We start from the raw sequence: 71,706 nt of genomic DNA, 5'->3' as shown, positions 1-71,706 counted from the left end.
CAGGAGATAGCTGCACTCTCTGCCGACTCCCTTTGCCATTCCAAACCTACTCTCTGCCTGGAACACGATAGGGAGCAAGGACTGTCTGTTGGATTAAATTGTGTTTATTTAAATGCAACAGGGCAGACAGGTAAGACTGATAAACTCAGGGCATGGATGTTTATGTGGGACTGTGCCATTATAGTCATTACAGAAACATGGTCAGGGTGGGTTTTGGGCGTGACCACCACACTAAAGCAGTTATATGTTAGGTTTGCAGCATCTCCAATAATCCTGAGTGCATCCAGCTCCAGGTCCCAAACAAGGTCTCCCAGGAGCTGAGCTGGGTGCACTTTCTGCACGTGTAGTCAACAGGGACGGTGGAAATCTCTCTGAGCTCCCACATCCCACAGGAGGAACGTACAACAGGCCTAACTGCCATCTTGATTGCTGTAATAATAAATTAAAAAGACTTTATTTGAGCTTGCCTGCACTTTTTCTTAGCTGCTGCTGTCTGAAGCCTCTCAAACCAATGACTTACTACTTACTCTGCTACCAACTGCATTTTCTCTACTCCTCCACATTTCCTTTTGTTTCCTGAAGAAGGGAGACACTACAGTAATGCGATGTTTGTGCCTTAGACACTCCTTGACACCAAACACATGACGACCTGCTCTCCAGAGCACGTTATTACTGTACTTGGTGGGTGTCTTATTGAGTCTTCCTCCTGCTGGTGGTGACTGTGCTGAGGCAAATATTCACCCCAACAGCCAATCCGCGTTGTCGCAGTCCCCTGGTCCTTTCTGTCTATTAATACTGCATTTATGAAATCCTTGAATAGGTCGATTGCTTTCCAAACTGTGTCTCACTCCAAAGGGAGAGAGGTTATGTTCCAGTGAACACAGGGCTGTTGGAAAAAGAATTGTATTAGACATTGGAGCAACATTCTTGCTATCTGCCCACTGAGTCTGCTTTTCTGTTCAATTTCGTTATATTTATTCTGATAATCCCCATTCTACTTGACTGCATTTTCCCTATAACAAACCCTTGTTTAATGATCAGTCTGCCTCAGCCTTCAAGATGTTTAATGATCTAACCTCAACAGACCTCAGAATTGTCTACAATTGTTTCCCTCTCACTGTTGGGAGACTTGGTAATCTTTAATCCTTATTTCTAGCAATCTATGTGAGAGTTATGCCAACGTTAGATGTTATCCTGTACCATCACACCTTCGCTGTGGCCAGAGACAAGAGTAAAATGAAAAATGTCAGAGCCTGTGCTCTTCTCCCTCATCTTCCGCATCAGCCTAAGTTACAGCTCACGAGGATCTGGGGATTTGTCCACCCTTTACCCTGCATAAACTTTCAATTCTTCCTTGGCTTCTGTAACAAATCGTTCAAGGGGCACACTGTTACTCTCCCTGAATTCAGGAACTGCTTCCCCCAACTGAAGACCGATATGAAGCCCGTGGTTAACATATCCTGTGGCTCCGTCCACAGGCTGCCCCCTTTGTCTCTAATACACCCGCTTCTTTCTGCTGTTACCCTCTTCCTCTTAATAAACTGATATAATGTCTTTGGATTCTCGTTAAACTTACCCACTAATGTTTTATCACGATTCCCCTTCTGCTCTTCTACTGAAGTTTTAAGATTAGCCCGACTTTTTCTATATTCATTTAGTGCATCCTTTGACCTGCTCACTTTGTACCTGATTTCAGCTTCTCTTTCGTTTTTAATTCTGTTCTGATTTTTTTGTTGACACCCGAGGTTCTCTAGGCTTGTTTTCCAAATTTTCACCTAGGTTGACTAGGTCGGGGAAGTAGACGTCAAAAGCACAGCAGGTCAGGCAGGAACAAGAGAATCGATATTTCGGGCATAAGCCTTTCATCAGGAATGTCCAAAACATCGATTATCTTGTTCCTCGGATGTTGCATGACCTGCCATGCTTTTCCAGTACCACACTTGTGGATTCTGATCTCCAGCATCTGCAGTGCTCACTTCCTGCTAGGGTGGTAAATTTAGTCAATATAGATTTCAGTTACACCAGGACAAGATAATGCTTTTCAACCCCGGGAGCTTGATATACAGTTACAGGAGGAGGCCAAGCAGCCCATCGAACCTATACAATTGTACCGAGAATAAATCATGCAGCACCAGTATCCTGTTATGCAGCTACAGGATCCGTCTATTCAGCTAATTCAGGTCAGTAACACAGGAAATGGAAGAGGCCACAAACTGACTGGACTCTGGGGAATGTTGGAATAACACAAGGCTATTTAGCTCCTGAAACCTGTCCTCTCCTTCAGTAAGGTCAGAGCTGATCTCCTCTTGGCAGCAATTTCTATTTCATGCTCAAATCTTTGTAGCCCTCGACTCTCTCAAAATTAATTGACACCCTCCTCACCCCCTCCCAATCATTTCAGGTATGCAACTGTCTGGGATAGAGAGGCACCAACAATCACTATCCTCTGAGAGAAGGAAAGAACCCTCACACATATACCTTGGCCTATTTAAATGAGCAAAAACATGAACACAGCGTCAGAGTGACTGGCCCTGACATTACATCAAGATTTGAATGAGCAAGGTTTCAAAGGGTCGGAACAAGATTGAACTTAAAAGGAATCAGCTGGAAACTCCACACTGGTTGTGGGGAGTCATTCAGAACACAATGTGGCTGGTGGACATCAATCGTCTCAGTCCCTGGATAGCTCTGTGGGTGATCCTCAGGGTAGCTTCCTCAGCACAAATATCTTCAGCTGCTTCATCAATATCTTTCCTTCCGTTATTCGATCAGAAGTGAAGATGTTCAGTGAAGATCACATAAAGCATCAAAACCTGGACAATATTCAAGCTCATGCTGTTAAAATGCAGGTATCATTCGTGTGTTAGCACTGCTGGACCCTGAACATTTCCACAGTATAGAAAGAGGAACTCATGCATCATTTCAAGCTGGTTTCATTGGAATGTGAGAAAGCCATTCAGCCCATCGAAATTATTCGATAAGAAGAGACACCGCCCATTCACTCTCTGAGATTTTATTTTAAAATCTGCAAATGTTGGAATTCAAAGTAGACAGTCAGGACGCCGGAACAACACAACAAGAGAGGCGGCATCAGGAGGTGAGAAGTCAACGACCTGAGTAAAAGCCTTCTCCAGGTCTGGGAGTGTGTGAGTGTGTGTGTGTGGCGGGGGGGGGGGGGGGGGGGGTTGCTGGTTAAGGGGGTCTACATTTAAAGAGGAGGGGTGGGGAGGTGGAGACAGGATGGTGAGGTTGCGATAGGTGAAAATAAAGTACAGGTTATGACCGGGTTGGTCGATGGGAGGAATAAATCCAGTTGGGAGATGGAAGAAGGGCTGATCAGAGGAATGGAAGGGAGGAGAAGGGGCTGGAAATGTTTTGTGGGATTGGAGGGGAGGTTATTTGAAATTGGAGAACTCAATGTTGAGTCCCCCAGGCTGTGGGCTGCCCAGGCGAATGGTGAAGTGTTGTTCATCCAATTTGCGGTTTGGTTCATTGTGGCATTGGAGGAAGTCAAGGATTGCCACGTTGGAAATGGCTTGGGAGGGGGAATTGAAATCGGCAGTGACTGGGAGGTCAGCTCAGCCCTTACGGGCCCAGCTGTGATGCTCAGCAAAACATCCCCTTAGTTTACATTTGGGATCGCCGATGTAGAGAAGACCACATCTGGAGCACCAGATACAGTAAACTAGGTTGGATCCCAACAGCTGGCACATCTTCCACAAGGACAATTCCCTTCGCTAATCTTTGGTTCGTGCCACACTCCCTACCAAACCCTCCAATCCGCACTGACAACTGCCCCTACAAGCGGAAAAGATGCATCAACTGCTGGCACACAATCTCCCTCACCTCCACCCAGCGCCCCAAACAGAACTTCCAGGTGAAACAGAGATTCACCTGCCTCCCTTCAATCCTAGTGTACTGCATCAGGTGCTTCCGATGTGGTCTTCCCTACACTGGGGAGACCAAACATAAACTAAGGGCGCATTTTCCCAACCAAAACAGCCGAGCCCAATGGGACAGATGTGAGCTCCCAGTCAGCATCCATTTCAATTCCTCTTCCACTGCTCTCCCCAGCCCCGACCATTTCCTTCTCTCTTTATCTGCAGCTCCCCTACGACCACCCCCAATTCTGAAGAGCAGTTATACCGGAAATATTGACTTCTCCACCTCCTGATGCTGCCTGGCTTGTTGTGTTCTTCCATCCTCCTGTTTGTCTATTATTACACAGGATGATAAGGAGTCTAGTCAGTCTCGTCTAGTCAGCACAACACGCTGGTTAGTAGCTACCATGAGTCACCCAATAATGAACCTCTTCCCTGGGATGAGGAGGAGGACATACAACCCCTCGAGACACTGACACATGAAAAGAAGAGAACATTCAGCTCCTCCAAACTGTTCAATGAAATAGGAGGATGTCATTGATGCTGCAACACGACAAACCGATGAAGCAGAGACTGCACAGACAGACTGGCCCAAGTTGTTCCTCCTGGCACCATTGCTAATGCTTACACGTGTTACAATAATGTGGTTTGCTGATGGAGATGGCTTGTCCCTAGTCATAAGGAGGCATCTGCCATCTCCGAGAAGACAGGCTCGTCTTCTGCATGGAGATCAGAAACTTTTGGGAATGGCCAACTCTATCAGAGTGTATCTGCTGACATGTTTGTGAACAACATCATGCTTAGTGGAGTGTCTCATTCCAGCTGTACGTTGAGATGGTGAGAGTTCATTCAGAATCTGCAGCTCTCTCACAATCAACATGGGGTCTCCACAGAGAGTGTAAACTATCAGAGAGTCATAGAGTTTAACAGCAGGGAGACAGTCTCTTTAGCCTAAATTGGACTATGTCAACCAAAATGTCCATTCATGTTAACTCCATTTCCCTGCACTTGGCCCATATCCTGCTAAACCTTTCCTATTAACGTATTTGTACACATATGAAAACATATACTGCAGGAAAACACGTTATATTTCACGATATCGTTGTTTTGTTTTGTGAATAATGAGTCCTGGTTCAAAACACTCAAGTTTTATTGCAATCACTTTTTAATCGTTTGCAGCATTACAGATTAAACACTCATTTCCTTCACACTCTCCTCATGGTACCATCACTGCAGAGATTAGTCTGGTCAAACTCCTTTACAGTATCTCACTGAGACAAGAGGATCATTCCTTATAATGGAGAGATAATCTGTTCACAGTACCCCACGTGCTGTCTCAAGATCTGTCTACAACTGCAGGGAGGTGTCTTCACGCCTATATTTGAATCATTTTTCAATGAAGGACATTATAAAATATAATGTGCTGATTACTTGCTGCTCTGTATGCATTCTGTCAGTGACTCATGACCAAGGACATTCGGCTCCTTTTCACAAAGAGCACTTCCCATCATCTCACCTTCTCATAAATACAAAATGAGAAGGATGGTATGTTTTACCAAGTAATTTCTTTGCCCTGCGAAACGTTATACTTCCAGCACAGCCACGCCATCAGCAACATCACTACTGCCATTGTAGATGTTTGGAGACGCTGAGGAGGGGCTGGCCTAGCTGTATTATCTCCGGATTATTAATGCAGCGGCCCAAGTCATGACCCAGAGCACATATTCAATTCCCACCGCAGCAAATATTGGAATTTGAGTTCAATAAAATATCACGAATTAAGAAACAATGAAACGATTGTCAGAAAAACCTCCCTGGCACACTGATGCCCTTCAATGAATGAGATCTATCATCTTCAACTGATCGGGCTTACATGCGACTCTAGACCCATAGAAATATTGTTAACTCTCGGCTGCCGTTTGAAATGTCCAAGCCCAACTACTCAGTTATATCACTCACTATAAATTCTCAAAGAAACTAAACCAGACGGAACTAAGCATTGAATGCTTACAGCCCACAGACTGCAGTGGTCAAGAAGGCAGCTCACCAACAGCTTCTCAAGGACAACGTGGAAAGGGCATTGCATGCTGTCCCAACATCCCATTAATGATTTTTTAAAAAGATGATTACCCTTAAGAAAGAAAGACAAGGGGACATAACTCACTTCAAACCGTGACTTGGATGTATACCTTACATGGACAGGATTTTCGTTAATATGGCAACAGGAGAAAAATAAATAAGATTAATGTTGATTTATATTTCCATTCCATCTGGTCATCAACAATCCCTCTATTTGCTCCTTTCTCTCTATCTCTCTCTTTCTCTTTCTTTTCAAATTCCTCCTTCTCCCCTTCACAACATACATCCCAGTCACCAACATCAATCACACTATTTCCCAGTTGTGTGCAGTTCTGATGGATGGTCATTGGACTCGAAATGTCAATTCTATTTTTCTCTCGATCCGACGCCGCCAAATCTGCTCAGTTTCTCTGTCACTTCCTCATTCTCCTGATCTCGCGCATCATTCTTTTTTTCCCAACGTTTAGTGTTGTCATTAGATAGGATGTCTGCATCGCTGTTAAGGGCACCGTTTGTTGACCTCACTAAATGCCCTTTAATGTGAGGTCACTCCTTAAAGCAGTATAAAGCAAAGCACATTGCTGTGGACCTGACGTCGTCTTTATCCAGACCAGGTAATAATGTTAAATTTCTTTACCAAAGGACATCAGTGAAATAGATTAACTTATCAACAAAATGCTAGTGGGGTTATATTAGTGAAATTCGCTTTTATTTCCAGTTCCTATCATTTGAGTTTAAGTTCTCTCATCATCTGAGATAGGATTTGAAACAATGTCTTTAGTGTATAACCTGGACCACTGAATGACGTGGCCAGCGACATTACTATTCTGACACAGTGTACCTGACATGTAATTACTTTAGAGACAAGAACAAGGTCATGATGGAAACATTGTAATGGAAAGAGTGATTAGAAGAGAGCTGGAATCATGAAGTCTGAAATTTTCTAAGGCATTTATAATGGTGTATTTAGCAACTGCACAAACGTCAAGCTGTGGAATAGGGATTTCATGGAGCTGGTGGTGGGTCTGTTTGATGATGGAGAGAATGTGAATACATAAATCAATTCAGGGCAAATAGATATTTCCGGATTGTGAACAGTCTTGTCCTCAGATGTGTGTGAGGGCGGGGGTGTGGGCGTTTTTGAAATTTGTGGTAATGAATGGACTTGCATTTGAAACTGAAGATAGTAGTTTCCAACTTTGCCAAATATAGTTAACAGAAATAGCACTGAAGTTCACCATGGCTTATGGGATTGATAAATAGATAGAGATGGGGAGACTTACCAGGAACACCAACAATAGCAAGCATGGGATAGTAACCAGCCTGAATAATCAGCAGTACACCGTATATTCGAAATGGTAATCTGTTCCAATACCTGGAAACAATTAAAAGACCAGAGGATAAACTCCTGCCCATTGTTGCAGCATTCCATCCTAGGGTTCTCAGATTCTGAACCATTGTTGGAACATTCCAGTCTACTGTTCTCAGATTCTGATCCATTGTTGGAACATTCCAGTCTACTCTCAGATTCTGATTCATTGTTGGAACATTCCAGTCTACTCTCAGATTCTGACCTCTCCTCTCCCTGTCTCTGCAACTGCTGATTCCTGTTAGTGTTGAAGGTGATGTATCTGCTGATACAATGGGATAAATTATTGCAAGAAGCTCCTTACTAATAGAAGAGGGAAACCATCCAGCGATATCATTAGGATCCATGGAGACTGACATCAATAACATTCACTGAGCAAACAAATCCAGTTAACCCCTTTCAGTATGGTATAAATAATAACTGGATTTGATTGAATGTTGATATTGCTGACTATTGATCACATCTCCCATCACCAATTGTTCTCGTGAAGTTAGTTGTGAGGGAGATGATGGATGTTTCCTTATCACAGGCTAGATGATTCCGCTGTATTGTCCGTTTGCAATGCTGTAACCACCTGAACACAGCCCCTCCCCCCCCCCCCCCCCCCAACACAGCCACCCACAAAATACAAAATCTAGATGTCGTGAAAGTGCTGATCTCTCCTCAACTAGACCAGACGCCAGCCAATAGATTTTCACTGGGTATATTTTTCCTGACCATACACAGGAAGTGTGGATCTGTCTGGACATTCTTCTCTTTGCTCTAATAAAACAATGTTGAACCTTCAACACATAATTTGATTCAGCTTTGTTTTATATAAACTCACAAACACTTGAATACGCTTTATTGGCTTCAAAGCAGTAAGATTTGCATGTATTGAATTCAGTCCAAAGCCATATGTGGCATATTGTCACAAAACCGGTCCTTTTCCAAGGTTATGTTGACTTTAATTTTTTAAAGACGGTCTAAATGAACCAAGATCCCAATATGTCTGAACTTTGAAAGTTTCATTGGGATCCTTTTGTTTATATCTAACAGGTAATGCCTCAGCAAGAAGGCTTTCTCGTCTTTAATAGGAAATTTGTATAATCAAGAGGACGTGACCAACTCTCTAACTGGACGAGTCTGATCGGTTCTGGAGTTATTTAAGTCAGGGTCACTGTTGGAACTGGACGCTCTCCCCATCCATCTGCCCTTCTGACCTTATAACCTGTAAGCCTTTGTGTCAGTTTTGCGCTTGGTGCTAAGGGGTTTGCTTATTGGGATTGTTGCAAGTATTTGGAACAGGATCCTAAAGTCTGGATAGCCTGTTGGGTTTATATAGGATCAGTTATTCAGGTATTCTATTTTGGGTTTCTTGGGTTTCATTCGGTAATTTGGTAAATAAATGTTATTTGTTTAAAACTCGGCAGTCTAATTCACTCAAGAAAGATCCATTCTACACTAACTTTTAAGAAATAACAAAGTTACGGTCTGGGCTAGTTGCTTAAAATGTTCTGTGGGGTCGGGCCTGTTCCATAACAGAATGGAGGCCATTTGCGGGATTTAGGCAGCGAGTGGCAAGTATTCGTGTCTCCTATTCCGTGTGTTGATTTGGTGGGGACTCAGAGCTTTAGACAGCAATGGCTCTTGCAGGAATCAAGGATGTTTTGGAGGTGGAAGATGTGACCTTGGGGTTTTTAACAAAATGCACATAAGTCCAAGTTGTGGGAATTAGTAGAAAAGCGTGTGTTGAAGCTAACTCCTAACGTGAGGAAAGATGAGATGATTGCAGCAGTATCTTAGCATTCCAATTTGCTGGAAACTCCATCAGGATCTGTAGAGATGAGCAAACTTCAATTTAAATGGCGCAGCTTGAGTTAAACGGTAAATGAAGCAGTTTGAGGTACGGCTAAAATCAGAAGAGAAAGAAAGAGAATGAATAGCTTTAGCAGAGGAAAGCAAAAACAATGACTGTCCTTAGCAGGAGAGAAAGAAAAATACAGAGGGTTTGTGCTTCAGAGATAGACACTTAGGATGGAAAGTCAGCTTAAAAGGGTGGGGATGAAGGCTGAAGGTGAGCTGAGTGAAGAACAGAGTGAGGATGAGCAAAACCATGGTAGTCAAAAGCCTGATATATATATCCAGTCCTTGCCTAAATTTGATGAGTAGGATATGGAAACCTTTTCCATTTCATTTGAAAAAGTGGCTAATCAATTGCAGTGGCCAGTGACCATGTGGGTTTTGTTGATCCAAACAAAACTTGTAGGTTGAGTTCGGCAAGTATTCGCAATGCAACACTAACAGATGAGGGATCTGGGGTGTATGAAGAGGTAAAGAAAGTGCATATGAGTTTGTGCCAGAATCCGACAGACAACATTTCAGGAATACAAGGAGGGATCCTGATCAAGCATACATTGAGTTTGAAAGGATCAAACAAAGTTCCTTTGATAGCTGGAAAAGAGCTTTACAATGCTCTAAGAGAGACAATTACTTTGGAGGAGTTCAAAGATTCACTGCCTGACATAATGCAAACACATTCGGAAGAGTCGAGGTTAAAACGGCAAGGCTGGCAGCTGAAGTGGCGGATGATTATGAATTGATCCATAAAACATGGTTTGGCTTTTGGAATCAATTTCAGTCCACGAGGGATAGAAACTGGGGCAAAGAGCACCCTCACGTGGGAGGGAAAGGTAGATCTCGAAGAAGGTCATAAGGATAATTTCGCACAGGCTAAAAAGTAAACACTTGAAGGAAACAAAGAAGTTTAAAAGGTCCGGTGCTTTCATTGCAATAAATTAGGTCACATGAAATCACTGCATTGGAGGGTTCAGGAAAAAAAATACAGATGCAGGAAAACAGGATAAGCTTGGAAGTTTTGTTGGGGTGGTAACAGAAAGCACAGTGGAAGCTAGAAAGCTGCATCAGAGTGTATAAGCTGATCAGAGGTTTGTAAAAGAGGAAGTGGCAGATCTGCTTAGAAAATATACCTGCAAATGGAAAGTTTACAGACATAGAGCATGTAAAGAGGATGCAGTATTAAGGGACACAGGACCCTCTTAGTCTGTGATGCTGAAAGATCAGGAGATATATACTCCAGAAGGACTATTTCCAGAAAAGGTACTGCTAAAGAGAATTCACCTTGAGTCAAAAAGTGCATAATGATGTAAAGCGAGGATAGAATGTCCAGAAAAGTGTGGAGAAATTATGGTAGGACCATTGGACAAACTCTCAGCTCCAGGAATACAATCTATCCTTGCAAAAAGTACAGCTGATTCACCGGTTGAACTGCTGCCAACTCTGGGTGAAAAGCCAGTGGAGTCGCAGGCAACTGAAGAACTGCAGGAGTCTTATCCTGGAAGTTTCCTGAGTGTGGGTAACGAAGCCCCAATGTGACCAGTTGAAACAGGAGATATCAAAAATGTAAAGATAAGGAAGCTGAAGTGGCATTTACAGAGACTTTGTTCCATCATATAGTTGTGAAAAAACGATTGAGCAAACAGGGCATCATGCAAATATTTCAGTTCATTTAAACTAATTGAGTTACAGCAGAAAGATAAAAGGTTAAAGGAATTTTATCAAAAAGCATATACGTTAGGAATTTTGAATGCATCCCTGAGTGTTATTACCCTAAAACTTATGTCCAAGTGAGGAAGTGGAGACTATCACATACTCAAGGAGATGATTATTGGGCAGAAGTTCATCAAATCATATTGCCAATGGGATACAGAAAAAAGGTGATGTGAATGGCGCATGAGCTACCACCTCGAAGTCACTGAGGAGTGAGGAAAACACAGGTTGAAAGACAGAGACATTTTTCTGGCCTGGACTCCAACAGAATGTAGTTGAATTTTGCCAGATGTATCATACATATCAGGTAATTGGAAAAAAAAACACAAGCGATAATAAAACCTGCGCCGTTCTTTACTATTCCTGCATTTGAAGAACCTTTTACAAGAGTCTTGATTGATTGGCTACGTCCCCGAACTCAAACAAAAAGGTGGGCACCAGTATTTGTTAACAATAATGGATGTATCGACTGGATTTCCAGAGTCCATCCCAAGCTGCCGTATCACAGCTAAAAGATTTTCAAAGGAATTACTCTTTTCAAAAAATAGACACGGACGACGAATAGAGATACAGTGAGGTCAAGGTTCAAACTTCACATTTAATTTATTCACTATGATGTCTTAGGAATAAAGCAATTCAAATCGACTGCATACCATCCAAAATTGCAGGGAGCGTCAGAAAGATGACATTAAACATTAAAGACCATATTGAGGGCTTATGATCAGGATTATCCAGCTGACTAGGGTAAGGTAATTCCATTTGCGCTTTTTGTGATCAGGGATAACCAAATTAAGAGAGCAAATTCAATCCATTTGATATATTTTGTGGACATCAAGTGAGAGGACCATTAATATTGATTAAGGAGAAAATAGTAAATCAGAATTCAAAGGCCACACATTTGGACGAGGTCTCAAACTTTAGGGAACGATTAGGGTGCGGGGAGTTGGCTGGACAGCATTTAAAAGTATTGCAGCATGCAATAAAGCAGGAAGCGGACAGTGATAGGTGAACTATGAAAAACAAAGTTTTTGGACCTTACCAAATACAACGGATATAGATAGAGGATAACTACTTGATAGGGACTCCAAAAAGAAAGAAATTTCACAGCGTATGTCACGTGAATATGCTAAAAATGTACTTTGATGGGGAAGGAAAGACAGAGGACAAGGTGGTAATGATTACAGCACCGACGTAAGAACCAATTTCAGAGGATTCTGAATCGGACATTCCTCAAATTAAAGTGGACAATGAGATGCTTGTCTAAAATTGGGAATGATTTATTGATTTACCTTGATGAGAAAAATTGAAATGATCAGAAAGAGTTATTACTATCACATGTGGAATTTCGCAGATATTAACTTGGAAGTACTCACCTAATTGTGCATAATGTAGCTATAGGAGATGTCGTTACCATTAACCAACATCCTTACGGACCTAATCCTCTGAAGTTGGCACAGGCTCAGAAGGAGATTGAATGCCAGCTCTAAGATGACATAGTCAACATGTGTTACAGTGACTGGAAATCACCCACAGTCATGGTGCCAAAGCCAAACGGTACCCAACGATTATGTGTGGGCTATCATAACGTCAATGCAGTTTAAAATGTTGATTATTCCCAGTTCCACTGTTTGAAAACTGAGTTGAAAATGTGGGACAAGCAACATCCATTTGGTATGAAAAATGTGCCATCCACATTGCAGGGACTAACCAATAAATTGCTGGATTATCCAATCTGTGGTTTACATTGATGACCTTGTGATTTTTAGTGACTCATGGAAGAAACACTACAGCATCTATTAGACTTGTTCGATCGACTTCGGAAGGCAGTCTTGGTGGTAAACCGAGGGTAAAATGAATTTGCCAAAGCAAAAGTCACCTTCCTTGGCCATGCTATTGGACATAGATAAATGGTGCCATGAGATTTTAACGTGACGTTAATTGGGGAATTTCGCATCCTGTTGACAAAAGGAGCGGTTCCTGGGATTAAGACAATTTTATCGAATGTTTGTGCCTCATTTTCGCAGTGTGACTGCTCCACTCACTGAATTGTTAAAGAAAGGCAAGAAGTTTCATTGCTCAGAGGAGTGTCAGAAGGCATTTGACAGCATTTGAAATATGTGTTAACCACTGCCCACGATCAGACACATCTGATTATGCAAAACCATTCAAGGTGGATTTAAATGCGAATGATGTGGATTTCGTTGTTGGGCTCTTGCAGGAAGATGACGGGAAGACAGAGAGACCTACTGGGTATTCTTCCAAGAAGTTCAATGTTCATTAGTAGAAATATTTAACAGTTGAGAAAGAGATTGTGATTTTTGTGTTGGTATGACAACATTTTACTGTTTATATTAATGGCAATGTATCGGAGACAACCATGTACACTGATCATAACTCAATGAAGTCTTTTTGAGAATTGTTAGCACAAAAATGCGAGACTGTTTAGCTGGAGCCTGTTGCGACAGCCATTCACTTTAAAAATTGTGCACGTGGCAGGTCTTGAAAACATGATTTCCAATACATTGTTGAGACTGGAGTGACAAATGGAGGCACTCAATGATGAATGTACCACACACTGAATCTGGATGTAGTTGTGCATGTTTGCATGTTTATAGTAAATGAATATACATGCTCATTGTAGAGTACAAACTACCATTTTTGGGAGTTTTGAAAACTGAAGCCATCTTGGATATTGAAGATTCGGTTTTATATTGGGGGAGTTGTCACACAGGTGGTATCTTTCCAAGGTTATGTTGTCCAAAAGTTTTTTCAGAGAGGTTCTAAACGACCCAATGTTCTCAATTTTGAATGCTTCATTGGGGTCCTTTGTTTTCTTTTACCTAACAGATAATGCCTCGGGCAGAAGGTTTTCACGCCTTTTAATAAAACTGGTGTAATCAAGAGGATGTGGCCAGCTCTCCAGCTGCACAGGTTAGTTCAGTTCGAGGGTTCGTTGAGTCAGGTTCACTGTTGAAACTGGATGCTCTCCCCCTCCTTCAGTCCTCTGACTTCGTAAACTATAAGCTTTTTTATGTGTAATTTTTACTCTTTGTGCTCAGGGATTTGTTTATTGTGATTGTTGCAAGTAATTTGGATCAGCATTTTTAATTCGAGGTAGCCTGTCAGTTTCGGATAGGATGAAATATTCAGGTACAGTGTTTTCGGTTCATTGTGTTTCATTCCTTATTTTTACAAATACATGCTGTTTGTTTAAAAGTCGGCAGTTGGACCAACTAATTCACTTTGGGAATATCCACTATACACTTTCCTTCAATAAATGGCAACATTACGGACTGGGCTACGTGCTTAAGAATGTTTTGAGTGGTCGGGCCTGGTTCATAACAATGTACAATAACCTTGTTTATTAAACGTCGTGAATTAATGAGTAAAGGATGGAATGAATATGATAATGGCTTTGAGACAGAAAGGGCTGCGGCCAGTGGCTGAGGAGACCTGAGGGGGATGCAGTAATATCTCCCAGTCACTAGTATTCAGCCAAGACTGTTTCTGACAAATGGAATGAAATGCAGTGCAGAGCAAGATAACAGATGACCCCTGATATATGGAATGTTGAACGACAATATGAATGGAATAGGACAATTTTAAATGTGAAGTACATAGTTATATTGTATATATCGACTGCTTAATCACAGGTTATACAGGTTGTTCAGATTGTTTATATCGGGACGGGATATACAGAAATAAAAACAGACACAGATTACAAAATGTGTTGGGTTACAGTGAGTTTCAGCAGAGTAAGAGTGAAGACACAGCTCATACTGAGCTGGTACAGAGATGATGGGCTGCATGACAACTATCTTTTTTTGTAATTATTCAGAGAAACGTGTTGAAAATGCTCAGTGACTGAGGAGATAAGTCTAGTCATAAACACACAGGCAATATCGTAATTAATAAACTATTTTTTTACTTTTCGTCAAGTGTAGATATCTCTAAAAAGCCTTTTAAATCAAAATCACGTTGGTGAGATCCGCGCATTTATTTTCAGAACTTAAAGAAGAAACAGATTCCAGTGTAATACCTGTGTCACTGGCACAAGTGATAGGAACAGGAATGGAGCATATTGTCCAAATATAACCAACATCCAGATCAATCAAGAATAAGTGGTAATCTGAAATGCAAATGCAAAATGATGGAGAAAAGCAACAGATGACACAGGATCTGGGCAGAGAAACAGAGTTATCAAGTCTTATATGAACCTATCTTGAACAAGTTATGTTGGACTCAAAAGAAGTTAATTCCATTTTTCTCTGCTCCGATACTGCCTGAAAAGTGTGGTTTCTCTCCAGCACTTTCAATTGGTGCAATGGCAGGAAACAGAGTAATGGTGAGCGGTTCCTATTCGAACTGAAGGCTTGTGCCCAGCAGTGTTCCATAGAGGCTGGATCTGAGTTTTCTTTGTTTGTCGTTTATGCAAATGATTTGCATGAGAATATCGAAGGCATGATTCATAAGTTTGTGGATGACACCAAAACTGGTGGCACAGTGGACATTGAAGATTGTTTTCTAAGAATGCAAAAGGATCTTGATGACAGATAGCAGATAGAGTTCAAGCTGGATGAATGTGAGGTGCAGGAAATAGTGTGTGTTTGTTGCTGTCTGTTGCACCAGGAATGGGATGATTTTATTTCCCATATCCTGGGTTCAAAACATCGATATCCTTCATGATCTTTGAGAGGCCTAACCCTCTCTATGGTTACCCTCTTGCTGTTAATGCAGTTGCACAATATTTTTGGATTATCCTTAACCTTATCTGCCCATACTATCTCATATTGACTTTTTGATTTCCTGATTTCTCTCGAAATAATGCCCCCCCCCCCCCCCCCCCACTCTTCATATTGACTAAGCGATTAAATTGAATAAAGTTGTCCATATCTAAAGTAAGGTTCTCTTTGATTCTTGAATAAAAGCTTAATAACTGTAGTTGTCCATTGTTCCTTAATCTTCCCTTCACTTTAACAGGAACATAATGCCTCTTAACTCCTGTCGTCACACTGTTGAATGCCTCCCGCTTGTCAGACATTGTTTTACCTGCTGACAGTCTACTCCAATCAAGCTTGTGTAAGTCCTTGTTCCATCCCATTAACATTCATGGTACTCCAAATAAATAAAAAAAAAATGAAAGGCTTATTCTTTTCCATAACCATTATGAAACTAATAGAATTATGATTGCAATGCCCAAAACATGCCCTCACGTTTACTTTAATCACTTGCCCTGCCTTTTGCACAAAAGAAGGCTTAGTTTTGCTCCATCTCTGTTAGAATCATCCGGATATTTGTGAAGAAAATTTTCGTGAACATATTTGACAAATTCTTCACCATCCAACCATTTAACTGTGGTAGTCCCAATCAATTTTAAGAAAATTAAAATCCCCCATTATTACAACCTTATTAAGCTTATATATATCCGAGATTTCCCTACATGTTTGTTTCTCAATTTCTTTCTTACTGTTGGAGAGCAAACGGTACAATACAATTAATGTGTTCTTTCCTTTCTTCTTTTTAATTTTGACCCATATATTTTCACTGGACGGTTTTTCACAAAAGAGCAATTAGTGCAATCTGTTCAAAGTCAACTTTATTTTCTTATTTTTAATGCTAGCTGCATATTTTAACTAGATAATTTTTCAGAAATATCATCCTCAGTTCCAGCAATAATTTATTCCTTAATCAAAAATGGCAGACCGCCCCCTCCCTGCCCTCCGCATATATTTTCCACCCTTTCTATGACGCTTAACAACTGGAACATTGAATTGCCATCTCTCAGCTTGAACATCACTCAGGCGAAAGTGAGGACTGCAGATGCTGGAAGTTAGAGTCGAGAGAGTGGTGCTGGAAAAGCACAGCAGGTCTGGCAGCATCCAAGGAGCAGGTAAATCGACACTTCAAGCAAAATCCCTTCATCAGCCCATTCCTGATCAAGGGCTTTTGCCCAACACGTTGATTGTCCTGCTTCTCACATGCTGCCTGACCTGCTGTGCTTTCCCAGCAGTACATTTCCTAGTTGATCATCTCTCAACCAATTTCCTGTAATACATATGATGTCCAGATCCCATGTTCTTAAACATGCCCCGAGTTCATCAGCCTCCCCTGTAAGACCCCTCACATTGAAATAAATGCAATTTCGTGCTTTAGAATTATTATATACTTTTGACTCTCGTTTTTCTTTTCTAATTGATGTGCACCCGTCAAATTCATAAACTTGTCCATTCATCCTACTATTTATTATTCTACTTGGAATATCCCCTTTGTCAACTCTATCAACATAAAGTCTCCCTACATAGAAGGAGCAAATCTCCCTGCTAAGATATTGGTTGCTTTCCAGTTTAGATTGGACCAATCCTTTCTGAACAGGTCATTTCTATTCTAAAATAGATTCTAATTTCCCAAAAATCTAAATCCCTCAATAACACAGTAGCTCTTCAGCCGTTGGGTTTTCTCTGTTAACCTTTTGTTCCTTCCCAGTTGAGTTTGGCATTGGGAGTAAACCAGAAAGTTTTGCTTTAAAGGTTTTATTATTAATACTCTAACTCACCTCTTAAGTTCATTCTGTACTGCTTTTATCTTTCCCAAAAAGCATCATTCCTGCCAATATCTACAATAATGTTTCTCTACTCAATCTCACCTTTAACAACGTGCTTGAAATGTTTCGAGACGTTCTTCATCTTAGCACAGGGAAATCAACAAAGCATCCTGAATTACCGGTCACTGCCATAGAATCTTCTGTTAATGCCCCGATAGAAAAGTCCACTGAAGCAATAATTCCACTAAATCTTCTCAAACGCTGCTGAACATAAGAATAATTCCAAGTGTCCAATATTTGATTGCTCTTCCATTTCGTTCAATCCCCTTCAGCTGTTCTAAAAGCTGAAAAGCATTTTGGTAGAGGAATAGCCACCGAAGAATTTTGAACTACTTTCTCATCTTTCCTGAGAGCCACACATCTATATGACTGATATGCTGGATAATATTTTCTTTCTAACTCTTCCAGCCATCCTCTCTGTGCCTTATATGAGACTTCAATAATATTATGCCTAAAAGCAGAATTTTTTATGACTCCTTCTGTTACCTTTCATTACCTACAGACAATACTGTTAAAATTGAAAAATATATACATATAGGTATCAAACATAGAAAAATTAAACAAAATCAACCATTTAGCTAAATTAATAAAAATATTCCTCTTCAATAAAGTCCGAGAAGAAAATAGTTTTCTCCAGAGCTGAAAACGTGTAGGATTCTCCGGAAGGAAGGTGCACCTCCTGATTTTAATTAATTAAATAAATCAAATTAATTTAAAAAAACTTCTGCAGTGTAATAAAAGAAATCTTTTAAAACAAAAATAGACATTTCGTTTTTTTTGTAAACCACCCTTAAAAATCTCTTTTAAAAAAAATTCGTTTAAAAGAAAATCGTGAGTTTTTTTGCTGTTTTGTTTGTTTTTGCATGTTAATAAAACAAAATAGAAATAATTATGTTCATTTAATTAACTATAATATTGACTGCAAAAAAGACTATATTAAATATCCAACTGCCTGAAATCCCAGGAGCAGCTAGAAGATCCACGCTGCTCTAAGAACATTTTTTGAAAATGTTTTTACAATATGAAGAAAAGTAGACATATGATTTAATAATTGTTTCCAGTTCAAGGTGGAATTGACGATATGATTTGATCTCCTGCTGTGAGTCTATATATATAATTTAGTTGAAATAATGAATCAGTCACTATCGTAGAGACAAAAACTTCCTTCAGCTCTGACTATAGCAGGGAACGATACAAAGAACATTATCGAGGTCCACGTGGAACACAAATGCTGCCGTGAAAGCCATCTAAACCTAATCCAACACTAATTACGTACAAGCTTAATAAATAAAACATACGGAGGAGCATAGTATAAAAGCAGAATTCAGATCCATGTCCAATATAAAATTTGTGGCTCCCTCATAAAAAAGAACTCAACTGCATCACGCTGCAAATTCACCAAAATAGGAAAACAAGCGAATGGAATTCTCAATGCTTTCCCTATGAACAACATCTGAAGAACAGGAGAAAATTAAGGCTTAGTTGCGAACTTCATAAACGATGATGGTGAGAATGGGAGGGATGGAGTTTGGAGGGACTGATAAAGAATGTTGTGGATGACAGAAAGATGAACTGGTGGTTCACAGTGAGGAGGAACGTATGAGGATACAAGATGGTATAAACTGGTTGTTCAGCTGGACAGATCAATTTAACACTGATACCTTTCAGAAGTAACAAGATAAGAGTGTACTCAAACTGAAGAGAGGTTGGATTTACTTGATTTTACTTTTAAGCAAAGAAGGCTGAGAGGAGCTCCTGATGGAGGTGTTTAACAACATGAGGGGTCTAGACAAGGAAAACAAAGAGTAGCTCTTCCCCTTACGCGAAGGCTCAATAATAAGGAAATATTTCATTTAAAGAATACACTGCTTTTCCATTCAACTCGTCATTGTGCTCAAACACAGGCACATTTTCCTAATATGATCCAAAGACCAATATTTGCCCGTTCCTTGACATGCCTAGATCTATATAAAGATTTAAAAGGGATTTACCTCGTGGGTCGGGCCTCCATTTGCTGAGAGGTGTGAGGGAGGAGCGAACGACTTCTGGAAAGTCATATATTTGTGTGGTTGCATTACCCGAAACACTACTCGGGTAGTGTCTCCCACCCATCTCCTCCTCTGACAAGAAAAAAAAACTTCTGTGCACCAGATTGGTATGACAGCGAGTTTACTTTTAATTCCACCTTTTTCAGCAATCTCTTTGGGAATTCAGAATAATGGGAATGGAGGTGAGGGCAGTTGAATGTTCCTCCTGCAGAATGTGGGAGGTAAGGGTCACCACTCGTGTCCCTGCTGACTACATCTGCAGGATGTGCACCCAACTGCAGTTCCTCGAAAACCGCGTTTGGGAACTGGAGCTGGAGCTGTATGAACTTCGGATCATTCGGGAGGCAGATGGAGTTATTGCGAGGAGATACAGGGAGGTAGTCACTCCTCAGGTACAAGAAAAAAGGCAAATGGGTTACAGTCAGGGGATGGAAAGGGAACCGGCAGGCAGTGCAGGGATCCCCTGTGGCCATTCCCCTCAACAATAAGTATACCGTTTTGGATATTGTTGGGGGGCTACTTACCAGGGGAAAGCAGTGGGGCACAGGGCTCTGGCACAGTCTGTCCCTGCTGCTCAGAAGGGAAAGGGGAAGAGGAGCAGAATAGTAGTCACTGGGGACTCCATCATTAGCGGGACAGATAGGATGTTCTGTGGTGTGTTGCCTCCCAGGTACCGGGGTGCGTGATGTCTCTGATCGAGTTTTTGGGATCCTTAAAGGGGAGGGGGAGCAGCCCCAAGTCGTGGTCCACATTGGGACCAACGACATAGGTCGGAAGCGAGGTGGGGATTTAAGGCAGAAATTTAGGGAGCTAGGATGGAAGCTTCGAGCTGGGACGAACAGAGTTGTTGTCTCTGGTTTGTTGCCCGTGTCACGTGCTAGTGAGTCTGGGAACAGGGAGAGAGAGGAATTGAACACGTGGCTACAGGGATAGTGCGGAAGGGAGGGTTTTGGATTCATGGATAATTGGGGCTCTTTCTAGGGTAGGTGGGATATCTACAAGCAGGATGGTCTTCATCTGAACCAGAGGGGCACCAATATCCTGGGGTGGGGGCGAAATTCGCTAAGGCTATTCGGGTAGGTTTGAACTAATCCAGCAGGCTGATGGGAACCAAAATTGTAGTTCAAGTATAGAAAAGGTTGAGAGTAGGGAGGTCCGAAATTAACTTTCCGGCATGCAAGATGGCACCAGCAAGCAAGAAGTTGGTTTGAAGTGTGTCTAATTCAACGCCAGGAGCAACTGGAATAAGGTAGGTGAACTTGCAGCATGGGTTGATGTCTGGGACTTCGATGCTGTGGCCATTTACGGAGACATGGTTAGAGCAGAGACAGGAATGGTTGTTGCAGGTTCCAGGATTTAGATTTTTCAGTAAGAACAGAGTAGATGGTAAAAGAGGGGAGGTGTGGCATTGTTAGTAAAGGACAGTATTACAGTTGTAGAAAGGATGTTTGGGGAATCGTCAACTGAGGTAGAATGGGCTGAGGTTAGAAACAGGAAAGGAGATGTCATCCTGTTGGGAGTTTTCTATAGGCCTCCGAAGAGTTCCAGAGATGTAGAGGACAGGATAGTAAAGATGATTTTCGATAGGAGTGAAAGAGACAGGATAGTTGTCATGGGGGACTTCAACTTTCCAAATATTCACTGGGAACATTATAGTACGAGCAATAGAGATGGGTCAGTTTTTGTCCAGTATGTGCAGGAGGGCTTCTTGCCACTGTATGTCGACAGCCCAACAAGGGGTGAAGCCACATTATATTTGGTACTGGGTAATGAGATCGGCCAGATGTTAGACTTGGAAGGAGGTGAGCACTTCGGTGAAAGCGATCACAATTCTGTTATGTTTACTTTAGTGATAGAAAGGGATAGGTGTATACCACTGGGCAAGAGTTACAGCTGGGGGAGAGGCAATTATGATGCGATTAGGCAAGATTTAGGAAGAATAGGATGAAGAAGGAAACTGCCGGGGATGGGCACATTAGAAAAGTGGAGCTTATTCAAGGAAAAGCTCCTGAGTGTCCGAGATAGGTATGTACCTGTCAGGCAGGAAGGAAGCTGAAGTGCGCGGGAGCCGTGGTTTATGAAGGGATTGGAATTTCTGGTCAAGAGGAAGAAGAAGGCGTATGTTAGGATGAAATGTGAAGGCTCAGTTAGGGCACTTGAGGGTGACAAGGTAGGCAGGGAAAGACCTAAAGAGAGAGCTCAGAAGAGCCAGGAGGAGACATGAGAAGTTGTTGGCGGATAGGATCAGGATAAGCCCAAAGGCTTTTTATAGGTATTTAAGGAATAAAAGGATAAAGAGAGCAAGATTAGAGCCAATCAAGGATAGTAGTGAGAAGTTGTGTGTGGAGTCTGAGGAAATAGGGGAAGCACTAAATGAATATTTTTCAACAGTATTCACTCTAGAAAACTACAGTGTTGTCGAGGAGAATACAGAGGTACAAGCTACTAAACTAGATGTGATTGAGGTTCACAAGGACGAGGTATTCTTGAGAAGGTGGCCAGACAGGTAGATGAAAGCAAACTGGTAAATGTGGTGCATTTTGGATTTCAGCAAGGTGTTCGATCAGGTTCCCCACCGTAGGCTATTGCACAAAATGCGGAGGAATGGGATTGTGGGAGATATAGCAGTTTGAATCAATAATTGGCTTGCTGAAAGAAGACAGAGGGTGGTAGTTGATGGGAAATGTTCAGGCACACAGATCCTTGAAAGTTGCCACCCAGGTTGAGAGGGTTGTTAAGAACGCAGACAGTGTTATAGCTTTTATTAATAGAGGGATCGAATTCCAGAACCATGAGGTTATGCTACCCCTGTACAACACTCTGCTGCGGCCGCACTAGGAGTATTGTGTACAGTTCTAGTCACCGCATTATAAGAGAATGTGGAAGCTTTGGAAAGGCTGCAGAGGAGATTTACTCAAATGTTGCCTTGTATGGAGGGTAGCCCTTGCAAGGAAAGGCTGAGAGACTTGAGGCTGTTCTAATTGCTGAGAAGAAGGGTCAGAGGTGACATAATAGAAACATATAAAATAATCAGAAAGGTTAGATAGGGTGGACAGGGAGAGCCTTTTTTCCAAGTATGATGACGGCGAGCAAGAGGGGACATAGCTTTAAATTGAGGGATGATAGATATAGGACAGATGTCAGAGGTAGTTTCTTTAATCATAGAGAACTAAGGTTATGGAATGCTTTGCCTCCAACGGTAGTAGATTCGCCAACTTTAAGTACATTTACGTCGTCATTGGACAAGCATATGGAAGTGCATGAAATAGCATAGGTTAGATGGGCTTCAGATTGGTACGACACGTCGGACCAACATCGAGGTCCGGAGGGCCTGTACTGCGCTGTATTGTTCTACGATCTATGACTAATATCCACTTCGCATCTTCCTTTTCTAACCAATTCAATGTTTGTATTATCCCACAATACCTTCAACGCATCGAACTGGGGTCCTTTCGCGCGTTAGGCGAACGTGATGACCACAACACTACAGAAACAAGCCGCAGCCGCACGTCTTGTGGCTCAGTGGCATCCAGCACTGAAAGTTGAAGCCATTCCACGTTTCACCTTTCTGTTTCCAACAGCTCATTGTTGTCCAGTGGAATTGACATCTTGAAAACGTTAAAAAAAAGACACCTGAAATTGATGACAAAATATAGACAAGGATGTCGTCAATGTTTGGACAGTAGGGCAAGGTGGAATAGTTTGGGACTACTTTCCCTGCAGCGTAACGGCTGAGATATGATCTTATGGAAAGGTTGTAAACAGAGTATTTACGTGTTTTGCCCTAGCTGGAGAGAGTTGAAAACTCGAAAACATAGGTTTAAGGTGAGTGGGCTGAAATTGACAAAGGACCTGAGGCACATTTCTCACACAAAGGATTGTGCGTGTATGGATTGAGCTACCAGAGGACGTGGAGGAGGCTATTACAGTCAGAAAATTGCAAAGGTAACCGGAAGAGTTTCTGGTTAGAAACGGTTTAGAGGGATTGGGGCCAAATACTGGGGAATGGGATTTGTTTACTTTTGGCTATGTGGTGACATAGTAACAGAAGTCAAAAGGTAATTACCTCACCCCACCCCCACTCCAGAAGAGGTGCTAACTGCCCTTGAGTGCTTTTTGTTCTCGATGTGAAGAGCTCTCACGCCTGAGTCACCTTCACGTCTCTGGTTGCTGAGTGAATCACACCGAAGGAATTTCACCAGAGCTGCAACTGCCTCACTTCCCCACTCGCCCTCCCGTTTACATTTTCCTGCTCGTCAGTGATTTAAAGAAAACCAAATGGGTTCGATGTCATTCTGTAGCCTCTCTGTCGATTCCTCCGTTTCAGTTCCAACACGACTTAGATCTCGGGGCGCACCTTTATACAAGCGACGCTACGAAAGCGCAAGTTCAAAGGTTCCTCTGAAAGTGTAATTTCTTTCATTGCTGTTGCTGGTTGAATGTGCGACTAACGTGCGAACCGGTCCAAAACATGATTCAGGACCTCTGGTGCCAATTCTCGCACGTTGAATAACGACAGACAGCTTCCAAATGAGGGCTTTCAGAGACGACTTTGGGCTACATTTGACAGACAGACAAGTTCAGGAATCCGTGGTGCGCTGTGACACCAGCACATCAGCTTCTTTCCTGTCTTTGAACCGAGCCGCCTGCGCAAGGAATGCCAATGCGGTACTGCTTTTCGTGGAAGGATCAGAAGGCGGTAACTACACTCTCAAACAGAATGGCATATGATCAGAACCAGGTTGGAGAAAAACTTTACAATGCTTTGCACAGTAATTAAATGGAATTGCATTACATTACATTGCACGACGAGAGCAGATTTGTTCAAGCAAATTCGAAGGCAGGTTTGCAGATGGGAAAGCAAGCAAGAAAGCTCCGTTCTTGTTCATGTAAAAGTCTGCAGTTGAAGAACAAAGCAGTTTCTGCCCAATTTCGAACTGGGGACCTATTGCGTGTTAGGTGAACTAGATGACCACTACACTACAAAAACAAGTCGCAGCCACCCCGGCTGTGGCTCAGTGTCATCCAGCACTGAAAGGTGAAGCCGTTCTACCTTTCACCTTTCTGTTTCCAATAGCTCGTTGTTTAATGGGACTTGTTTAATTTTGGCTATGTGGTGAGCATGGACGAGATACACCGAGGTATCTGTTTCCACTCGGTGTACCCCAATAACGTTGTGTTGCTTACACCGGCTTTAAAGGATTACTTTTTCGCGGAGTTTGCCGTCGCAGTCTGTGGCACAATCATTTAGTCTGTTCGACTGCTCACGGGAAAGGTAGTATTGTGAAACACTGCAGAAACGAACGACTTCCTTACTTTTGCTCCGACTGACCATACTCCGGGAAATTTTCCCAGATTCTCAGTTGAGGAGTTTTGCAGCTGGAAGTTACCTCAGAAACCCTGTTAATTCGTAATGTATTGAGCGAATCGCAAAACAGAAAGCATTTAACACGGAACACAAACAAAACTGGCAAACCAAATGTATTTTCAGACACAGAGATGCATGAATGATAAATGTGAGACAGTCCGGGGGCATGAGCCATAAACTAATCTCACAACTAACAACAGGGCAATTCCAAACTACTCTTTCAAACATATTGGAGCCTGAGTGCACCACCACCTCCCAGACAATGCTGAAATGAGAGAAAGAAAGAACATAATAAGAATGGGCCATAAAAACTGAATTTCACCAATCACAGTCTCGATTAGATTACCTTTCCCTTCCGATGTCTCCAGGACGGAAATGAAGGAAATGGGAGAAATTCAATAACATATGACATCGAAATTCATTGGAACGATTTTCCCATTAGCCAGATAACGACGAGTCGAGTCACCGCAGGACTTTGTTTCACAACAGCGATGAAATAACAGTCTCCATTCGGTTCCAGTGAAAGCTCAACTTGCCTGGAAGGGCAGAGCTGTTTGCGATTTTCCGCGCGGGAGGCGAACACTATCATAACTGCAGAGACACTTTGAAATATTTGGCACGATCCCACACAACATTTAATTCCCTGGGAAGCAAACCCATTTTTCTTTTGTTTTCAACATCAATATACCGTGGGGACAGAAACAGCATTTTAACGAGCTGCAGCGTTGGAGTTGATCAGCAGAGATGGCAGTGGTGAGATTCGAACCCACGCCCCTTTCGAGAGTGAAAACTGGATCGAGCGCCATCGACCACTCGGCCACACTAACAGCCGGCCGCGCGCCCCATTTTCTTGCATTTCCAATTGTGCTCCTGCATAACGACAGATGCAAAGTCACATGAAAAGGGTTCCATGATACCTCTCCGACTGGCAAGGCTGCTGCGATGTGCCCGTCTGCAATGTCAATTTCGCAGCAGATAATGATAGCCCTTCAATCCAGACAAAAATCAATGGTAGGCTGAGTCTATCTTCGCAGACTCTTTTCAGCTACAATTGTATCTGTGAGTGCGTGAGAACATATGATCGGTTATGATTTGGTCAAATTACCATGAGCTGCTTGACATTACTGCAATTTCGATTCTTGCTTTGCTAAATGATTTCGCCCATTGCTCGAAGCAGGACGACTTTCACGTTTACACGGAACACGAAACACACCGGACTACAGGGGAAATGCACAAAGCTGAGCTGGCCGTGTTCCACATCATACCGCGCAGCATCGTTTCAGTCACTGTGTCTGTTTTGCAGAATAAGAGTCCCAAAGAATGTTCTCCACCCTAAAAGCGGAGGTAGCATTACAATCCGAGAACGACAGATCACATTGTGAGGATGCTCTGACCTCGGAGCCGGTTCGAGATGCCACTTTCCTTGCCTTTTTGCCTTAACCGTGCAATTCGCTGCAGAGATGTTCACACCTGGATATGAGCCTCATGGATACCAACTGAGTCGACGAGAAGCGACTCAATAAATTATGCTAAATTCCACGGTGCTTATTAGAAATGCAGTTTCTGTTCACATCAATCTAAAAGACAGTTTCTGAACGTAGTAACAGAAGTCAAAAGGTAATTAGCTCACCCCACCCCCCACTCCGGAAGAGGTGCTAACTGCCCTTGAGTGCTTTTTGTTCTCGATGTGAAGAGCTCTCACGTCTGAGTCACCTTCACACGTCTCTGGTTGCTGAGTGAATCACAAAGAAGGAATTTCAACAGAGCTGAAACTGCCTCACTTCCCCACTCGCCCTCCCCGTTTACATTTTCCTGCTCGTCAGTGATTTAAAGAAAACCAAATGGATGCAATGTCATTCTGTAGCCTCGCTGTCGATTCCTCCGTTTGAGTTCCAACGTGGCTTAGATCTCGGGGCGCACCTTAATACCAGCGACGCTATGAAAGCACAGGTGCAGAGGTTCCCCTGAGAGTGTGATTTCTTTCATTGCTGTTGCTGATTGAATGAGCCACTAACGTGCGAACTGCTCCAAAACATGATTCAGGACCTCTGGTGACAACTCTCGCACGTTGAATAACGACAGACAGCTTCCAAATGATGTCCTTAATAGACGACTTTGGGGGTACATTTGATAGACCGATTAGTTCAGGAATCCGTGGTGCGCTGTGACACCAGCGCATCAGCTTCTTCCCTGTCTTGGAAACGGGCCGCCAGCGCAAGGAATGCCAATGCGGTACTGCTTTTCGTGGAAGGATCAGAAGGCGGTAACTACACTCTCAAACAGAATGGCATATGATCACAACCAGGTTGGAGAAAAATTTACAATACTTTGCACAGTAATTAAATGGAGTTGCATTACATTTCACTACGAGAGCAGATTTGTTCAAGCTAATTCGAAGGCAGGTTTGCAGATGGGAAAGCAAGCAAGAAAGCACCGTTTTAGTTCATGTTAAATGCTGCAGTTGAAGAGCAAAGCAGTTTCTGCCCAGTTTCGTACTGGGGACCTTTCGCGCGTAAGGCGAACGTGATGACCACTACACTACAAAAACCAGCCGCAGTCGCCTCTGCGGAGGCTCAGTGGCATCCAGCACTGAAAGTTGAAGCCATTTTACCTTTCACCTTTCTGTTTCCAATAGCTCGTTGTTTAATGGGACTTGTTTAATCATGGCTATGTGGTGAGCATGGACGAGATACACCGAAGTATCTGTTTCCACGCGGTGTGCGCCAATAACATTGTGTTGCTTACACCGGCTGTAAAGGATTACTTTTTAGGGGAGCTTGCCGTCGCAGTCTGTGGCAGTATCATTTCGTCTGTTCGACTGCTCACCGGACAAGTAGCATTGTGAAACACTGCAGAAACGAACGACTTCCTTACTTTTGCTCCGACTGACCATACTGCAGGAAATTTTCCCAGATTCTCAGTTGAGGAGTTTTGCAGCTGGAAGTTACCTCAGAAACCCTGTTAATTCGTAATGTATTGAGCGAATCGCAAACCAGAAAGCATTTAACACGGAACACAAACAAAACTGGCAAACCAAATGCGTTTTCAGACACAGCGAGCATGAATGCTAAATGTGAGACAGGCCGGGGGCATGAGCCATAAAGTAATCTCACAACTAACAACAGGGCAATTCCAAACTGCTCTTTCAAACATACTGGAGCCTGAGTGCACCACCACTTCCCAGACAATGCTGAAAAGAGAGAAAGAAAGAACACAATAAGAATGGGCCATAAAAAGTGAATTTCACCAATCACAGTCTCGATTACATTACCTTTCCCTTCCGATGTCTCCAGGACGGAAATGAAGGAAATGGGAGAAATTCAATAACATTTGACATCGCAATTCATTGGAACGATTTTCCCATTTCAGAAAACAAAATAACGACGAGTCGAGCGACCGCAGGACTTTGTTTCACAGCAGCAATGAAATAACAGCCTCCATTCGGTTCCAGTAAACGCACAACTTGTCTGGGACAGCAGAGCTGTTTGCGATTTTCCGCGCGGGAGGCGAGCACGATCATGACAGCACAGACACCGGAAAAGTCGGCACTTTCCCACACCACAGTTAATTGCCCGGGAAGCACACACATGTTTCTTCAGTTTTAAACAGAAATGCAGCAGGAGTCGAAACAGCATTTTAACATGCTGCGTCGTTGGGAACGATCAGCAGAAAATGGCAGCGGTGGGATTCGAACCCACGCCTCTGTCGAGACTGGAGACTAAATCCAGCGCCTTAGACCGCTCGGCCACACTACCAGCCGTCCGCGGTCCCCATTTTCTTGCACTTCCAATTGTGATGCTGCATAACAACAGATGCAAAGTCACGTGAAAAGGGTTCCATGATCCCTCTCCGACTCGCACAACTGCTGGGATGTGCCCGTCTACAATATTAATTTCGCTGCAGACAATGATAGCCCATCAATCCAGATAAGTATCAATGCTAAGTTGAGTCTATCTTCTCAGACTCTTTTCAGCTACAATTGTATCTGTGAGTGCGTGAGAATATATGTTCGCTTATGATTTGGTCAAATAACCATGAGCTGCTTGACATTAATGCAATTTCGATTCTTGCTTTGCTAAATGATTTCGCCCATTGCTCGAAACAGGACGACTTTCACGTTTGCACGGAACATGAAACACACCGGACTACAGGGAAAATGCACAAAGCTGAGCTGGCCGTGTTCCACATCATACCGCGCAGCATCGTTTCAGTCACTGTGTCTGTTTTGCAGAATAAGAGTCCCAAAGAATGTTCTCCACCCTAAAACCGGAGGTAGCATTACAATCCGAGAACGACAGAGCACATTGTGAGGATGCTCTGACCTCGGAGCCGGTTCGAGATGCCACTTTCCTTGCCTTTTTGCCTTAACCGTGCAATTCGCTGCAGAGATGTTCACACCTGGATATGAGCCACATGGATACCAACTGAGTCGACGAGAAGCGACTCAATAAATTATGCTAAATTCCACGGTGCTTATTAGAAATGCAGTTTCTGTTCACATCAATCTAAAAGACAGTTTCTGAACGTAGTAACAGAAGTCAAAAGGTAATTAGCTCACCCCACCCCCCACTCCGGAAGAGGTGCTAACTGCCCTTGAGTGCTTTTTGTTCTCGATGTGAAGAGCTCTCAAACAGAATGGCATATGATCACAACCAGGTTGGAGAAAAATTTACAATACTTTGCACAGTAATTAAATGGAGTTGCATTACATTTCACTACGAGAGCAGATTTGTTCAAGCAAATTCGAAGGCAGGTTTGCAGATGGGAAAGCAAGCAAAAAAGCACCGTTTTTGTTCATGTTAAATGCTACAGTTGAAGAGCAAAGCAGTTTCTGCGCAGTTTCGTACTGGGGACCTTTCGCGCGTAAGGCGAACGTGATGACCACTTCACTACAAAAACCAGCCGCAGTCGCCTCTGCGGACGCTCAGTGGCACCCAGCACTGAAAGTTGAAGCCATTTTACCTTTCACCTTTCTGTTTCCAATAGCTCGTTGTTTAATGGGACTTGTTTAATCATGGCTATGTGGTGAGCATGGACGAGATACACCGAAGTATCTGTTTCCACGCGGTGTGCGCCAATAACATTGTGTTGCTTACACCGGCTGTAAAGGATTACTTTTTAGGGGAGCTTGCCGTCGCAGTCTGTGGCAGTATCATTTCGTCTGTTCGACTGCTCACCGGACAAGTAGCATTGTGAAACACTGCAGAAACGAACGACTTCCTTACTTTTGCTCCGACTGACCATACTGCGGGAAATTTTCCCAGATTCTCAGTTGAGGAGTTTTGCAGCTGGAAGTTACCTCAGAAACCCTGTTAATTCGTAATGTATTGAGCGAATCGCAAAACAGAAAGCATTTAACACGGAACACAAACAAAACTGGCAAACCAAATGCGTTTTCAGACACAGCGAGCATGAATGCTAAATGTGAGACAGGCCGGGGGCATGAGCCATAAAGTAATCTCACAACTAACAACAGGGCAATTCCAAACTGCTCTTTCAAACATACTGGAGCCTGAGTGCACCACCACTTCCCAGACAATGCTGAAAAGAGAGAAAGAAAGAACACAATAAGAATGGGCCATAAAAAGTGAATTTCACCAATCACAGTCTCGATTACATTACCTTTCCCTTCCGATGTCTCCAGGACGGAAATGAAGGAAATGGGAGAAATTCAATAACATTTGACATCGCAATTCATTGGAACGATTTTCCCATTTCAGAAAACAAAATAACGACGAGTCGAGCGACCGCAGGACTTTGTTTCACAGCAGCAATGAAATAACAGCCTCCATTCGGTTCCAGTAAACGCACAACTTGTCTGGGACAGCAGAGCTGTTTGCGATTTTCCGCGCGGGAGGCGAGCACGATCATGACAGCACAGACACCGGAAAAGTCGGCACTTTCCCACACCACAGTTAATTGCCCGGGAAGCACACACATGTTTCTTCAGTTTTAAACAGAAATGCAGCAGGAGTCGAAACAGCATTTTAACGATCAGCAGAAAATGGCAGCGGTGGGATTCGAACCCACGCCTCTGTCGAGACTGGAGCCTAAATCCAGCGCCTTAGACCGCTCGGCCACACTACCAGCCGTCCGCGCTCCCCATTTTCTTGCACTTCCAATTGTGATGCTGCATAACAACAGATGCAAAGTCACGTGAAAAGGGTTCCATGATCCCTCTCCGACTCGCACAACTGCTGGGATGTGCCCGTCTACAATATTAATTTCGCTGCAGACAATGATAGCCCATCAATCCAGATAAGTATCAATGCTAAGTTGAGTCTATCTTCTCAGACTCTTTTCAGCTACAATTGTATCTGTGAGTGCGTGAGAATATATGTTCGCTTATGATTTGGTCAAATAACCATGAGCTGCTTGACATTAATGCAATTTCGATTCTTGCTTTGCTAAATGATTTCGCCCATTGCTCGAAACAGGACGACTTTCACGTTTGCACGGAACATGAAACACACCGGACTACAGGGAAAATGCACAAAGCTGAGCTGGCCGTGTTCCACATCATACCGCGCAGCATCGTTTCAGTCACTGTGTCTGTTTTGCAGAATAAGAGTCCCAAAGAATGTTCTCCACCCTAAAACCGGAGGTAGCATTACAATCCGAGAACGACAGAGCACATTGTGAGGATGCTCTGACCTCGGAGCCGGTTCGAGATGCCACTTTCCTTGCCTTTTTGCCTTAACCGTGCAATTCGCTGCAGAGATGTTCACACCTGGATATGAGCCACATGGATACCAACTGAGTCGACGAGAAGCGACTCAATAAATTATGCTAAATTCCACGGTGCTTATTAGAAATGCAGTTTCTGTTCACATCAATCTAAAAGACAGTTTCTGAACGTAGTAACAGAAGTCAAAAGGTAATTAGCTCACCCCACCCCCCACTCCGGAAGAGGTGCTAACTGCCCTTGAGTGCTTTTTGTTCTCGATGTGAAGAGCTCTCAAACAGAATGGCATATGATCACAACCAGGTTGGAGAAAAATTTACAATACTTTGCACAGTAATTAAATGTAGTTGCATTACATTTCACTACGAGAGCAGATTTGTTCAAGCAAATTCGAAGGCAGGTTTGCAGATGGGAAAGCAAGCAAGAAAGCACCGTTTTTGTTCATGTTAAATGCTACAGTTGAAGAGCAAAGCAGTTTCTGCCCAGTTTCGTACTGGGGACCTTTCGCGCGTAAGGCGAACGTGATGACCACTACACTACAAAAACCGGCCGCAGTCGCCTCTGCGGACGCTCAGTGGCACCCAGCACTGAAAGTTGAAGCCATTTTACCTTTCACCTTTCTGTTTCCAATAGCTCGTTGTTTAATGGGACTTGTTTAATCATGGCTATGTGGTGAGCATGGACGAGATACACCGAAGTATCTGTTTCCACGCGGTGTGCGCCAATAACATTGTGTTGCTTACACCGGCTGTAAAGGATTACTTTTTAGGGGAGCTTGCCGTCGCAGTCTGTGGCAGTATCATTTCGTCTGTTCGACTGCTCACCGGACAAGTAGCATTGTGAAACACTGCAGAAACGAACGACTTCCTTACTTTTGCTCCGACTGACCATACTGCGGGAAATTTTCCCAGATTCTCAGTTGAGGAGTTTTGCAGCTGGAAGTTACCTCAGAAACCCTGTTAATTCGTAATGTATTGAGCGAATCGCAAAACAGAAAGCATTTAACACGGAACACAAACAAAACTGGCAAACCAAATGCGTTTTCAGACACAGCGAGCATGAATGCTAAATGTGAGACAGGCCGGGGGCATGAGCCATAAAGTAATCTCACAACTAACAACAGGGCAATTCCAAACTGCTCTTTCAAACATACTGGAGCCTGAGTGCACCACCACTTCCCAGACAATGCTGAAAAGAGAGAAAGAAAGAACACAATAAGAATGGGCCATAAAAAGTGAATTTCACCAATCACAGTCTCGATTACATTACCTTTCCCTTCCGATGTCTCCAGGACGGAAATGAAGGAAATGGGAGAAATTCAATAACATTTGACATCGCAATTCATTGGAACGATTTTCCCATTTCAGAAAACAAAATAACGACGAGTCGAGCGACCGCAGGACTTTGTTTCACAGCAGCAATGAAATAACAGCCTCCATTCGGTTCCAGTAAACGCACAACTTGTCTGGGACAGCAGAGCTGTTTGCGATTTTCCGCGCGGGAGGCGAGCACGATCATGACAGCACAGACACCGGAAAAGTCGGCACTTTCCCACACCACAGTTAATTGCCCGGGAAGCACACACATGTTTCTTCAGTTTTAAACAGAAATGCAGCAGGAGTCGAAACAGCATTTTAACGATCAGCAGAAAATGGCAGCGGTGGGATTCGAACCCACGCCTCTGTCGAGACTGGAGCCTAAATCCAGCGCCTTAGACCGCTCGGCCACACTACCAGCCGTCCGCGCTCCCCATTTTCTTGCACTTCCAATTGTGATGCTGCATAACAACAGATGCAAAGTCACGTGAAAAGGGTTCCATGATCCCTCTCCGACTCGCACAACTGCTGGGATGTGCCCGTCTACAATATTAATTTCGCTGCAGACAATGATAGCCCATCAATCCAGATAAGTATCAATGCTAAGTTGAGTCTATCTTCTCAGACTCTTTTCGTCTACAATTGTATCTGTGAGTGCGTGAGAATATATGTTCGCTTATGATTTGGTCAAATAACCATGAGCTGCTTGACATTAATGCAATTTCGATTCTTGCTTTGCTAAATGATTTCGCCCATTGCTCGAAACAGGACGACTTTCACGTTTGCACGGAACATGAAACACACCGGACTACAGGGAAAATGCACAAAGCTGAGCTGGCCGTGTTCCACATCATACCGCGCAGCATCGTTTCAGTCACTGTGTCTGTTTTGCAGAATAAGAGTCCCAAAGAATGTTCTCCACCCTAAAACCGGAGGTAGCATTACAATCCGAGAACGACAGAGCACATTGTGAGGATGCTCTGACCTCGGAGCCGGTTCGAGATGCCACTTTCCTTGCCTTTTTGCCTTAACCGTGCAATTCGCTGCAGAGATGTTCACATCTGGATATGAGCCACATGGATACCAACTGAGTCGACGAGAAGCGACTCAATAAATTATGCTAAATTCTACGGTGCTTATTAGAAATGCAGTTTCTGTTCACATCAATCTAAAAGACAGTTTCTGAACGTAGTAACAGAAGTCAAAAGGTAATTAGCTCACCCCACCCCCCACTCCGGAAGAGGTGCTAACTGCCCTTGAGTGCTTTTTGTTCTCGATGTGAAGAGCTCTCAAACAGAATGGCATATGATCACAACCAGGTTGGAGAAAAATTTACAATACTTTGCACAGTAATTAAATGGAGTTGCATTACATTTCACTACGAGAGCAGATTTGTTCAAGCAAATTCGAAGGCAGGTTTGCAGATGGGAAAGCAAGCAAAAAAGCACCGTTTTTGTTCATGTTAAATGCTACAGTTGAAGAGCAAAGCAGTTTCTGCCCAGTTTCGTACTGGGGACCTTTCGCGCGTAAGGCGAACGTGATGACCACTACACTACAAAAACCAGCCGCATTCGCCTCTGCGGACGCTCAGTGGCACCCAGCACTGAAAGTTGAAGCCATTTTACCTTTCACCTTTCTGTTTCCAATAGCTCGTTGTTTAATGGGACTTGTTTAATCATGGCTATGTGGTGAGCATGGACGAGATACACCGAAGTATCTGTTTCCACGCGGTGTGCGCCAATAACATTGTGTTGCTTACACCGGCTGTAAAGGATTACTTTTTAGGGGAGCTTGCCGTCGCAGTCTGTGGCAGTATCATTTCGTCTGTTCGACTGCTCACCGGACAAGTAGCATTGTGAAACACTGCAGAAACGAACGACTTCCTTACTTTTGCTCCGACTGACCATACTGCGGGAAATTTTCCCAGATTCTCAGTTGAGGAGTTTTGCAGCTGGAAGTTACCTCAGAAACCCTGTTAATTCGTAATGTATTGAGCGAATCGCAAAACAGAAAGCATTTAACACGGAACACAAACAAAACTGGCAAACCAAATGCGTTTTCAGACACAGCGAGCATGAATGCTAAATGTGAGACAGGCCGGGGGCATGAGCCATAAAGTAATCTCACAACTAACAACAGGGCAATTCCAAACTGCTCTTTCAAACATACTGGAGCCTGAGTGCACCACCACTTCCCAGACAATGCTGAAAAGAGAGAAAGAAAGAACACAATAAGAATGGGCCATAAAAAGTGAATTTCACCAATCACAGTCTCGATTACATTACCTTTCCCTTCCGATGTCTCCAGGACGGAAATGAAGGAAATGGGAGAAATTCAATAACATTTGACATCGCAATTCATTGGAACGATTTTCCCATTTCAGAAAACAAAATAACGACGAGTCGAGCGACCGCAGGACTTTGTTTCACAGCAGCAATGAAATAACAGCCTCCATTCGGTTCCAGTAAACGCACAACTTGTCTGGGACAGCAGAGCTGTTTGCGATTTTCCGCGCGGGAGGCGAGCACGATCATGACAGCACAGACACCGGAAGAGTCGGCACTTTCCCACACCACAGTTAATTGCCCGGGAAGCACACACATGTTTCTTCAGTTTTAAACAGAAATGCAGCAGGAGTCGAAACAGCATTTTAACGATCAGCAGAAAATGGCAGCGGTGGGATTCGAACCCACGCCTCTGTCGAGACTGGAGCCTAAATCCAGCGCCTTAGACCGCTCGGCCACACTACCAGCCGTCCGCGCTCCCCATTTTCTTGCACTTCCAATTGTGATGCTGCATAACAACAGATGCAAAGTCACGTGAAAAGGGTTCCATGATCCCTCTCCGACTCGCACAACTGCTGGGATGTGCCCGTCTACAATATTAATTTCGCTGCAGACAATGATAGCCCATCAATCCAGATAAGTATCAATGCTAAGTTGAGTCTATCTTCTCAGACTCTTTTCAGCTACAATTGTATCTGTGAGTGCGTGAGAATATATGTTCGCTTATGATTTGGTCAAATAACCATGAGCTGCTTGACATTAATGCAATTTCGATTCTTGCTTTGCTAAATGATTTCGCCCATTGCTCGAAACAGGACGACTTTCACGTTTGCACGGAACATGAAACACACCGGACTACAGGGAAAATGCACAAAGCTGAGCTGGCCGTGTTCCACATCATACCGCGCAGCATCGTTTCAGTCACTGTGTCTGTTTTGCAGAATAAGAGTCCCAAAGAATGTTCTCCACCCTAAAACCGGAGGTAGCATTACAATCCGAGAACGACAGAGCACATTGTGAGGATGCTCTGACCTCGGAGCCGGTTCGAGATGCCACTTTCCTTGCCTTTTTGCCTTAACCGTGCAATTCGCTGCAGAGATGTTCACATCTGGATATGAGCCACATGGATACCAACTGAGTCGACGAGAAGCGACTCAATAAATTATGCTAAATTCTACGGTGCTTATTAGAAATGCAGTTTCTGTTCACATCAATCTAAAAGACAGTTTCTGAACGTAGTAACAGAAGTCAAAAGGTAATTAGCTCACCCCACCCCCCACTGTGGAAGAGGTGCTAACTGCCCTTGAGTGCTTTTTGTTCTCGATGTGAAGAGCTCTCAAACAGAATGGCATATGATCACAACCAGGTTGGAGAAAAATTTACAATACTTTGCACAGTAATTAAATGGAGTTGCATTACATTTCACTACGAGAGCAGATTTGTTCAAGCAAATTCGAAGGCAGGTTTGCAGATGGGAAAGCAAGCAAAAAAGCACCGTTTTTGTTCATGTTAAATGCTACAGTTGAAGAGCAAAGCAGTTTCTGCCCAGTTTCGTACTGGGGACCTTTCGCGCGTAAGGCGAACGTGATGACCACTACACTACAAAAACCAGCCGCAGTCGCCTCTGCGGACGCTCAGTGGCACCCAGCACTGAAAGTTGAAGCCATTTTACCTTTCACCTTTCTGTTTCCAATAGCTCGTTGTTTAATGGGACTTGTTTAATCATGGCTATGTGGTGAGCATGGACGAGATACACCGAAGTATCTGTTTCCACGCGGTGTGCGCCAATAACATTGTGTTGCTTACACCGGCTGTAAAGGATTACTTTTTAGGGGAGCTTGCCGTCGCAGTCTGTGGCAGTATCATTTCGTCTGTTCGACTGCTCACCGGACAAGTAGCATTGTGAAACACTGCAGAAACGAACGACTTCCTTACTTTTGCTCCGACTGACCATACTGCGGGAAATTTTCCCAGATTCTCAGTTGAGGAGTTTTGCAGCTGGAAGTTACCTCAGAAACCCTGTTAATTCGTAATGTATTGAGCGAATCGCAAAACAGAAAGCATTTAACACGGAACACAAACAAAACTGGCAAACCAAATGCGTTTTCAGACACAGCGAGCATGAATGCTAAATGTGAGACAGGCCGGGGGCATGAGCCATAAAGTAATCTCACAACTAACAACAGGGCAATTCCAAACTGCTCTTTCAAACATACTGGAGCCTGAGTGCACCACCACTTCCCAGACAATGCTGAAAAGAGAGAAAGAAAGAACACAATAAGAATGGGCCATAAAAAGTGAATTTCACCAATCACAGTCTCGATTACATTACCTTTCCCTTCCGATGTCTCCAGGACGGAAATGAAGGAAATGGGAGAAATTCAATAACATTTGACATCGCAATTCATTGGAACGATTTTCCCATTTCAGAAAACAAAATAACGACGAGTCGAGCGACCGCAGGACTTTGTTTCACAGCAGCAATGAAATAACAGCCTCCATTCGGTTCCAGTAAACGCACAACTTGTCTGGGACAGCAGAGCTGTTTGCGATTTTCCGCGCGGGAGGCGAGCACGATCATGACAGCACAGACACCGGAAGAGTCGGCACTTTCCCACACCACAGTTAATTGCCCGGGAAGCACACACATGTTTCTTCAGTTTTAAACAGAAATGCAGCAGGAGTCGAAACAGCATTTTAACGATCAGCAGAAAATGGCAGCGGTGGGATTCGAACCCACGCCTCTGTCGAGACTGGAGCCTAAATCCAGCGCCTTAGACCGCTCGGCCACACTACCAGCCGTCCGCGCTCCCCATTTTCTTGCACTTCCAATTGTGATGCTGCATAACAACAGATGCAAAGTCACGTGAAAAGGGTTCCATGATCCCTCTCCGACTCGCACAACTGCTGGGATGTGCCCGTCTACAATATTAATTTCGCTGCAGACAATGATAGCCCATCAATCCAGATAAGTATCAATGCTAAGTTGAGTCTATCTTCTCAGACTCTTTTCAGCTACAATTGTATCTGTGAGTGCGTGAGAATATATGTTCGCTTATGATTTGGTCAAATAACCATGAGCTGCTTGACATTAATGCAATTTCGATTCTTGCTTTGCTAAATGATTTCGCCCATTGCTCGAAACAGGACGACTTTCACGTTTGCACGGAACATGAAACACACCGGACTACAGGGAAAATGCACAAAGCTGAGCTGGCCGTGTTCCACATCATACCGCGCAGCATCGTTTCAGTCACTGTGTCTGTTTTGCAGAATAAGAGTCCCAAAGAATGTTCTCCACCCTAAAACCGGAGGTAGCATTACAATCCGAGAACGACAGAGCACATTGTGAGGATGCTCTGACCTCGGAGCCGGTTCGAGATGCCACTTTCCTTGCCTTTTTGCCTTAACCGTGCAATTCGCTGCAGAGATGTTCACATCTGGATATGAGCCACATGGATACCAACTGAGTCGACGAGAAGCGACTCAATAAATTATGCTAAATTCTACGGTGCTTATTAGAAATGCAGTTTCTGTTCACATCAATCTAAAAGACAGTTTCTGAACGTAGTAACAGAAGTCAAAAGGTAATTAGCTCACCCCACCCCCCACTCCGGAAGAGGTGCTAACTGCCCTTGAGTGCTTTTTGTTCTCGATGTGAAGAGCTCTCAAACAGAATGGCATATGATCACAACCAGGTTGGAGAAAAAATTACAATACTTTGCACAGTAATTAAATGGAGTTGCATTACATTTCACTACGAGAGCAGATTTGTTCAAGCAAATTCGAAGGCAGGTTTGCAGATGGGAAAGCAAGCAAAAAAGCACCGTTTTTGTTCATGTTAAATGCTACAGTTGAAGAGCAAAGCAGTTTCTGCCCAGTTTCGTACTGGGGACCTTTCGCGCGTAAGGCGAACGTGATGACCACTACACTACAAAAACCAGCCGCAGTCGCCTCTGCGGACGCTCAGTGGCACCCAGCACTGAAAGTTGAAGCCATTTTACCTTTCACCTTTCTGTTTCCAATAGCTCGTTGTTTAATGGGACTTGTTTAATCATGGCTATGTGGTGAGCATGGACGAGATACACCGAAGTATCTGTTTCCACGCGGTGTGCGCCAATAACATTGTGTTGCTTACACCGGCTGTAAAGGATTACTTTTTAGGGGAGCTTGCCGTCGCAGTCTGTGGCAGTATCATTTCGTCTGTTCGACTGCTCACCGGACAAGTAGCATTGTGAAACACTGCAGAAACGAACGACTTCCTTACTTTTGCTCCGACTGACCATACTGCGGGAAATTTTCCCAGATTCTCAGTTGAGGAGTTTTGCAGCTGGAAGTTACCTCAGAAACCCTGTTAATTCGTAATGTATTGAGCGAATCGCAAAACAGAAAGCATTTAACACGGAACACAAACAAAACTGGCAAACCAAATGCGTTTTCAGACACAGCGAGCATGAATGCTAAATGTGAGACAGGCCGGGGGCATGAGCCATAAAGTAATCTCACAACTAACAACAGGGCAATTCCAAACTGCTCTTTCAAACATACTGGAGCCTGAGTGCACCACCACTTCCCAGACAATGCTGAAAAGAGAGAAAGAAAGAACACAATAAGAATGGGCCATAAAAAGTGAATTTCACCAATCACAGTCTCGATTACATTACCTTTCCCTTCCGATGTCTCCAGGACGGAAATGAAGGAAATGGGAGAAATTCAATAACATTTGACATCGCAATTCATTGGAACGATTTTCCCATTTCAGAAAACAAAATAACGACGAGTCGAGCGACCGCAGGACTTTGTTTCACAGCAGCAATGAAATAACAGCCTCCATTCGGTTCCAGTAAACGCACAACTTGTCTGGGACAGCAGAGCTGTTTGCGATTTTCCGCGCGGGAGGCGAGCACGATCATGACAGCACAGACACCGGAAAAGTCGGAACTTTCCCACACCACAGTTAATTGCCCGGGAAGCACACACATGTTTCTTCAGTTTTAAACAGAAATGCAGCAGGAGTCGAAACAGCATTTTAACGATCAGCAGAAAATGGCAGCGGTGGGATTCGAACCCACGCCTCTGTCGAGACTGGAGCCTAAATCCAGCGCCTTAGACCGCTCGGCCACACTACCAGCCGTCCGCGCTCCCCATTTTCTTGCACTTCCAATTGTGATGCTGCATAACAACAGATGCAAAGTCACGTGAAAAGGGTTCCATGATCCCTCTCCGACTCGCACAACTGCTGGGATGTGCCCGTCTACAATATTAATTTTGCTGCAGACAATGATAGCCCATCAATCCAGATAAGTATCAATGCTAAGTTGAGTCTATCTTCTCAGACTCTTTTCAGCTACAATTGTATCTGTGAGTGCGTGAGAATATATGTTCGCTTATGATTTGGTCAAATAACCATGAGCTGCTTGACATTAATGCAATTTCGATTCTTGCTTTGCTAAATGATTTCGCCCATTGCTCGAAACAGGACGACTTTCACGTTTGCACGGAACATGAAACACACCGGACTACAGGGAAAATGCACAAAGCTGAGCTGGCCGTGTTCCACATCATACCGCGCAGCATCGTTTCAGTCACTGTGTCTGTTTTGCAGAATAAGAGTCCCAAAGAATGTTCTCCACCCTAAAACCGGAGGTAGCATTACAATCCGAGAACGACAGAGCACATTGTGAGGATGCTCTGACCTCGGAGCCGGTTCGAGATGCCACTTTCCTTGCCTTTTTGCCTTAACCGTGCAATTCGCTGCAGAGATGTTCACACCTGGATATGAGCCACATGGATACCAACTGAGTCGACGAGAAGCGACTCAATAAATTATGCTAAATTCTACGGTGCTTATTAGAAATGCAGTTTCTGTTCACATCAATCTAAAAGACAGTTTCTGAACGTAGTAACAGAAGTCAAAAGGTAATTAGCTCACCCCACCCCCCACTCCGGAAGAGGTGCTAACTGCCCTTGAGTGCTTTTTGTTCTCGATGTGAAGAGCTCTCAAACAGAATGGCATATGATCACAACCAGGTTGGAGAAAAATTTACAATACTTTGCACAGTAATTAAATGGAGTTGCATTACATTTCACTACGAGAGCAGATTTGTTCAAGCAAATTCGAAGGCAGGTTTGCAGATGGGAAAGCAAGCAAAAAAGCACCGTTTTTGTTCATGTTAAATGCTACAGTTGAAGAGCAAAGCAGTTTCTGCCCAGTTTCGTACTGGGGACCTTTCGCGCGTAAGGCGAACGTGATGACCACTACACTACAAAAACCAGCCGCAGTCGCCTCTGCGGACGCTCAGTGGCACCCAGCACTGAAAGTTGAAGCCATTTTACCTTTCACCTTTCTGTTTCCAATAGCTCGTTGTTTCATGGGACTTGTTTAATCATGGCTATGTGGTGAGCATGGACGAGATACACCGAAGTATCTGTTTCCACGCGGTGTGCGCCAATAACATTGTGTTGCTTACACCGGCTGTAAAGGATTACTTTTTAGGGGAGCTTGCCGTCGCAGTCTGTGGCAGTATCATTTCGTCTGTTCGACTGCTCACCGGACAAGTAGCATTGTGAAACACTGCAGAAACGAACGACTTCCTTACTTTTGCTCCGACTGACCATACTGCGGGAAATTTTCCCAGATTCTCAGTTGAGGAGTTTTGCAGCTGGAAGTTACCTCAGAAACCCTGTTAATTCGTAATGTATTGAGCGAATCGCAAAACAGAAAGCATTTAACACGGAACACAAACAAAACTGGCAAACCAAATGCGTTTTCAGACACAGCGAGCATGAATGCTAAATGTGAGACAGGCCGGGGGCATGAGCCATAAAGTAATCTCACAACTAACAACAGGGCAATTCCAAACTGCTCTTTCAAACATACTGGAGCCTGAGTGCACCACCACTTCCCAGACAATGCTGAAAAGAGAGAAAGAAAGAACACAATAAGAATGGGCCATAAAAAGTGAATTTCACCAATCACAGTCTCGATTACATTACCTTTCCCTTCCGATGTCTCCAGGACGGAAATGAAGGAAATGGGAGAAATTCAATAACATTTGACATCGCAATTCATTGGAACGATTTTCCCATTTCAGAAAACAAAATAACGACGAGTCGAGCAACCGCAGGACTTTGTTTCACAGCAGCAATGAAATAACAGCCTCCATTCGGTTCCAGTAAACGCACAACTTGTCTGGGACAGCAGAGCTGTTTGCGATTTTCCGCGCGGGAGGCGAGCACGATCATGACAGCACAGACACCGGAAAAGTCGGCACTTTCCCACACCACAGTTAATTGCCCGGGAAGCACACACATGTTTCTTCAGTTTTAAACAGAAATGCAGCAGGAGTCGAAACAGCATTTTAACGATCAGCAGAAAATGGCAGCGGTGGGATTCGAACCCACGCCTCTGTCGAGACTGGAGCCTAAATCCAGCGCCTTAGACCGCTCGGCCACACTACCAGCCGTCCGCGCTCCCCATTTTCTTGCACTTCCAATTGTGATGCTGCATAACAACAGATGCAAAGTCACGTGAAAAGGGTTCCATGATCCCTCTCCGACTCGCACAACTGCTGGGATGTGCCCGTCTACAATATTAATTTCGCTGCAGACAATGATAGCCCATCAATCCAGATAAGTATCAATGCTAAGTTGAGTCTATCTTCTCAGACTCTTTTCAGCTACAATTGTATCTGTGAGTGCGTGAGAATATATGTTCGCTTATGATTTGGTCAAATAACCATGAGCTGCTTGACATTAATGCAATTTCGATTCTTGCTTTGCTAAATGATTTCGCCCATTGCTCGAAACAGGACGACTTTCACGTTTGCACGGAACATGAAACACACCGGACTACAGGGAAAATGCACAAAGCTGAGCTGGCCGTGTTCCACATCATACCGCGCAGCATCGTTTCAGTCACTGTGTCTGTTTTGCAGAATAAGAGTCCCAAAGAATGTTCTCCACCCTAAAACCGGAGGTAGCATTACAATCCGAGAACGACAGAGCACATTGTGAGGATGCTCTGACCTCGGAGCCGGTTCGAGATGCCACTTTCCTTGCCTTTTTGCCTTAACCGTGCAATTCGCTGCAGAGATGTTCACACCTGGATATGAGCCACATGGATACCAACTGAGTCGACGAGAAGCGACTCAATAAATTATGCTAAATTCCACGGTGCTTATTAGAAATGCAGTTTCTGTTCACATCAATCTAAAAGACAGTTTCTGAACGTAGTAACAGAAGTCAAAAGGTAATTAGCTCACCCCACCCCCCACTCCGGAAGAGGTGCTAACTGCCCTTGAGTGCTTTTTGTTCTCGATGTGAAGAGCTCTCAAACAGAATGGCATATGATCACAACCAGGTTGGAGAAAAATTTACAATACTTTGCACAGTAATTAAATGGAGTTGCATTACATTTCACTACGAGAGCAGATTTGTTCAAGCAAATTCGAAGGCAGGTTTGCAGATGGGAAAGCAAGCAAAAAAGCACCGTTTTTGTTCATGTTAAATGCTACAGTTGAAGAGCAAAGCAGTTTCTGCCCAGTTTCGTACTGGGGACCTTTCGCGCGTAAGGCGAACGTGATGACCACTTCACTACAAAAACCAGCCGCAGTCGCCTCTGCGGACGCTCAGTGGCACCCAGCACTGAAAGTTGAAGCCATTTTACCTTTCACCTTTCTGTTTCCAATAGCTCGTTGTTTAATGGGACTTGTTTAATCATGGCTATGTGGTGAGCATGGACGAGATACACCGAAGTATCTGTTTCCACGCGGTGTGTGCCAATAACATTGTGTTGCTTACACCGGCTGTAAAGGATTACTTTTTAGGGGAGCTTGCCGTCGCAGTCTGTGGCAGTATCATTTCGTCTGTTCGACTGCTCACCGGACAAGTAGCATTGTGAAACACTGCAGAAACGAACGACTTCCTTACTTTTGCTCCGACTGACCATACTGCGGGAAATTTTCCCAGATTCTCAGTTGAGGAGTTTTGCAGCTGGAAGTTACCTCAGAAACCCTGTTAATTCGTAATGTATTGAGCGAATCGCAAAACAGAAAGCATTTAACACGGAACACAAACAAAACTGGCAAACCAAATGCGTTTTCAGACACAGCGAGCATGAATGCTAAATGTGAGACAGGCCGGGGGCATGAGCCATAAAGTAATCTCACAACTAACAACAGGGCAATTCCAAACTGCTCTTTCAAACATACTGGAGCCTGAGTGCACCACCACTTCCCAGACAATGCTGAAAAGAGAGAAAGAAAGAACACAATAAGAATGGGCCATAAAAAGTGAATTTCACCAATCACAGTCTCGATTACATTACCTTTCCCTTCCGATGTCTCCAGGACGGAAATGAAGGAAATGGGAGAAATTCAATAACATTTGACATCGCAATTCATTGGAACGATTTTCCCATTTCAGAAAACAAAATAACGACGAGTCGAGCGACCGCAGGACTTTGTTTCACAGCAGCAATGAAATAACAGCCTCCATTCGGTTCCAGTAAACGCACAACTTGTCTGGGACAGCAGAGCTGTTTGCGATTTTCCGCGCGGGAGGCGAGCACGATCATGACAGCACAGACACCGGAAAAGTCGGCACTTTCCCACACCACAGTTAATTGCCCGGGAAGCACACACATGTTTCTTCAGTTTTAAACAGAAATGCAGCAGGAGTCGAAACAGCATTTTAACGATCAGCAGAAAATGGCAGCGGTGGGATTCGAACCCACGCCTCTGTCGAGACTGGAGCCTAAATCCAGCGCCTTAGACCGCTCGGCCACACTACCAGCCGTCCGCGCTCCCCATTTTCTTGCACTTCCAATTGTGATGCTGCATAACAACAGATGCAAAGTCACGTGAAAAGGGTTCCATGATCCCTCTCCGACTCGCACAACTGCTGGGATGTGCCCGTCTACAATATTAATTTCGCTGCAGACAATGATAGCCCATCAATCCAGATAAGTATCAATGCTAAGTTGAGTCTATCTTCTCAGACTCTTTTCAGCTACAATTGTATCTGTGAGTGCGTGAGAATATATGTTCGCTTATGATTTGGTCAAATAACCATGAGCTGCTTGACATTAATGCAATTTCGATTCTTGCTTTGCTAAATGATTTCGCCCATTGCTCGAAACAGGACGACTTTCACGTTTGCACGGAACATGAAACACACCGGACTACAGGGAAAATGCACAAAGCTGAGCTGGCCGTGTTCCACATCATACCGCGCAGCATCGTTTCAGTCACTGTGTCTGTTTTGCAGAATAAGAGTCCCAAAGAATGTTCTCCACCCTAAAACCGGAGGTAGCATTACAATCCGAGAACGACAGAGCACATTGTGAGGATGCTCTGACCTCGGAGCCGGTTCGAGATGCCACTTTCCTTGCCTTTTTGCCTTAACCGTGCAATTCGCTGCAGAGATGTTCACATCTGGATATGAGCCACATGGATACCAACTGAGTCGACGAGAAGCGACTCAATAAATTATGCTAAATTCTACGGTGCTTATTAGAAATGCAGTTTCTGTTCACATCAATCTAAAAGACAGTTTCTGAACGTAGTAACAGAAGTCAAAAGGTAATTAGCTCACCCCACCCCCCACTCCGGAAGAGGTGCTAACTGCCCTTGAGTGCTTTTTGTTCTCGATGTGAAGAGCTCTCAAACAGAATGGCATATGATCACAACCAGGTTGGAGAAAAATTTACAATACTTTGCACAGTAATTAAATGGAGTTGCATTACATTTCACTACGAGAGCAGATTTGTTCAAGCAAATTCGAAGGCAGGTTTGCAGATGGGAAAGCAAGCAAAAAAGCACCGTTTTTGTTCATGTTAAATGCTACAGTTGAAGAGCAAAGCAGTTTCTGCCCAGTTTCGTACTGGGGACCTTTCGCGCGTAAGGCGAACGTGATGACCACTACACTACAAAAACCAGCCGCAGTCGCCTCTGCGGACGCTCAGTGGCACCCAGCACTGAAAGTTGAAGCCATTTTACCTTTCACCTTTCTGTTTCCAATAGCTCGTTGTTTAATGGGACTTGTTTAATCATGGCTATGTGGTGAGCATGGACGAGATACACCGAAGTATCTGTTTCCACGCGGTGTGCGCCAATAACATTGTGTTGCTTACACCGGCTGTAAAGGATTACTTTTTAGGGGAGCTTGCCGTCGCAGTCTGTGGCAGTATCATTTCGTCTGTTCGACTGCTCACCGGGCAAGTAGCATTGTGAAACACTGCAGAAACGAACGACTTCCTTACTTTTGCTCCGACTGACCATACTGCGGGAAATTTTCCCAGATTCTCAGTTGAGGAGTTTTGCAGCTGGAAGTTACCTCAGAAACCCTGTTAATTCGTAATGTATTGAGCGAATCGCAAAACAGAAAGCATTTAACACGGAACACAAACAAAACTGGCAAACCAAATGCGTTTTCAGACACAGCGAGCATGAATGCTAAATGTGAGACAGGCCGGGGGCATGAGCCATAAAGTAATCTCACAACTAACAACAGGGCAATTCCAAACTGCTCTTTCAAACATACTGGAGCCTGAGTGCACCACCACTTCCCAGACAATGCTGAAAAGAGAGAAAGAAAGAACACAATAAGAATGGGCCATAAAAAGTGAATTTCACCAATCACAGTCTCGATTACATTACCTTTCCCTTCCGATGTCTCCAGGACGGAAATGAAGGAAATGGGAGAAATTCAATAACATTTGACATCGCAATTCATTGGAACGATTTTCCCATTTCAGAAAACAAAATAACGACGAGTCGAGCGACCGCAGGACTTTGTTTCACAGCAGCAATGAAATAACAGCCTCCATTCGGTTCCAGTAAACGCACAACTTGTCTGGGACAGCAGAGCTGTTTGCGATTTTCCGCGCGGGAGGCGAGCACGATCATGACAGCACAGACACCGGAAAAGTCGGCACTTTCCCACACCACAGTTAATTGCCCGGGAAGCACACACATGTTTCTTCAGTTTTAAACAGAAATGCAGCAGGAGTCGAAACAGCATTTTAACGATCAGCAGAAAATGGCAGCGGTGGGACTCGAACCCACGCCTCTGTCGAGACTGGAGCCTAAATCCAGCGCCTTAGACCGCTCGGCCACACTACCAGCCGTCTGCGCTCCCCATTTTCTTGCACTTCCAATTGTGATGCTGCATAACAACAGATGCAAAGTCACGTGAAAAGGGTTCCATGATCCCTCTCCGACTCGCACAACTGCTGGGATGTGCCCGTCTACAATATTAATTTCGCTGCAGACAATGATAGCCCATCAATCCAGATAAGTATCAATGCTAAGTTGAGTCTATCTTCTCAGACTCTTTTCAGCTACAATTGTATCTGTGAGTGCGTGAGAATATATGTTCGCTTATGATTTGGTCAAATAACCATGAGCTGCTTGACATTAATGCAATTTCGATTCTTGCTTTGCTAAATGATTTCGCCCATTGCTCGAAACAGGACGACTTTCACGTTTGCACGGAACATGAAACACACCGGACTACAGGGAAAATGCACAAAGCTGAGCTGGCCGTGTTCCACATCATACCGCGCAGCATCGTTTCAGTCACTGTGTCTGTTTTGCAGAATAAGAGTCCCAAAGAATGTTCTCCACCCTAAAACCGGAGGTAGCATTACAATCCGAGAACGACAGAGCACATTGTGAGGATGCTCTGACCTCGGAGCCGGTTCGAGATGCCACTTTCCTTGCCTTTTTGCCTTAACCGTGCAATTCGCTGCAGAGATGTTCACATCTGGATATGAGCCACATGGATACCAACTGAGTCGACGAGAAGCGACTCAATAAATTATGCTAAATTCTACGGTGCTTATTAGAAATGCAGTTTCTGTTCACATCAATCTAAAAGACAGTTTCTGAACGTAGTAACAGAAGTCAAAAGGTAATTAGCTCACCCCACCCCCCACTCCGGAAGAGGTGCTAACTGCCCTTGAGTGCTTTTTGTTCTCGATGTGAAGAGCTCTCAAACAGAATGGCATATGATCACAACCAGGTTGGAGAAAAATTTACAATACTTTGCACAGTAATTAAATGGAGTTGCATTACATTTCACTACGAGAGCAGATTTGTTCAAGCAAATTCGAAGGCAGGTTTGCAGATGGGAAAGCAAGCAAAAAAGCACCGTTTTTGTTCATGTTAAATGCTACAGTTGAAGAGCAAAGCAGTTTCTGCCCAGTTTCGTACTGGGGACCTTTCGCGCGTAAGGCGAACGTGATGACCACTACACTACAAAAACCAGCCGCAGTCGCCTCTGCGGACGCTCAGTGGCACCCAGCACTGAAAGTTGAAGCCATTTTACCTTTCACCTTTCTGTTTCCAATAGCTCGTTGTTTAATGGGACTTGTTTAATCATGGCTATGTGGTGAGCATGGACGAGATACACCGAAGTATCTGTTTCCACGCGGTGTGCGCCAATAACATTGTGTTGCTTACACCGGCTGTAAAGGATTACTTTTTAGGGGAGCTTGCCGTCGCAGTCTGTGGCAGTATCATTTCGTCTGTTCGACTGCTCACCGGACAAGTAGCATTGTGAAACACTGCAGAAACGAACGACTTCCTTACTTTTGCTCCGACTGACCATACTGCGGGAAATTTTCCCAGATTCTCAGTTGAGGAGTTTTGCAGCTGGAAGTTACCTCAGAAACCCTGTTAATTCGTAATGTATTGAGCGAATCGCAAAACAGAAAGCATTTAACACGGAACACAAACAAAACTGGCAAACCAAATGCGTTTTCAGACACAGCGAGCATGAATGCTAAATGTGAGACAGGCCGGGGGCATGAGCCATAAAGTAATCTCACAACTAACAACAGGGCAATTCCAAACTGCTCTTTCAAACATACTGGAGCCTGAGTGCACCACCACTTCCCAGACAATGCTGAAAAGAGAGAAAGAAAGAACACAATAAGAATGGGCCATAAAAAGTGAATTTCACCAATCACAGTCTCGATTACATTACCTTTCCCTTCCGATGTCTCCAGGACGGAAATGAAGGAAATGGGAGAAATTCAATAACATTTGACATCGCAATTCATTGGAACGATTTTCCCATTTCAGAAAACAAAATAACGACGAGTCGAGCGACCGCAGGACTTTGTTTCACAGCAGCAATGAAATAACAGCCTCCATTCGGTTCCAGTAAACGCACAACTTGTCTGGGACAGCAGAGCTGTTTGCGATTTTCCGCGCGGGAGGCGAGCACGATCATGACAGCACAGACACCGGAAAAGTCGGCACTTTCCCACACCACAGTTAATTGCCCGGGAAGCACACACATGTTTCTTCAGTTTTAAACAGAAATGCAGCAGGAGTCGAAACAGCATTTTAACGATCAGCAGAAAATGGCAGCGGTGGGACTCGAACCCACGCCTCTGTCGAGACTGGAGCCTAAATCCAGCGCCTTAGACCGCTCGGCCACACTACCAGCCGTCCGCGCTCCCCATTTTCTTGCACTTCCAATTGTGATGCTGCATAACAACAGATGCAAAGTCACGTGAAAAGGGTTCCATGATCCCTCTCCGACTCGCACAACTGCTGGGATGTGCCCGTCTACAATATTAATTTCGCTGCAGACAATGATAGCCCATCAATCCAGATAAGTATCAATGCTAAGTTGAGTCTATCTTCTCAGACTCTTTTCAGCTACAATTGTATCTGTGAGTGCGTGAGAATATATGTTCGCTTATGATTTGGTCAAATAACCATGAGCTGCTTGACATTAATGCAATTTCGATTCTTGCTTTGCTAAATGATTTCGCCCATTGCTCGAAACAGGACGACTTTCACGTTTGCACGGAACATGAAACACACCGGACTACAGGGAAAATGCACAAAGCTGAGCTGGCCGTGTTCCACATCATACCGCGCAGCATCGTTTCAGTCACTGTGTCTGTTTTGCAGAATAAGAGTCCCAAAGAATGTTCTCCACCCTAAAACCGGAGGTAGCATTACAATCCGAGAACGACAGAGCACATTGTGAGGATGCTCTGACCTCGGAGCCGGTTCGAGATGCCACTTTCCTTGCCTTTTTGCCTTAACCGTGCAATTCGCTGCAGAGATGTTCACATCTGGATATGAGCCACATGGATACCAACTGAGTCGACGAGAAGCGACTCAATAAATTATGCTAAATTCTACGGTGCTTATTAGAAATGCAGTTTCTGTTCACATCAATCTAAAAGACAGTTTCTGAACGTAGTAACAGAAGTCAAAAGGTAATTAGCTCACCCCACCCCCCACTCCGGAAGAGGTGCTAACTGCCCTTGAGTGCTTTTTGTTCTCGATGTGAAGAGCTCTCAAACAGAATGGCATATGATCACAACCAGGTTGGAGAAAAATTTACAATACTTTGCACAGTAATTAAATGGAGTTGCATTACATTTCACTACGAGAGCAGATTTGTTCAAGCAAATTCGAAGGCAGGTTTGCAGATGGGAAAGCAAGCAAAAAAGCACCGTTTTTGTTCATGTTAAATGCTACAGTTGAAGAGCAAAGCAGTTTCTGCCCAGTTTCGTACTGGGGACCTTTCGCGCGTAAGGCGAACGTGATGACCACTTCACTACAAAAACCAGCCGCAGTCGCCTCTGCGGACGCTCAGTGGCACCCAGCACTGAAAGTTGAAGCCATTTTACCTTTCACCTTTCTGTTTCCAATAGCTCGTTGTTTAATGGGACTTGTTTAATCATGGCTATGTGGTGAGCATGGACGAGATACACCGAAGTATCTGTTTCCACGCGGTGTGCGCCAATAACATTGTGTTGCTTACACCGGCTGTAAAGGATTACTTTTTAGGGGAGCTTGCCGTCGCAGTCTGTGGCAGTATCATTTCGTCTGTTCGACTGCTCACCGGACAAGTAGCATTGTGAAACACTGCAGAAACGAACGACTTCCTTACTTTTGCTCCGACTGACCATACTGCGGGAAATTTTCCCAGATTCTCAGTTGAGGAGTTTTGCAGCTGGAAGTTACCTCAGAAACCCTGTTAATTCGTAATGTATTGAGCGAATCGCAAAACAGAAAGCATTTAACACGGAACACAAACAAAACTGGCAAACCAAATGCGTTTTCAGACACAGCGAGCATGAATGCTAAATGTGAGACAGGCCGGGGGCATGAGCCATAAAGTAATCTCACAACTAACAACAGGGCAATTCCAAACTGCTCTTTCAAACATACTGGAGCCTGAGTGCACCACCACTTCCCAGACAATGCTGAAAAGAGAGAAAGAAAGAACACAATAAGAATGGGCCATAAAAAGTGAATTTCACCAATCACAGTCTCGATTACATTACCTTTCCCTTCCGATGTCTCCAGGACGGAAATGAAGGAAATGGGAGAAATTCAATAACATTTGACATCGCAATTCATTGGAACGATTTTCCCATTTCAGAAAACAAAATAACGACGAGTCGAGCGACCGCAGGACTTTGTTTCACAGCAGCAATGAAATAACAGCCTCCATTCGGTTCCAGTAAACGCACAACTTGTCTGGGACAGCAGAGCTGTTTGCGATTTTCCGCGCGGGAGGCGAGCACGATCATGACAGCACAGACACCGGAAAAGTCGGCACTTTCCCACACCACAGTTAATTGCCCGGGAAGCACACACATGTTTCTTCAGTTTTAAACAGAAATGCAGCAGGAGTCGAAACAGCATTTTAACGATCAGCAGAAAATGGCAGCGGTGGGACTCGAACCCACGCCTCTGTCGAGACTGGAGCCTAAATCCAGCGCCTTAGACCGCTCGGCCACACTACCAGCCGTCCGCGCTCCCCATTTTCTTGCACTTCCAATTGTGATGCTGCATAACAACAGATGCAAAGTCACGTGAAAAGGGTTCCATGATCCCTCTCCGACTCGCACAACTGCTGGGATGTGCCCGTCTACAATATTAATTTCGCTGCAGACAATGATAGCCCATCAATCCAGATAAGTATCAATGCTAAGTTGAGTCTATCTTCTCAGACTCTTTTCAGCTACAATTGTATCTGTGAGTGCGTGAGAATATATGTTCGCTTATGATTTGGTCAAATAACCATGAGCTGCTTGACATTAATGCAATTTCGATTCTTGCTTTGCTAAATGATTTCGCCCATTGCTCGAAACAGGACGACTTTCACGTTTGCACGGAACATGAAACACACCGGACTACAGGGAAAATGCACAAAGCTGAGCTGGCCGTGTTCCACATCATACCGCGCAGCATCGTTTCAGTCACTGTGTCTGTTTTGCAGAATAAGAGTCCCAAAGAATGTTCTCCACCCTAAAACCGGAGGTAGCATTACAATCCGAGAACGACAGAGCACATTGTGAGGATGCTCTGACCTCGGAGCCGGTTCGAGATGCCACTTTCCTTGCCTTTTTGCCTTAACCGTGCAATTCGCTGCAGAGATGTTCACATCTGGATATGAGCCACATGGATACCAACTGAGTCGACGAGAAGCGACTCAATAAATTATGCTAAATTCTACGGTGCTTATTAGAAATGCAGTTTCTGTTCACATCAATCTAAAAGACAGTTTCTGAACGTAGTAACAGAAGTCAAAAGGTAATTAGCTCACCCCACCCCCCACTCCGGAAGAGGTGCTAACTGCCCTTGAGTGCTTTTTGTTCTCGATGTGAAGAGCTCTCAAACAGAATGGCATATGATCACAACCAGGTTGGAGAAAAATTTACAATACTTTGCACAGTAATTAAATGGAGTTGCATTACATTTCACTACGAGAGCAGATTTGTTCAAGCAAATTCGAAGGCAGGTTTGCAGATGGGAAAGCAAGCAAAAAAGCACCGTTTTTGTTCATGTTAAATGCTACAGTTGAAGAGCAAAGCAGTTTCTGCCCAGTTTCGTACTGGGGACCTTTCGCGCGTAAGGCGAACGTGATGACCACTACACTACAAAAACCAGCCGCAGTCGCCTCTGCGGACGCTCAGTGGCACCCAGCACTGAAAGTTGAAGCCATTTTACCTTTCACCTTTCTGTTTCCAATAGCTCGTTGTTTAATGGGACTTGTTTAATCATGGCTATGTGGTGAGCATGGACGAGATACACCGAAGTATCTGTTTCCACGCGGTGTGCGCCAATAACATTGTGTTGCTTACACCGGCTGTAAAGGATTACTTTTTAGGGGAGCTTGCCGTCGCAGTCTGTGGCAGTATCATTTCGTCTGTTCGACTGCTCACCGGGCAAGTAGCATTGTGAAACACTGCAGAAACGAACGACTTCCTTACTTTTGCTCCGACTGACCATACTGCGGGAAATTTTCCCAGATTCTCAGTTGAGGAGTTTTGCAGCTGGAAGTTACCTCAGAAACCCTGTTAATTCGTAATGTATTGAGCGAATCGCAAAACAGAAAGCATTTAACACGGAACACAAACAAAACTGGCAAACCAAATGCGTTTTCAGACACAGCGAGCATGAATGCTAAATGTGAGACAGGCCGGGGGCATGAGCCATAAAGTAATCTCACAACTAACAACAGGGCAATTCCAAACTGCTCTTTCAAACATACTGGAGCCTGAGTGCACCACCACTTCCCAGACAATGCTGAAAAGAGAGAAAGAAAGAACACAATAAGAATGGGCCATAAAAAGTGAATTTCACCAATCACAGTCTCGATTACATTACCTTTCCCTTCCGATGTCTCCAGGACGGAAATGAAGGAAATGGGAGAAATTCAATAACATTTGACATCGCAATTCATTGGAACGATTTTCCCATTTCAGAAAACAAAATAACGACGAGTCGAGCGACCGCAGGACTTTGTTTCACAGCAGCAATGAAATAACAGCCTCCATTCGGTTCCAGTAAACGCACAACTTGTCTGGGACAGCAGAGCTGTTTGCGATTTTCCGCGCGGGAGGCGAGCACGATCATGACAGCACAGACACCGGAAAAGTCGGCACTTTCCCACACCACAGTTAATTGCCCGGGAAGCACACACATGTTTCTTCAGTTTTAAACAGAAATGCAGCAGGAGTCGAAACAGCATTTTAACGATCAGCAGAAAATGGCAGCGGTGGGACTCGAACCCACGCCTCTGTCGAGACTGGAGCCTAAATCCAGCGCCTTAGACCGCTCGGCCACACTACCAGCCGTCCGCGCTCCCCATTTTCTTGCACTTCCAATTGTGATGCTGCATAACAACAGATGCAAAGTCACGTGAAAAGGGTTCCATGATCCCTCTCCGACTCGCACAACTGCTGGGATGTGCCCGTCTACAATATTAATTTCGCTGCAGACAATGATAGCCCATCAATCCAGATAAGTATCAATGCTAAGTTGAGTCTATCTTCTCAGACTCTTTTCAGCTACAATTGTATCTGTGAGTGCGTGAGAATATATGTTCGCTTATGATTTGGTCAAATAACCATGAGCTGCTTGACATTAATGCAATTTCGATTCTTGCTTTGCTAAATGATTTCGCCCATTGCTCGAAACAGGACGACTTTCACGTTTGCACGGAACATGAAACACACCGGACTACAGGGAAAATGCACAAAGCTGAGCTGGCCGTGTTCCACATCATACCGCGCAGCATCGTTTCAGTCACTGTGTCTGTTTTGCAGAATAAGAGTCCCAAAGAATGTTCTCCACCCTAAAACCGGAGGTAGCATTACAATCCGAGAACGACAGAGCACATTGTGAGGATGCTCTGACCTCGGAGCCGGTTCGAGATGCCACTTTCCTTGCCTTTTTGCCTTAACCGTGCAATTCGCTGCAGAGATGTTCACATCTGGATATGAGCCACATGGATACCAACTGAGTCGACGAGAAGCGACTCAATAAATTATGCTAAATTCTACGGTGCTTATTAGAAATGCAGTTTCTGTTCACATCAATCTAAAAGACAGTTTCTGAACGTAGTAACAGAAGTCAAAAGGTAATTAGCTCACCCCACCCCCCACTCCGGAAGAGGTGCTAACTGCCCTTGAGTGCTTTTTGTTCTCGATGTGAAGAGCTCTCAAACAGAATGGCATATGATCACAACCAGGTTGGAGAAAAATTTACAATACTTTGCACAGTAATTAAATGGAGTTGCATTACATTTCACTACGAGAGCAGATTTGTTCAAGCAAATTCGAAGGCAGGTTTGCAGATGGGAAAGCAAGCAAAAAAGCACCGTTTTTGTTCATGTTAAATGCTACAGTTGAAGAGCAAAGCAGTTTCTGCCCAGTTTCGTACTGGGGACCTTTCGCGCGTAAGGCGAACGTGATGACCACTACACTACAAAAACCAGCCGCAGTCGCCTCTGCGGACGCTCAGTGGCACCCAGCACTGAAAGTTGAAGCCATTTTACCTTTCACCTTTCTGTTTCCAATAGCTCGTTGTTTAATGGGACTTGTTTAATCATGGCTATGTGGTGAGCATGGACGAGATACACCGAAGTATCTGTTTCCACGCGGTGTGCGCCAATAACATTGTGTTGCTTACACCGGCTGTAAAGGATTACTTTTTAGGGGAGCTTGCCGTCGCAGTCTGTGGCAGTATCATTTCGTCTGTTCGACTGCTCACCGGACAAGTAGCATTGTGAAACACTGCAGAAACGAACGACTTCCTTACTTTTGCTCCGACTGACCATACTGCGGGAAATTTTCCCAGATTCTCAGTTGAGGAGTTTTGCAGCTGGAAGTTACCTCAGAAACCCTGTTAATTCGTAATGTATTGAGCGAATCGCAAAACAGAAAGCATTTAACACGGAACACAAACAAAACTGGCAAACCAAATGCGTTTTCAGACACAGCGAGCATGAATGCTAAATGTGAGACAGGCCGGGGGCATGAGCCATAAAGTAATCTCACAACTAACAACAGGGCAATTCCAAACTGCTCTTTCAAACATACTGGAGCCTGAGTGCACCACCACTTCCCAGACAATGCTGAAAAGAGAGAAAGAAAGAACACAATAAGAATGGGCCATAAAAAGTGAATTTCACCAATCACAGTCTCGATTACATTACCTTTCCCTTCCGATGTCTCCAGGACGGAAATGAAGGAAATGGGAGAAATTCAATAACATTTGACATCGCAATTCATTGGAACGATTTTCCCATTTCAGAAAACAAAATAACGACGAGTCGAGCGACCGCAGGACTTTGTTTCACAGCAGCAATGAAATAACAGCCTCCATTCGGTTCCAGTAAACGCACAACTTGTCTGGGACAGCAGAGCTGTTTGCGATTTTCCGCGCGGGAGGCGAGCACGATCATGACAGCACAGACACCGGAAAAGTCGGCACTTTCCCACACCACAGTTAATTGCCCGGGAAGCACACACATGTTTCTTCAGTTTTAAACAGAAATGCAGCAGGAGTCGAAACAGCATTTTAACGATCAGCAGAAAATGGCAGCGGTGGGATTCGAACCCACGCCTCTGTCGAGACTGGAGCCTAAATCCAGCGCCTTAGACCGCTCGGCCACACTACCAGCCGTCCGCGCTCCCCATTTTCTTGCACTTCCAATTGTGATGCTGCATAACAACAGATGCAAAGTCACGTGAAAAGGGTTCCATGATCCCTCTCCGACTCGCACAACTGCTGGGATGTGCCCGTCTACAATATTAATTTCGCTGCAGACAATGATAGCCCATCAATCCAGATAAGTATCAATGCTAAGTTGAGTCTATCTTCTCAGACTCTTTTCAGCTACAATTGTATCTGTGAGTGCGTGAGAATATATGTTCGCTTATGATTTGGTCAAATAACCATGAGCTGCTTGACATTAATGCAATTTCGATTCTTGCTTTGCTAAATGATTTCGCCCATTGCTCGAAACAGGACGACTTTCACGTTTGCACGGAACATGAAACACACCGGACTACAGGGAAAATGCACAAAGCTGAGCTGGCCGTGTTCCACATCATACCGCGCAGCATCGTTTCAGTCACTGTGTCTGTTTTGCAGAATAAGAGTCCCAAAGAATGTTCTCCACCCTAAAACCGGAGGTAGCATTACAATCCGAGAACGACAGAGCACATTGTGAGGATGCTCTGACCTCGGAGCCGGTTCGAGATGCCACTTTCCTTGCCTTTTTGCCTTAACCGTGCAATTCGCTGCAGAGATGTTCACACCTGGATATGAGCCACATGGATACCAACTGAGTCGACGAGAAGCGACTCAATAAATTATGCTAAATTCTACGGTGCTTATTAGAAATGCAGTTTCTGTTCACATCAATCTAAAAGACAGTTTCTGAACGTAGTAACAGAAGTCAAAAGGTAATTAGCTCACCCCACCCCCCACTCCGGAAGAGGTGCTAACTGCCCTTGAGTGCTTTTTGTTCTCGATGTGAAGAGCTCTCAAACAGAATGGCATATGATCACAACCAGGTTGGAGAAAAATTTACAATACTTTGCACAGTAATTAAATGGAGTTGCATTACATTTCACTACGAGAGCAGATTTGTTCAAGCAAATTCGAAGGCAGGTTTGCAGATGGGAAAGCAAGCAAAAAAGCACCGTTTTTGTTCATGTTAAATGCTACAGTTGAAGAGCAAAGCAGTTTCTGCCCAGTTTCGTACTGGGGACCTTTCGCGCGTAAGGCGAACGTGATGACCACTACACTACAAAAACCAGCCGCAGTCGCCTCTGCGGACGCTCAGTGGCACCCAGCACTGAAAGTTGAAGCCATTTTACCTTTCACCTTTCTGTTTCCAATAGCTCGTTGTTTCATGGGACTTGTTTAATCATGGCTATGTGGTGAGCATGGACGAGATACACCGAAGTATCTGTTTCCACGCGGTGTGCGCCAATAACATTGTGTTGCTTACACCGGCTGTAAAGGATTACTTTTTAGGGGAGCTTGCCGTCGCAGTCTGTGGCAGTATCATTTCGTCTGTTCGACTGCTCACCGGACAAGTAGCATTGTGAAACACTGCAGAAACGAACGACTTCCTTACTTTTGCTCCGACTGACCATACTGCGGGAAATTTTCCCAGATTCTCAGTTGAGGAGTTTTGCAGCTGGAAGTTACCTCAGAAACCCTGTTAATTCGTAATGTATTGAGCGAATCGCAAAACAGAAAGCATTTAACACGGAACACAAACAAAACTGGCAAACCAAATGCGTTTTCAGACACAGCGAGCATGAATGCTAAATGTGAGACAGGCCGGGGGCATGAGCCATAAAGTAATCTCACAACTAACAACAGGGCAATTCCAAACTGCTCTTTCAAACATACTGGAGCCTGAGTGCACCACCACTTCCCAGACAATGCTGAAAAGAGAGAAAGAAAGAACACAATAAGAATGGGCCATAAAAAGTGAATTTCACCAATCACAGTCTCGATTACATTACCTTTCCCTTCCGATGTCTCCAGGACGGAAATGAAGGAAATGGGAGAAATTCAATAACATTTGACATCGCAATTCATTGGAACGATTTTCCCATTTCAGAAAACAAAATAACGACGAGTCGAGCCACCGCAGGACTTTGTTTCACAGCAGCAATGAAATAACAGCCTCCATTCGGTTCCAGTAAACGCACAACTTGTCTGGGACAGCAGAGCTGTTTGCGATTTTCCGCGCGGGAGGCGAGCACGATCATGACAGCACAGACACCGGAAAAGTCGGCACTTTCCCACACCACAGTTAATTGCCCGGGAAGCACACACATGTTTCTTCAGTTTTAAACAGAAATGCAGCAGGAGTCGAAACAGCATTTTAACGATCAGCAGAAAATGGCAGCGGTGGGATTCGAACCCACGCCTCTGTCGAGACTGGAGCCTAAATCCAGCGCCTTAGACCGCTCGGCCACACTACCAGCCGTCCGCGCTCCCCATTTTCTTGCACTTCCAATTGTGATGCTGCATAACAACAGATGCAAAGTCACGTGAAAAGGGTTCCATGATCCCTCTCCGACTCGCACAACTGCTGGGATGTGCCCGTCTACAATATTAATTTCGCTGCAGACAATGATAGCCCATCAATCCAGATAAGTATCAATGCTAAGTTGAGTCTATCTTCTCAGACTCTTTTCAGCTACAATTGTATCTGTGAGTGCGTGAGAATATATGTTCGCTTATGATTTGGTCAAATAACCATGAGCTGCTTGACATTAATGCAATTTCGATTCTTGCTTTGCTAAATGATTTCGCCCATTGCTCGAAACAGGACGACTTTCACGTTTGCACGGAACATGAAACACACCGGACTACAGGGAAAATGCACAAAGCTGAGCTGGCCGTGTTCCACATCATACCGCGCAGCATCGTTTCAGTCACTGTGTCTGTTTTGCAGAATAAGAGTCCCAAAGAATGTTCTCCACCCTAAAACCGGAGGTAGCATTACAATCCGAGAACGACAGAGCACATTGTGAGGATGCTCTGACCTCGGAGCCGGTTCGAGATGTCACTTTCCTTGCCTTTTTGCCTTAACCGTGCAATTCGCTGCAGAGATGTTCACACCTGGATATGAGCCACATGGATACCAACTGAGTCGACGAGAAGCGACTCAATAAATTATGCTAAATTCCACGGTGCTTATTAGAAATGCAGTTTCTGTTCACATCAATCTAAAAGACAGTTTCTGAACGTAGTAACAGAAGTCAAAAGGTAATTAGCTCACCCCACCCCCCACTCCGGAAGAGGTGCTAACTGCCCTTGAGTGCTTTTTGTTCTCGATGTGAAGAGCTCTCAAACAGAATGGCATATGATCACAACCAGGTTGGAGAAAAATTTACAATACTTTGCACAGTAATTAAATGGAGTTGCATTACATTTCACTACGAGAGCAGATTTGTTCAAGCAAATTCGAAGGCAGGTTTGCAGATGGGAAAGCAAGCAAAAAAGCACCGTTTTTGTTCATGTTAAATGCTACAGTTGAAGAGCAAAGCAGTTTCTGCCCAGTTTCGTACTGGGGACCTTTCGCGCGTAAGGCGAACGTGATGACCACTTCACTACAAAAACCAGCCGCAGTCGCCTCTGCGGACGCTCAGTGGCACCCAGCACTGAAAGTTGAAGCCATTTTACCTTTCACCTTTCTGTTTCCAATAGCTCGTTGTTTAATGGGACTTGTTTAATCATGGCTATGTGGTGAGCATGGACGAGATACACCGAAGTATCTGTTTCCACGCGGTGTGCGCCAATAACATTGTGTTGCTTACACCGGCTGTAAAGGATTACTTTTTAGGGGAGCTTGCCGTCGCAGTCTGTGGCAGTATCATTTCGTCTGTTCGACTGCTCACCGGACAAGTAGCATTGTGAAACACTGCAGAAACGAACGACTTCCTTACTTTTGCTCCGACTGACCATACTGCGGGAAATTTTCCCAGATTCTCAGTTGAGGAGTTTTGCAGCTGGAAGTTACCTCAGAAACCCTGTTAATTCGTAATGTATTGAGCGAATCGCAAAACAGAAAGCATTTAACACGGAACACAAACAAAACTGGCAAACCAAATGCGTTTTCAGACACAGCGAGCATGAATGCTAAATGTGAGACAGGCCGGGGGCATGAGCCATAAAGTAATCTCACAACTAACAACAGGGCAATTCCAAACTGCTCTTTCAAACATACTGGAGCCTGAGTGCACCACCACTTCCCAGACAATGCTGAAAAGAGAGAAAGAAAGAACACAATAAGAATGGGCCATAAAAAGTGAATTTCACCAATCACAGTCTCGATTACATTACCTTTCCCTTCCGATGTCTCCAGGACGGAAATGAAGGAAATGGGAGAAATTCAATAACATTTGACATCGCAATTCATTGGAACGATTTTCCCATTTCAGAAAACAAAATAACGACGAGTCGAGCGACCGCAGGACTTTGTTTCACAGCAGCAATGAAATAACAGCCTCCATTCGGTTCCAGTAAACGCACAACTTGTCTGGGACAGCAGAGCTGTTTGCGATTTTCCGCGCGGGAGGCGAGCACGATCATGACAGCACAGACACCGGAAAAGTCGGCACTTTCCCACACCACAGTTAATTGCCCGGGAAGCACACACATGTTTCTTCAGTTTTAAACAGAAATGCAGCAGGAGTCGAAACAGCATTTTAACGATCAGCAGAAAATGGCAGCGGTGGGACTCGAACCCACGCCTCTGTCGAGACTGGAGCCTAAATCCAGCGCCTTAGACCGCTCGGCCACACTACCAGCCGTCCGCGCTCCCCATTTTCTTGCACTTCCAATTGTGATGCTGCATAACAACAGATGCAAAGTCACGTGAAAAGGGTTCCATGATCCCTCTCCGACTCGCACAACTGCTGGGATGTGCCCGTCTACAATATTAATTTCGCTGCAGACAATGATAGCCCATCAATCCAGATAAGTATCAATGCTAAGTTGAGTCTATCTTCTCAGACTCTTTTCAGCTACAATTGTATCTGTGAGTGCGTGAGAATATATGTTCGCTTATGATTTGGTCAAATAACCATGAGCTGCTTGACATTAATGCAATTTCGATTCTTGCTTTGCTAAATGATTTCGCCCATTGCTCGAAACAGGACGACTTTCACGTTTGCACGGAACATGAAACACACCGGACTACAGGGAAAATGCACAAAGCTGAGCTGGCCGTGTTCCACATCATACCGCGCAGCATCGTTTCAGTCACTGTGTCTGTTTTGCAGAATAAGAGTCCCAAAGAATGTTCTCCACCCTAAAACCGGAGGTAGCATTACAATCCGAGAACGACAGAGCACATTGTGAGGATGCTCTGACCTCGGAGCCGGTTCGAGATGCCACTTTCCTTGCCTTTTTGCCTTAACCGTGCAATTCGCTGCAGAGATGTTCACACCTGGATATGAGCCACATGGATACCAACTGAGTCGACGAGAAGCGACTCAATAAATTATGCTAAATTCCACGGTGCTTATTAGAAATGCAGTTTCTGTTCACATCAATCTAAAAGACAGTTTCTGAACGTAGTAACAGAAGTCAAAAGGTAATTAGCTCACCCCACCCCCCACTCCGGAAGAGGTGCTAACTGCCCTTGAGTGCTTTTTGTTCTCGATGTGAAGAGCTCTCAAACAGAATGGCATATGATCACAACCAGGTTGGAGAAAAATTTACAATACTTTGCACAGTAATTAAATGGAGTTGCATTACATTTCACTACGAGAGCAGATTTGTTCAAGCAAATTCGAAGGCAGGTTTGCAGATGGGAAAGCAAGCAAAAAAGCACCGTTTTTGTTCATGTTAAATGCTACAGTTGAAGAGCAAAGCAGCTTCTGCCCAGTTTCGTACTGGGGACCTTTCGCGCATAAGGCGAACGTGATGACCACTTCACTACAAAAACCAGCCGCAGTCGCCTCTGCGGACGCTCAGTGGCACCCAGCACTGAAAGTTGAAGCCATTTTACCTTTCACCTTTCTGTTTCCAATAGCTCGTTGTTTAATGGGACTTGTTTAATCATGGCTATGTGGTGAGCATGGACGAGATACACCGAAGTATCTGTTTCCACGCGGTGTGCGCCAATAACATTGTGTTGCTTACACCGGCTGTAAAGGATTACTTTTTAGGGGAGCTTGCCGTCGCAGTCTGTGGCAGTATCATTTCGTCTGTTCGACTGCTCACCGGACAAGTAGCATTGTGAAACACTGCAGAAACGAACGACTTCCTTACTTTTGCTCCGACTGACCATACTGCGGGAAATTTTCCCAGATTCTCAGTTGAGGTGTTTTGCAGCTGGAAGTTACCTCAGAAACCCTGTTAATTCGTAATGTATTGAGCGAATCGCAAAACAGAAAGCATTTAACACGGAACACAAACAAAACTGGCAAACCAAATGCGTTTTCAGACACAGCGAGCATGAATGCTAAATGTGAGACAGGCCGGGGGCATGAGCCATAAAGTAATCTCACAACTAACAACAGGGCAATTCCAAACTGCTCTTTCAAACATACTGGAGCCTGAGTGCACCACCACTTCCCAGACAATGCTGAAAAGAGAGAAAGAAAGAACACAATAAGAATGGGCCATAAAAAGTGAATTTCACCAATCACAGTCTCGATTACATTACCTTTCCCTTCCGATGTCTCCAGGACGGAAATGAAGGAAATGGGAGAAATTCAATAACATTTGACATCGCAATTCATTGGAACGATTTTCCCATTTCAGAAAACAAAATAACGACGAGTCGAGCGACCGCAGGACTTTGTTTCACAGCAGCAATGAAATAACAGCCTCCATTCGGTTCCAGTAAACGCACAACTTGTCTGGGACAGCAGAGCTGTTTGCGATTTTCCGCGCGGGAGGCGAGCACGATCATGACAGCACAGACACCGGAAAAGTCGGCACTTTCCCACACCACAGTTAATTGCCCGGGAAGCACACACATGTTTCTTCAGTTTTAAACAGAAATGCAGCAGGAGTCGAAACAGCATTTTAACGATCAGCAGAAAATGGCAGCGGTGGGACTCGAACCCACGCCTCTGTCGAGACTGGAGCCTAAATCCAGCGCCTTAGACCGCTCGGTCACACTACCAGCCGTCCACGCTCCCCATTTTCTTGCACTTCCAATTGTGATGCTGCATAACAACAGATGCAAAGTCACGTGAAAAGGGTTCCATGATCCCTCTCCGACTCGCACAACTGCTGGGATGTGCCCGTCTACAATATTAATTTCGCTGCAGACAATGATAGCCCATCAATCCAGATAAGTATCAATGCTAAGTTGAGTCTATCTTCTCAGACTCTTTTCAGCTACAATTGTATCTGTGAGTGCGTGAGAATATATGTTCGCTTATGATTTGGTCAAATAACCATGAGCTGCTTGACATTAATGCAATTTCGATTCTTGCTTTGCTAAATGATTTCGCCCATTGCTCGAAACAGGACGACTTTCACGTTTGCACGGAACATGAAACACACCGGACTACAGGGAAAATGCACAAAGCTGAGCTGGCCGTGTTCCACATCATACCGCGCAGCATCGTTTCAGTCACTGTGTCTGTTTTGCAGAATAAGAGTCCCAAAGAATGTTCTCCACCCTAAAACCGGAGGTAGCATTACAATCCGAGAACGACAGAGCACATTGTGAGGATGCTCTGACCTCGGAGCCGGTTCGAGATGCCACTTTCCTTGCCTTTTTGCCTTAACCGTGCAATTCGCTGCAGAGATGTTCACACCTGGATATGAGCCACATGGATACCAACTGAGTCGACGAGAAGCGACTCAATAAATTATGCTAAATTCCACGGTGCTTATTAGAAATGCAGTTTCTGTTCACATCAATCTAAAAGACAGTTTCTGAACGTAGTAACAGAAGTCAAAAGGTAAGTAGCTCACCCCACCCCCCACTCCGGAAGAGGTGCTAACTGCCCTTGAGTGCTTTTTGTTCTCGATGTGAAGAGCTCTCAAACAGAATGGCATATGATCACAACCAGGTTGGAGAAAAATTTACAATACTTTGCACAGTAATTAAATGGAGTTGCATTACATTTCACTACGAGAGCAGATTTGTTCAAGCAAATTCGAAGGCAGGTTTGCAGATGGGAAAGCAAGCAAAAAAGCACCGTTTTTGTTCATGTTAAATGCTACAGTTGAAGAGCAAAGCAGTTTCTGCCCAGTTTCGTACTGGGGACCTTTCGCGCGTAAGGCGAACGTGATGACCACTTCACTGCAAAAACCAGCCGCAGTCGCCTCTGCGGACGCTCAGTGGCACCCAGCACTGAAAGTTGAAGCCATTTTACCTTTCACCTTTCTGTTTCCAATAGCTCGTTGTTTAATGGGACTTGTTTAATCATGGCTATGTGGTGAGCATGGACGAGATACACCGAAGTATCTGTTTCCACGCGGTGTGCGCCAATAACATTGTGTTGCTTACACCGGCTGTAAAGGATTACTTTTTAGGGGAGCTTGCCGTCGCAGTCTGTGGCAGTATCATTTCGTCTGTTCGACTGCTCACCGGACAAGTAGCATTGTGAAACACTGCAGAAACGAACGACTTCCTTACTTTTGCTCCGACTGACCATACTGCGGGAAATTTTCCCAGATTCTCAGTTGAGGTGTTTTGCAGCTGGAAGTTACCTCAGAAACCCTGTTAATTCGTAATGTATTGAGCGAATCGCAAAACAGAAAGCATTTAACACGGAACACAAACAAAACTGGCAAACCAAATGCGTTTTCAGACACAGCGAGCATGAATGCTAAATGTGAGACAGGCCGGGGGCATGAGCCATAAAGTAATCTCACAACTAACAACAGGGCAATTCCAAACTGCTCTTTCAAACATACTGGAGCCTGAGTGCACCACCACTTCCCAGACAATGCTGAAAAGAGAGAAAGAAAGAACACAATAAGAATGGGCCATAAAAAGTGAATTTCACCAATCACAGTCTCGATTACATTACCTTTCCCTTCCGATGTCTCCAGGACGGAAATGAAGGAAATGGGAGAAATTCAATAACATTTGACATCGCAATTCATTGGAACGATTTTCCCATTTCAGAAAACAAAATAACGACGAGTCGAGCGACCGCAGGACTTTGTTTCACAGCAGCAATGAAATAACAGCCTCCATTCGGTTCCAGTAAACGCACAACTTGTCTGGGACAGCAGAGCTGTTTGCGATTTTCCGCGCGGGAGGCGAGCACGATCATGACAGCACAGACACCGGAAAAGTCGGCACTTTCCCACACCACAGTTAATTGCCCGGGAAGCACACACATGTTTCTTCAGTTTTAAACAGAAATGCAGCAGGAGTCGAAACAGCATTTTAACGATCAGCAGAAAATGGCAGCGGTGGGATTCGAACCCACGCCTCTGTCGAGACTGGAGCCTAAATCCAGCGCCTTAGACCGCTCGGCCACACTACCAGCCGTCCGCGCTCCCCATTTTCTTGCACTTCCAATTGTGATGCTGCATAACAACAGATGCAAAGTCACGTGAAAAGGGTTCCATGATCCCTCTCCGACTCGCACAACTGCTGGGATGTGCCCGTCTACAATATTAATTTCGCTGCAGACAATGATAGCCCATCAATCCAGATAAGTATCAATGCTAAGTTGAGTCTATCTTCTCAGACTCTTTTCAGCTACAATTGTATCTGTGAGTGCGTGAGAATATATGTTCGCTTATGATTTGGTCAAATAACCATGAGCTGCTTGACATTAATGCAATTTCGATTCTTGCTTTGCTAAATGATTTCGCCCATTGCTCGAAACAGGACGACTTTCACGTTTGCACGGAACATGAAACACACCGGACTACAGGGAAAATGCACAAAGCTGAGCTGGCCGTGTTCCACATCATACCGCGCAGCATCGTTTCAGTCACTGTGTCTGTTTTGCAGAATAAGAGTCCCAAAGAATGTTCTCCACCCTAAAACCGGAGGTAGCATTACAATCCGAGAACGACAGAGCACATTGTGAGGATGCTCTGACCTCGGAGCCGGTTCGAGATGCCACTTTCCTTGCCTTTTTGCCTTAACCGTGCAATTCGCTGCAGAGATGTTCACACCTGGATATGAGCCACATGGATACCAACTGAGTCGACGAGAAGCGACTCAATAAATTATGCTAAATTCCACGGTGCTTATTAGAAATGCAGTTTCTGTTCACATCAATCTAAAAGACAGTTCGTGAACGTAGTAACAGAAGTCAAAAGGTAATTAGCTCACCCCACCCCCCACTCCGGAAGAGGTGCTAACTGCCCTTGAGTGCTTTTTGTTCTCGATGTGAAGAGCTCTCAAACAGAATGGCATATGATCACAACCAGGTTGGAGAAAAATTTACAATACTTTGCACAGTAATTAAATGGAGTTGCATTACATTTCACTACGAGAGCAGATTTGTTCAAGCAAATTCGAAGGCAGGTTTGCAGATGGGAAAGCAAGCAAAAAAGCACCGTTTTTGTTCATGTTAAATGCTACAGTTGAAGAGCAAAGCAGTTTCTGCCCAGTTTCGTACTGGGGACCTTTCGCGCATAAGGCGAACGTGATGACCACTTCACTACAAAAACCAGCCGCAGTCGCCTCTGCGGACGCTCAGTGGCACCCAGCACTGAAAGTTGAAGCCATTTTACCTTTCACCTTTCTGTTTCCAATAGCTCGTTGTTTAATGGGACTTGTTTAATCATGGCTATGTGGTGAGCATGGACGAGATACACCGAAGTATCTGTTTCCACGCGGTGTGCGCCAATAACATTGTGTTGCTTACACCGGCTGTAAAGGATTACTTTTTAGGGGAGCTTGCCGTCGCAGTCTGTGGCAGTATCATTTCGTCTGTTCGACTGCTCACCGGACAAGTAGCATTGTGAAACACTGCAGAAACGAACGACTTCCTTACTTTTGCTCCGACTGACCATACTGCGGGAAATTTTCCCAGATTCTCAGTTGAGGTGTTTTGCAGCTGGAAGTTACCTCAGAAACCCTGTTAATTCGTAATGTATTGAGCGAATCGCAAAACAGAAAGCATTTAACACGGAACACAAACAAAACTGGCAAACCAAATGCGTTTTCAGACACAGCGAGCATGAATGCTAAATGTGAGACAGGCCGGGGGCATGAGCCATAAAGTAATCTCACAACTAACAACAGGGCAATTCCAAACTGCTCTTTCAAACATACTGGAGCCTGAGTGCACCACCACTTCCCAGACAATGCTGAAAAGAGAGAAAGAAAGAACACAATAAGAATGGGCCATAAAAAGTGAATTTCACCAATCACAGTCTCGATTACATTACCTTTCCCTTCCGATGTCTCCAGGACGGAAATGAAGGAAATGGGAGAAATTCAATAACATTTGACATCGCAATTCATTGGAACGATTTTCCCATTTCAGAAAACAAAATAACGACGAGTCGAGCGACCGCAGGACTTTGTTTCACAGCAGCAATGAAATAACAGCCTCCATTCGGTTCCAGTAAACGCACAACTTGTCTGGGACAGCAGAGCTGTTTGCGATTTTCCGCGCGGGAGGCGAGCACGATCATGACAGCACAGACACCGGAAAAGTCGGCACTTTCCCACACCACAGTTAATTGCCCGGGAAGCACACACATGTTTCTTCAGTTTGAAACAGAAATGCAGCAGGAGTCGAAACAGCATTTTAACGATCAGCAGAAAATGGCAGCGGTGGGACTCGAACCCACGCCTCTGTCGAGACTGGAGCCTAAATCCAGCGCCTTAGACCGCTCGGTCACACTACCAGCCGTCCGCGCTCCCCATTTTCTTGCACTTCCAATTGTGATGCTGCATAACAACAGATGCAAAGTCACGTGAAAAGGGTTCCATGATCCCTCTCCGACTCGCACAACTGCTGGGATGTGCCCGTCTACAATATTAATTTCGCTGCAGACAATGATAGCCCATCAATCCAGATAAGTATCAATGCTAAGTTGAGTCTATCTTCTCAGACTCTTTTCAGCTACAATTGTATCTGTGAGTGCGTGAGAATATATGTTCGCTTATGATTTGGTCAAATAACCATGAGCTGCTTGACATTAATGCAATTTCGATTCTTGCTTTGCTAAATGATTTCGCCCATTGCTCGAAACAGGACGACTTTCACGTTTGCACGGAACATGAAACACACCGGACTACAGGGAAAATGCACAAAGCTGAGCTGGCCGTGTTCCACATCATACCGCGCAGCATCGTTTCAGTCACTGTGTCTGTTTTGCAGAATAAGAGTCCCAAAGAATGTTCTCCACCCTAAAACCGGAGGTAGCATTACAATCCGAGAACGACAGAGCACATTGTGAGGATGCTCTGACCTCGGAGCCGGTTCGAGATGCCACTTTCCTTGCCTTTTTGCCTTAACCGTGCAATTCGCTGCAGAGATGTTCACACCTGGATATGAGCCACATGGATACCAACTGAGTCGACGAGAAGCGACTCAATAAATTATGCTAAATTCCACGGTGCTTATTAGAAATGCAGTTTCTGTTCACATCAATCTAAAAGACAGTTTCTGAACGTAGTAACAGAAGTCAAAAGGTAATTAGCTCACCCCACCCCCCACTCCGGAAGAGGTGCTAACTGCCCTTGAGTGCTTTTTGTTCTCGATGTGAAGAGCTCTCAAACAGAATGGCATATGATCACAACCAGGTTGGAGAAAAATTTACAATACTTTGCACAGTAATTAAATGGAGTTGCATTACATTTCACTACGAGAGCAGATTTGTTCAAGCAAATTCGAAGGCAGGTTTGCAGATGGGAAAGCAAGCAAAAAAGCACCGTTTTTGTTCATGTTAAATGCTACAGTTGAAGAGCAAAGCAGTTTCTGCCCAGTTTCGTACTGGGGACCTTTCGCGCGTAAGGCGAACGTGATGACCACTTCACTGCAAAAACCAGCCGCAGTCGCCTCTGCGGACGCTCAGTGGCACCCAGCACTGAAAGTTGAAGCCATTTTACCTTTCACCTTTCTGTTTCCAATAGCTCGTTGTTTAATGGGACTTGTTTAATCATGGCTATGTGGTGAGCATGGACGAGATACACCGAAGTATCTGTTTCCACGCGGTGTGCGCCAATAACATTGTGTTGCTTACACCGGCTGTAAAGGATTACTTTTTAGGGGAGCTTGCCGTCGCAGTCTGTGGCAGTATCATTTCGTCTGTTCGACTGCTCACCGGACAAGTAGCATTGTGAAACACTGCAGAAACGAACGACTTCCTTACTTTTGCTCCGACTGACCATACTGCGGGAAATTTTCCCAGATTCTCAGTTGAGGTGTTTTGCAGCTGGAAGTTACCTCAGAAACCCTGTTAATTCGTAATGTATTGAGCGAATCGCAAAACAGAAAGCATTTAACACGGAACACAAACAAAACTGGCAAACCAAATGCGTTTTCAGACACAGCGAGCATGAATGCTAAATGTGAGACAGGCCGGGGGCATGAGCCATAAAGTAATCTCACAACTAACAACAGGGCAATTCCAAACTGCTCTTTCAAACATACTGGAGCCTGAGTGCACCACCACTTCCCAGACAATGCTGAAAAGAGAGAAAGAAAGAACACAATAAGAATGGGCCATAAAAAGTGAATTTCACCAATCACAGTCTCGATTACATTACCTTTCCCTTCCGATGTCTCCAGGACGGAAATGAAGGAAATGGGAGAAATTCAATAACATTTGACATCGCAATTCATTGGAACGATTTTCCCATTTCAGAAAACAAAATAACGACGAGTCGAGCGACCGCAGGACTTTGTTTCACAGCAGCAATGAAATAACAGCCTCCATTCGGTTCCAGTAAACGCACAACTTGTCTGGGACAGCAGAGCTGTTTGCGATTTTCCGCGCGGGAGGCGAGCACGATCATGACAGCACAGACACCGGAAAAGTCGGCACTTTCCCACACCACAGTTAATTGCCCGGGAAGCACACACATGTTTCTTCAGTTTTAAACAGAAATGCAGCAGGAGTCGAAACAGCATTTTAACGATCAGCAGAAAATGGCAGCGGTGGGATTCGAACCCACGCCTCTGTCGAGACTGGAGCCTAAATCCAGCGCCTTAGACCGCTCGGCCACACTACCAGCCGTCCGCGCTCCCCATTTTCTTGCACTTCCAATTGTGATGCTGCATAACAACAGATGCAAAGTCACGTGAAAAGGGTTCCATGATCCCTCTCCGACTCGCACAACTGCTGGGATGTGCCCGTCTACAATATTAATTTCGCTGCAGACAATGATAGCCCATCAATCCAGATAAGTATCAATGCTAAGTTGAGTCTATCTTCTCAGACTCTTTTCAGCTACAATTGTATCTGTGAGTGCGTGAGAATATATGTTCGCTTATGATTTGGTCAAATAACCATGAGCTGCTTGACATTAATGCAATTTCGATTCTTGCTTTGCTAAATGATTTCGCCCATTGCTCGAAACAGGACGACTTTCACGTTTGCACGGAACATGAAACACACCGGACTACAGGGAAAATGCACAAAGCTGAGCTGGCCGTGTTCCACATCATACCGCGCAGCATCGTTTCAGTCACTGTGTCTGTTTTGCAGAATAAGAGTCCCAAAGAATGTTCTCCACCCTAAAACCGGAGGTAGCATTACAATCCGAGAACGACAGAGCACATTGTGAGGATGCTCTGACCTCGGAGCCGGTTCGAGATGCCACTTTCCTTGCCTTTTTGCCTTAACCGTGCAATTCGCTGCAGAGATGTTCACACCTGGATATGAGCCACATGGATACCAACTGAGTCGACGAGAAGCGACTCAATAAATTATGCTAAATTCCACGGTGCTTATTAGAAATGCAGTTTCTGTTCACATCAATCTAAAAGACAGTTCGTGAACGTAGTAACAGAAGTCAAAAGGTAATTAGCTCACCCCACCCCCCACTCCGGAAGAGGTGCTAACTGCCCTTGAGTGCTTTTTGTTCTCGATGTGAAGAGCTCTCAAACAGAATGGCATATGATCACAACCAGGTTGGAGAAAAATTTACAATACTTTGCACAGTAATTAAATGGAGTTGCATTACATTTCACTACGAGAGCAGATTTGTTCAAGCAAATTCGAAGGCAGGTTTGCAGATGGGAAAGCAAGCAAAAAAGCACCGTTTTTGTTCATGTTAAATGCTACAGTTGAAGAGCAAAGCAGTTTCTGC

The 71,706-nt window shown here is 44.3% G+C and overlaps 17 non-coding genes across 17 annotated transcripts; all 17 read right to left on the bottom strand.

The window, feature by feature from the left end:
• Positions 1-28,568: 28,568 nt before the first annotated feature.
• trnal-uag (transfer RNA leucine (anticodon UAG)) lies at positions 28,569-28,650 on the bottom strand. The gene has a single exon. It is a non-coding gene; the product is annotated as a tRNA-Leu (tRNA).
• Positions 28,651-30,900: 2,250 nt separating this feature from the next.
• trnal-uag (transfer RNA leucine (anticodon UAG)) lies at positions 30,901-30,982 on the bottom strand. Its single transcript has one exon. It is a non-coding gene; the product is annotated as a tRNA-Leu (tRNA).
• Positions 30,983-33,232: 2,250 nt separating this feature from the next.
• Positions 33,233-33,314, bottom strand: trnal-uag (transfer RNA leucine (anticodon UAG)). The gene has a single exon. It is a non-coding gene; the product is annotated as a tRNA-Leu (tRNA).
• Positions 33,315-35,564: 2,250 nt separating this feature from the next.
• Positions 35,565-35,646, bottom strand: trnal-uag (transfer RNA leucine (anticodon UAG)). The gene has a single exon. It is a non-coding gene; the product is annotated as a tRNA-Leu (tRNA).
• Positions 35,647-37,896: 2,250 nt separating this feature from the next.
• trnal-uag (transfer RNA leucine (anticodon UAG)) lies at positions 37,897-37,978 on the bottom strand. Its single transcript has one exon. It is a non-coding gene; the product is annotated as a tRNA-Leu (tRNA).
• Positions 37,979-40,228: 2,250 nt separating this feature from the next.
• On the bottom strand, positions 40,229-40,310 carry trnal-uag (transfer RNA leucine (anticodon UAG)). Its single transcript has one exon. It is a non-coding gene; the product is annotated as a tRNA-Leu (tRNA).
• Positions 40,311-42,560: 2,250 nt separating this feature from the next.
• trnal-uag (transfer RNA leucine (anticodon UAG)) lies at positions 42,561-42,642 on the bottom strand. Its single transcript has one exon. It is a non-coding gene; the product is annotated as a tRNA-Leu (tRNA).
• Positions 42,643-44,892: 2,250 nt separating this feature from the next.
• trnal-uag (transfer RNA leucine (anticodon UAG)) lies at positions 44,893-44,974 on the bottom strand. Its single transcript has one exon. It is a non-coding gene; the product is annotated as a tRNA-Leu (tRNA).
• Positions 44,975-47,224: 2,250 nt separating this feature from the next.
• Positions 47,225-47,306, bottom strand: trnal-uag (transfer RNA leucine (anticodon UAG)). Its single transcript has one exon. It is a non-coding gene; the product is annotated as a tRNA-Leu (tRNA).
• A 2,250-nt stretch (positions 47,307-49,556) lies between these two features.
• On the bottom strand, positions 49,557-49,638 carry trnal-uag (transfer RNA leucine (anticodon UAG)). The gene has a single exon. It is a non-coding gene; the product is annotated as a tRNA-Leu (tRNA).
• Positions 49,639-51,888: 2,250 nt separating this feature from the next.
• On the bottom strand, positions 51,889-51,970 carry trnal-uag (transfer RNA leucine (anticodon UAG)). Its single transcript has one exon. It is a non-coding gene; the product is annotated as a tRNA-Leu (tRNA).
• Positions 51,971-54,220: 2,250 nt separating this feature from the next.
• trnal-uag (transfer RNA leucine (anticodon UAG)) lies at positions 54,221-54,302 on the bottom strand. The gene has a single exon. It is a non-coding gene; the product is annotated as a tRNA-Leu (tRNA).
• A 2,250-nt stretch (positions 54,303-56,552) lies between these two features.
• Positions 56,553-56,634, bottom strand: trnal-uag (transfer RNA leucine (anticodon UAG)). Its single transcript has one exon. It is a non-coding gene; the product is annotated as a tRNA-Leu (tRNA).
• Positions 56,635-58,884: 2,250 nt separating this feature from the next.
• trnal-uag (transfer RNA leucine (anticodon UAG)) lies at positions 58,885-58,966 on the bottom strand. The gene has a single exon. It is a non-coding gene; the product is annotated as a tRNA-Leu (tRNA).
• A 2,250-nt stretch (positions 58,967-61,216) lies between these two features.
• Positions 61,217-61,298, bottom strand: trnal-uag (transfer RNA leucine (anticodon UAG)). The gene has a single exon. It is a non-coding gene; the product is annotated as a tRNA-Leu (tRNA).
• Positions 61,299-65,880: 4,582 nt separating this feature from the next.
• trnal-uag (transfer RNA leucine (anticodon UAG)) lies at positions 65,881-65,962 on the bottom strand. The gene has a single exon. It is a non-coding gene; the product is annotated as a tRNA-Leu (tRNA).
• A 4,582-nt stretch (positions 65,963-70,544) lies between these two features.
• Positions 70,545-70,626, bottom strand: trnal-uag (transfer RNA leucine (anticodon UAG)). The gene has a single exon. It is a non-coding gene; the product is annotated as a tRNA-Leu (tRNA).
• Between the last annotated feature and the right edge of the window lie 1,080 nt (positions 70,627-71,706).

Source organism: Chiloscyllium plagiosum, unplaced genomic scaffold, assembly GCF_037043375.1.
Source record: "Chiloscyllium plagiosum isolate Xiang-an unplaced genomic scaffold, Cpla_swu_hap1 HiC_scaffold_48, whole genome shotgun sequence".
Classification (NCBI taxonomy): Eukaryota; Metazoa; Chordata; class Chondrichthyes; order Orectolobiformes; family Hemiscylliidae; genus Chiloscyllium; species Chiloscyllium plagiosum.
This window is presented reverse-complemented; position numbering and strand designations above follow the sequence as displayed.